The sequence below is a fragment of the Metopolophium dirhodum genome, chromosome 2, assembly GCF_019925205.1.
Source record: "Metopolophium dirhodum isolate CAU chromosome 2, ASM1992520v1, whole genome shotgun sequence".
Taxonomy (NCBI): domain Eukaryota; kingdom Metazoa; phylum Arthropoda; class Insecta; order Hemiptera; family Aphididae; genus Metopolophium; species Metopolophium dirhodum.
Genome location: NC_083561.1, coordinates 29685670 through 29757758, shown reverse-complemented (window position 1 = coordinate 29757758; position 72089 = coordinate 29685670). Strand labels below are relative to the sequence as shown.

Sequence of the window (72089 nt, the reverse complement as noted above, 5' to 3'; positions counted from 1 at the left end):
TACCTAAAAAAAAATTTGAACACCCATGTTTCTAAAACTATAACTGCAATGTAACTCTACTTGATCCAGGTAATGATTGCTCGATCTCTAACCGTGTTCACAGTTAGGTTTACTGGATTTTCAACATTTTTTTGATCATCTGTTAATGTTGTTTCATATATTACTAAACCAGAGTTAATATCTTAAGTCCTCAAACGGTAAAGGAACATCACTGATCACTGGTTTAATACGTTGAGCAACCTTTTCAAATATGCCGATGTGAATCCAAAATTTGTACCTCCGTGAAATATATAAAAGCTAAACGAAGCATTCATTGCCAACATTACTTTCATTTGTTTTACAACATCGATGGGATTTACTATAGATTCTGATTCTTGCCAATGAGTTAACCAACCGGGATATAACTCTGAGTTCACTAGTGAACCTACTTTTTGAACCTTTCTCATGAAGTCAAAACATTGGGAAGCTAGAACAAACATATAAAAATAAACTATAATTCAAATCTGCAATAAATTTAATATTTTATAAAATTGGCACGTCTCTCAGTGTTTTTATGATATTTTTTTATTTTTTCACACACCAAATCAAATACTTTGACTTTTTGTAAATACTAACCGTTTGATGAAATTCCAAAATCTACAGTTGCGTTAACTTCTGGAATAACGCCACAGTCAAAGTATGACTGACCACATCCATCAATTGTAAAAAGCACAACCTTATTTTCTATATAACTCCTAAATCAATCACGTATCCATAATTTATACTCAGAATCGCAGGCATAATAACTTCCATACTCATTTTCTACCTAATGAAATTTATATATATTTTTTTCATCCTTGATTGACAATAGAACATTAAAGATATCTACCAGGCAATCAGAAAAAAAATTCCCAAAATATTAAAAAAATAATTTCTGAAAAAATTTCTAACACTGTATAAGAACAAATAAATGTGGAATTGTGAAAATACAAAAACAAAAATTATTATATATACTTACTTGTTATTAGTTATTACTTGTTAAATTCCTGTTCGGTTTTTAATGGGGTATTAAAATATAATTTTGATCTGAAACATCATATTATGATTCAAGTTATTAACTTTGCTTATTAAAACTGCTTAGTACTGCTTACTTTCAACTTTTATCACTATTTTGTCACTAAGTCAATAACGTTCCGAAAAATGCAAAAACTAGGATTTACCACATTGTGACTAAAGGGATAAGTATTGACTGTTTTATAACACTAATACCTTAAAATGATCTTTAACATTAATTTAAATATCACATTAGGATTAATTTAATTATACCTTAACGGAACAAGTACCGGTTTTTCAAATTTTCCTCAATTCTATACAATTTGAAAATTATATTTTAACCACTAATCTATTGTCGGAATTTATAAATAACTGTACTATTTTAATTTATAATATACAGACTATTATCACGGATTATATTAAAATTAAAAATTTAATTTAAAAAAAAAGCGGTTAAGTGGATGTCGCTCTGCTGTACAGTAAGTTACAAGCGAATCACTGTAATGAATGGTGTTCAATTTGAATTCAATGATATAATATCATTGTATAAGAAAAACGATTCTGAGCGAAGACGGTCAAGTCAGCCTATGATATTAGTATAATACCTACTAAGTATATACCTATATTTGATGATATTTTTGTGAATAAAGTAATTTATTTATTATAACCTTTTTACGTGGAACCTTGTTTTACATTTTCAATCCTTAGCTATAAAAGTTGAAAATTGTATACATTTTTAACTACCAAAATAATAATTAAATTTTGTCAAAATTTGAACTTAAAATACTTATAAAAAAAATTGTGTCTATTTATTTTTAATATTTTTCAACTGCCATTGTAACAATATATCGGGAGCCTTGTATTAAATTTTCAGGCATTTTTACCGAACAAATAAAATTTTATTGACAATTACAAAAAAAAAACGGGTAAGTGAATGTTGCTCGGCTGTACAGTAGGTTACAAGTAGAATTAATATTATAATATTATAATTTTTTATTCGTTGCTACGGTGATAAACAAATCGTTAGAAATTAAAATCCCATTTTAAGCGATTTTTCGTAATTTGTCAGTAGTTTTTCCCGTGGCATTAAATAATTATTGAGGAAATCGAAAAATGACCTCTCTAAAGTACCATCTTGATCCAATTTGCTAAAATATAAGGTACAATATGTCGAAATCGAAGCACTCTATCTGGTAAAAATTTTGTATACAGTATATAAAAAAAATAAATAAACACCATTGTAAAACCACTAGCTCATAAAAATGTAATTTGATTTGCTTGTAAACATTTTTTTTTTTAATAAATATAGACAATCTTATGAGTTATTAGAGATGTTGTATAACATTGTCTAAACTTAGATTTAAATAAAAACATTTTTATAAATTTCCTACTCAAAATAATTTGCAAATTTTCGTCATTTTTACGTATTTTGTCAATATTTGAACTTTAAATGCTTATAAAAAAAAAATTGTGACTGGATTTTTTATTTTTTTCATTAGCCTTTAAATCAATATAGTAGGAACCTTCTATTAAATTTCCAAGCTTTTTTAACCAACAAATAAAATTGTAATGGTATTTATAGAAAAAAAAAGTGGAAACTGAAAATGTCTGTTAACCGCTCAAAATAAGTCAAAATATTTGGAAAATGTTATGGTGTATAGGAAATGCTTTGAAAGAAAATTCAGTAAAAATTTCATGTATCACGGTAATTTGCTTTAGAGATGCACCAAAAACCAAAATTTCATAATTTTTGCGTGAAATTTCCAGTTTTTCCTTAATTTTTCTTTTGTTTTTCACGGTGCTTTTGAAAACTACCGGGACCTATACCTGACCACTCCAAAGTACCAACTAGATTCACTTTCGGAATTTCCTCTCAGAAAAGATACTGTTGAAGAAAATCTAAGCATTTTTACTGTCTGCTAATCTAAAACAAGAATAATTCCTATTTTATATCACACTGGTTGATCTAGCAACTGACTGCTACCTACGTAAGACAACTGTGCAAGTTTTTAAAGCATAATCCGTTTTGAAATCTTCAAGAAAAGAGTTTGTTTTAAGACTGTCTGTCTTGATAACAACTAATTTAATTTAATGTGTATTGTTATATTATATTATAATGAAATTTATAATTATAGTAAAATATATAATTACAAGACATTTAATACCTATATCTATAGCCATCTAGGGTATAAACTACACTAAAACAGGTGCAAGTATGCTAATAAAATATATGAGGTGTATAATATATTCAACATTATATTGTTTTAAATACTTCGCGCAAACCTAAGGTGATACCCGGCGTATAGTATAACATGCAAAAGTTGCGTATTAAACTTGGCGTGGTGAAACGAAGACGGTCTCGCGTATTTTATGCATTGCGCTTTTGGGATTAAACTTTTAAATGCTTCTATACGTCACATAGTTAACAGATTTTCCGTGGAAATAAATATTTAATTTAAGTCTAAAAAGTAAATGTAAAATAGTTGGTAATAATATGAAAACAAACTTACACGTAAGCATCGACTCTTCCGGGGAAACCTAGCTAGAGTGCCGCCATCGCCGAAGAAACAGCTATCTTCATCTAATCATCTCACTCAGATCGACCGATGAGCTGAAACTTGAAAGTATCGAAATATTTTATGAAAACAACCTGATCATAACGAAATTTGCGAGTTTGTGTTACAACTTATCCGGTTTAACAAACTGTCCATTTATATTTGTGGCCTATATTATTTTTTAGTTCACTGAAATTAAATATTTATAATACAATAGTGTTTGCTGAAATTATTAGAATTGTTAACCGTCGCCGACGAATTTCGACAATTATTGACGATTGCCATATATATTATAAAATATATTATTTACTAATAGTAAATGAATAGTTTTTTCTGTTTAAGATTCTGAGCATTTTAGGTTGTATTTCGTAATGTGTATTCATACAGTAAAATTTTTATAAATATCCCGTATAGGTACTGAGTATAATACTATAATATATAAGTTCTATGGATTTATCATAGTAAATAATATATTTTATGATATCTATGGCCATCGTCAATTGACGAAATTCGTCGGCGAATTACTATGATAAATCCATAGAACTTATATATTATAGTATTATACTCAGTACCTATACGGGATATTTATAAAAAATTTACTGTATGAATACACATTACGAAATACAACCTAAAATGCTCAGAATCTTAAACAGAAAAAACTATTCAAAATATTTAGTTCATTAAAGAAGGATTAGGATTAATTATTAATGATTAATTCATAGGGCACCAGGTTATCAATATTCAAGTCAATACAAAATATTCAACTAAAGTTACATAACTAACAAAAAAAATTGAAGGAGGGTGTTGGAGCCTGCGGGCAAATGCATTTTATAAAACCAAAAAAAAATTGGGAAAAAAATTTAGAAAAAATTATTCAAAATATTTAGATCTTAATGAATTAATCAAAAGGTACCAGATTGCCAATGTTTAAAAAATTTGGCTAGAGTTAAAATCATAAAAAAAAAAATTGAAGGGAGGTGTTGGCGCCCGCAGGCAAATAGATTTTACAGTATGAATACTCATTACAAAGTACAAACTAAAATGCCCAAAATTTTAAGCAAAAAAAACTAATCAAAATATTTAGTTCATTAAAGAAGGATTATTCGTATGGCACCAGGTTATCAATGTTTAAAATATTCGGCTAAAGTTAAATTATAAAAAAAAATTGAAGGAAGGTGTTGGTGCCCGCCGGCAATTGCAATTAAGAATACAAAAAAAATTTATATAAATTATATTGTGGGAATACACATTACAAACATAAAACTAATATCTCCAAAATCTTAAACAGAAAAAAATATTCAAAATATTTAGTTTATTAATGAAGGATTATTCATGGGGCACCAGATTGACAATGTTTAAAAAAATTATCTAGAGTTAAAATCATAAAAAAAAAAATTGAAGGGAGATGTTGGCGCCCGCGGGCAAATTGATTTTAGAAAACAAAAAAAAAATTTGGTAAAAAATTTAGAAAAAATTATTCAAAATATTTAGATCTTAATGAATTAATCAAAAGGTACCAGATTGCCAATGTTTAAAAAATTTGGCTAGAGTTAAAATCATAAAAAAAAAAAAAATTGAAGGGAGGTGTTGGCGCCCGCAGGCAAATAGATTTTACAGTATGAATACTCATTACAAAGTACAAACTAAAATGCCCAAAATTTTAAGCAAAAAAAACTATTCAAAATATTTAGTTCATTAAAGAAGGATTATAAGGTTATCAATGTTTAAAAAATTCGGCTAGAGTTAAAATTATAAAAAAAAATTGAAGGAAAGTAATGGGGCCCGCCGGCAAATGCATTTTAGAATACAAAAAAAAATTTATATAAATTATATTGTGGGAATACACATTACAAACATAAAACTAATATCTCCAAAATCTTAAACAGAAAAAAATATTCAAAATATTTAGTTTATTAATGAAGGATTATTCATGGGGCACCAGATTGACAATGTTTAAAAAAATTATCTAGAGTTAAAATCATAAAAAAAAAATTGAAGGGAGATGTTGGCACCCGCAGGCAAATTGATTTTAGATAACATAAAAGAAATTTGGAAAAAAGTTTACAGTAGAAATACACATAACGAAGGTCAAACTAATATGTCCCGAAACATAAACAGAAAAAACTATTCAAAATATTTAGTTCATAAAAGAATGATTATTCATGGGGCACCAAGTTATCAATTTTCAAGTCAATACAAAATATTCAACTAGAGTTACAGTACTAAAAAAAAAAAATTGAAGGGAGGTGTTGGCGCCCGCAGCAAATAGATTTTACTGTATGAATACTCATTACAAAGTACAAACTAAAATGCCCAGAATTTTAAGCAAAAAAAACTATTCAAAATATTTAGTTCATTAAAGAAGGATTATAAGGTTATCAATGTTTAAAAAATTCGGCTAGAGTTAAAATTATAAAAAAAAATTGAAGGAAAGTAATGGGGCCCGCCGGCAAATGCATTTTAGAATACAAAAAAAAATTTATATAAATTATATTGTGGGAATACACATTACAAACATAAAACTAATATCTCCAAAATCTTAAACAGAAAAAAATATTCAAAATATTTAGTTTATTAATGAAGGATTATTCATGGGGCACCAGATTGACAATGTTTAAAAAAATTATCTAGAGTTAAAATCATAAAAAAAAAATTGAAGGGAGATGTTGGCACCCGCAGGCAAATTGATTTTAGATAACATAAAAGAAATTTGGAAAAAAGTTTACAGTAGAAATACACATAACGAAGGTCAAACTAATATGTCCCGAAACATAAACAGAAAAAACTATTCAAAATATTTAGTTCATAAAAGAATGATTATTCATGGGGCACCAAGTTATCAATTTTCAAGTCAATACAAAATATTCAACTAGAGTTACAGTACTAAAAAAAAAAAATTGAAGGGAGGTGTTGGCGACCGCAGGCAAATAGATTTTACTGTATGAATACTCATTACAAAGTACAAACTAAAATGCCCAGAATTTTAAGCAAAAAAAAACTATTCAAAATATTTAGTTCATTAAAGAAGGATTATAAGGTTATCAATGTTTAAAAAATTCGGCTAGAGTTAAAATTATAAAAAAAAATTGAAGGAAAGTAATGGGGCCCGCCGGCAAATGCATTTTAGAATACAAAAAAAAATTTATATAAATTATATTGTGGGAATACACATTACAAACATAAAACTAATATCTCCAAAATCTTAAACAGAAAAAAATATTCAAAATATTTAGTTTATTAATGAAGGATTATTCATGGGGCACCAGATTGACAATGTTTAAAAAAATTATCTAGAGTTAAAATCATAAAAAAAAAATTGAAGGGAGATGTTGGCACCCGCAGGCAAATTGATTTTAGATAACATAAAAGAAATTTGGAAAAAAGTTTACAGTAGAAATACACATAACGAAGGTCAAACTAATATGTCCCGAAACATAAACAGAAAAAACTATTCAAAATATTTAGTTCATAAAAGAATGATTATTCATGGGGCACCAAGTTATCAATTTTCAAGTCAATACAAAATATTCAACTAGAGTTACAGTACTAAAAAAAAAAAATTGAAGGGAGGTGTTGGCGCCCGCAGCAAATAGATTTTACTGTATGAATACTCATTACAAAGTACAAACTAAAATGCCCAGAATTTTAAGCAAAAAAAACTATTCAAAATATTTAGTTCATTAAAGAAGGATTATAAGGTTATCAATGTTTAAAAAATTCGGCTAGAGTTAAAATTATAAAAAAAAATTGAAGGAAAGTGATGGGGCCCGCCGGCAAATGCATTTTAGAATACAAAAAAAAATTTATATAAATTATATTGTGGGAATACACATTACAAACATAAAACTAATATCTCCAAAATCTTAAACAGAAAAAAATATTCAAAATATTTAGTTTATTAATGAAGGATTATTCATGGGGCACCAGATTGACAATGTTTAAAAAAATTATCTAGAGATAAAATCATAAAAAAAAAAATTGAAGGGAGATGTTGGCGCCCGCGGGCAAATTGATTTTAGAAAACAAAAAAAACATTTGGTAAAAAATTTAGAAAAAACTATTCAAAATATTAATTTCATAAAAGAATGATTATTCATGGGGCACCAAGTTATCAATTTTCAAGTCAATACAAAATATTCAACTAGAGTTACAGTACTAAAAAAAAAAAATTAAAGGGAGGTGTTGGCGACCGCAGGCAAATAGATTTTACTGTATGAATACTCATTACAAAGTACAAACTAAAATGCCCAGAATTTTAAGCAAAAAAAACTATTCAAAATATTTAGTTCATTAAAGAAGGATTATAAGGTTATCAATGTTTAAAAAATTCGGCTAGAGTTAAAATTATAAAAAAAAATTGAAGGAAAGTAATGGGGCCCGCCGGCAAATGCATTTTAGAATACAAAAAAAAATTTATATAAATTATATTGTGGGAATACACATTACAAACATAAAACTAATATCTCCAAAATCTTAAACAGAAAAAAATATTCAAAATATTTAGTTTATTAATGAAGGATTATTCATGGGGCACCAGATTGACAATGTTTAAAAAAATTATCTAGAGTTAAAATCATAAAAAAAAAATTGAAGGGAGATGTTGGCACCCGCAGGCAAATTGATTTTAGATAACATAAAAGAAATTTGGAAAAAAGTTTACAGTAGAAATACACATAACGAAGGTCAAACTAATATGCCCAGAATTTTAAGCGAAAAAAACTATTCAAAATATTTAGTTCATTAAAGAAGGATTATAAGGTTATCAATGTTTAAAAAATTCGGCTAGAGTTAAAATTATAAAAAAAAATTGAAGGAAAGTGATGGGGCCCGCCGGCAAATGCATTTTAGAATACAAAAAAAAATTTATATAAATTATATTGTGGGAATACACATTACGAAGTTCAAACTAAAATGTCCCGAAACTTAAACAGAAAAAACTATTCAAAATATTTAGTTCAATAAAGAATTATTCAAAGGGTACCAGATTGACAATGTTTACAAAATTTGGCTAGAGTTAAAATCATAAAAAAAAAAATTGAAGGGAGATGTTGGCGCCCGCAGGAAAATTGATTTTAGAAAACATAAAAGAAATTTGGAAAAAAGTTTACAGTAGAAACACACATAACGAAGTTCAATCTAAAATGTCCCGAAACATAAACAGAAAAAACTATTCAAAATATTTAGTTCATTAAAGAATTCATTGGGCACCAAGTTATCAATTTTCAAGTCAATACAAAATATTCAACTAGAGTTACAGTACTAAAAAAAAAAATTGAAGGATGTGTTGGCGCCCGCAGGCAAATTAATTTTAGAAAACATAAAAGAAATTTGGAAAAAAGTTTACAGTAGAAACACACATAACGAAGTTCAAACTAAAATGTCCTGAAACATAAACAGAAAAAACTATTCAAAATATTTAGTTCATTAAAGAATGATTATTCATGGGGCACCAAAATATCAATTTTCAAGTGAATACAAAATATTCAACTAGAGTTACAGTACTAAAAAAAAAAATTGAAGGGAGGTGTTGGCGCCCGCAGGCAAATTGATTTTAGAAAACATAAAAGAAATTTGGAAAAAAGTTTACAGTAGAAACACACATAACGAAGTTCAATCTAAAATGTCCTGAAACATAAACAGAAAAAAACTATTCAAAATATTTAGTTCATTAAAGAATTCATTGGGCACCAAGTTATCAATTTTCAAGTCAATACAAAATATTCAACTAGAGTTACAGTACTAAGAAAAAAAATTGAAGGGAGGTGTTGGCGCCCGCAGGCAAATTGATTTTAGAAAACATAAAAGAAATTTGGAAAAAAGTTTACAGTAGAAACACTCATAACGAAGTTCAATCTAAAATGTCCCGAAACATAAACAGAAAAAACTATTCAAAATATTTAGTTCATTAAAGAATTATTCAAAGGGTACCACATTGTCTATGTTTACAAAATTTGGCTAGAGTTAAAATCATAAAAAAAAAAATTGAAGGGAGATGTTGGCGCCCGCAGGCAAATTGATTTTAGAAAACATAAAAGAAATTTGGAAAAAAGTTTACAGTAGAAACACACATAACGAAGTTCAATCTAAAATGTCCCGAAACATAAACAGAAAAAAACTATTCAAAATATTTAGTTCATTAAAGAATTCATTGGTCACCAAGTTGTCAATTTTCAAGTCAATACAAAATATTCAACTAGCGTTACAGTACAAAAAAAAAAAAAAATTGAAGGGAGATGTTGGCGCCCGCAGACAATATGAGTTTAGAAAACATAAAAGAAATTTGGAAAAAAGTTTACAGTAGAAACACACATAACGAAGTTCAATCTAAAATGTCCCGAAACATAAACAGAAAAAACTATTCAAAATATTTAATTCATTATAGAATTCATTGGGCACCAAATTATCAATTTTCAAGTCAATACAAAATATTCAACTAGAGTTACAGTACTAAAAAAAAAAATTGAAGGGAGGTGTTGGCGCCTGCAGGCAAATTGATTTTAGAAAACATAAAAAAAAAATTGGAAAAAAGTTTACAGTAGAAACACACATAACGAAGTTCAAACTAAAATGTCCTGAAACATAAACAGATAAAACTATTCAAAATATTTAGTTCATTAAAGAATTATTCAATGGGTACCACATTGTCTGTTTACAAAATTTGGCTAGAGTTAAAATCATAAAAAAAAAAATTGAAGGGAGGTTTTGGCGCCCGCAGGCAAATAGATTTACAAAAACAAAAAAAAAGTTGGCTAGAGTTAAAATCATAAAAAAAAAATTGAAGGGAGATGTTGGCGCCCGCAGGCAAATTAATTTTAGAAAACAAAATAAAAAAATGTGGAAAAAATTTTACTTTAGGAACACGCTTCAGGACTACACTACCACTCAGCGTACTCCCAGGTATAGCCGGTTAATCTTGAAAAATTTTTATACAAAAAAATCTACTAGAGTTCAATAAACTGAAAAAAAAATTGTTTGAGAAATCTTGGTGAAATAACACTAAACAAAAGAATACGCTGGAAGCTAAATACTGCAATACATATTAACTACAATCCAAAAACTAGGTGTTGTTTTCATTATAATAATGCAAACAGTTATTATGATCAGAGGTGTATCCCGGTAATAAATGTATTAGAAAATGTATAAAAATGAATGTAAATTATAAAGGATGCAAAGAAATTAAATGATAAAAGGTCCTGCACGGACTCTACTATGTGATTGTAATTTATGAAAAACATAAAATATTGTTTAATTTAAAATAATATTGTGTTTGGCTGGGTCTACAGTCAATATTAAATAACAAACTATAAAATGGCTAATGAATAATATCTTTGTAAATATGTGCGGAAAAAAATTAGATTTAGTACAATTTGTTATATTTTAAAATACATTCTATAATTTGTTGTGTTAAAAAAATCATTTTTTAATGTTGGCTGTATTTAAGTTTTTAATAACTAAACTGGTACAACTCTAGCTGACAGTCTTTAAGACCGTGTTAAAAACTATAATAATTAGTTAACGTCTAATTTACTGTCCTATCCTAACCTAACCTAACATAACCAAATTAATAATATTTAAATATTTTCTTTCATTGTTATGTTTACAATATCGAATACCTTTATAGTTAGTAGGAAAAGATCATCGCAAAGCTCCCGACCAGTGATTGTAGTCGTCTATCATTACCATAGCTTCAACTAACGTTAGGTTTCCCAAACTAGCTTCTTATGACTAATTACATTAGGACACTTTGAATAAAAAGTTCCTGAGTTGCAGGTCGCCGAACTTATAAGTGATTGACTATCAAGTTGATCCTTAGATTGTTGACACCTTAGTTCCCCTCGAAGACCGCTGGTAAGACTATTACCATATACTATTATGTCCTATCCATTATGTTATATCTATATTATCTATGATGGAGCCATACCCAGCTCACTCGTGTAAACAACTTGAAGCACATAAAAGCGATTAACGAGTCTCTATTTATGATAATATGAAATCCCAGACCTGTCCCCCATACTCTGATATTAAGAGCCCAGCCCACCTTCATATTCTCTATGCAAAAAGTAAATTTAAGACAAATTTGTAAATCAATGCACAGTCTCTCTATTGTACTAATATTTGTGATTTCATTAATTTTCAGTATTTTGTATAATTAGTAATAATTAGTAAACCTAACCTACTGAGGCAACCTTGAGGCATTTCCTTTTAGGAAATTAATTAAATCCTCAAACATAACTCTTAATTCAAGAGTTTGTAACTAATACAATCATAATATAATATGAGTATAGTACATTTCGTAATATTTTTTTATAATATTTACTGTTAGTCAAATATTAAGTTTGTATTTCTAATATAATATATGTTATGATATTTATGGACGACACTTGCACCATGGCCCCTCAATATAGTAATGTGGCGACCCGGCACATCTCTTTTAGATAAATGATTAAATACTTAATCAAGTCTTCCGATTTACTAAACATTTATGTTTTGTAGATAATTTGAAGAAAAATTTAAAATTGAAGAGAGACTGTGTGAATTAACAAAATTTGTGGTATGAAATGTTTATTTGAACACCTGTCATAATGTATTATATTGAACTTAAGTTAATTTTTTATAATATACTATAGTAAACATTTGAACGTTTATTACAATATACGTATATTATACATAGATTTCAAGTATGATTTTTTTTAGTTTTTTTTATTTGATAGTTACCTACCTACTACAATACAAGACACTTTATTTTTATATTTTGAAGCAATATTATATGATTTGGATTATTTAGATCTATATATATACTAAATTTCAGACCCATAGTTTAGTATTTAAAGTTTGTATGATCAAAGTCGTGGAACCAAATTTTATCAGACTCTACTAGAATGTTGTAGTTACATTAAACTATAATATAGGTATGTGGAATAACAGTACCTAACCTTCTATTATAATTTGTTATGAATATAATATTTTAAGTAATAACTCAAATTTAGCACTTTTACGGTACTTAATACATTTACCTAATATTTTAACAGAAATTATAGAGCTAAATATATAGAAATACCTATATTATGTCACGGTCCATAGTTTTTTTCATAAATTAATATTTATTACAGTTGGCTTTTATGATTTGTATAGTAACTATTAGTACGTATTTTTTTGGGGAGATCGCTATTATTACAACACCGTTACCAATATGCGTTTTTTTCTGGTTAGTTAATATAATTGCATGTTTTCATGATTTCTTCGTATTTATGCTTATTTTTTTAAAATGTTTTTATATTTTCGGTTCATCCGTTAACTACCTACCAAGTGTGTAAATAAAGAATTTTTTTTGTAAACCAATTTGAATTATTATTTATTAATTTAAAAAAATTTTAATAAAAACGTTTTCATTCAGTATTTTTTTGAATATTTTATTATTTTGAATATTTTTGAATATTTCAGTGCATATATTTGCCTGTTTTTAGTGCATTCATGCAGGCAAATATTTAACACTTAAGAGGATGTCCGATTTTTAGCGCACCATTTATTTCTCTCTCCGACCCACGCAAAATCATTTTAGTGTTCTTTAATCGTACATTTGGTATGCTACGCGTGGGTCAAAGATGGAAAACAAATAGTGCGCTGACATCCCAACCAGCAACACGAGTGAGCTGGGTATGGCTCCATCATAGATAATAAAGATATGGATAGGACATAATGGTCTTATCAGCAGTCTTCGTCCTTCGAGGGGAACAATTGAGGCCAAATAAAGTATACTCATATCGAGTATCGACTATCAATATAAAGGAGCCTCAATTGCCTTCCCCTCCGGGAACGCGGCCTCAAATGTATTTAAAATAGGCGTGGACTATCCATGGTGTCAACATAGGACAAACTTGATAATCAAACACTTAAGTTCGGCAACCTTTAACTCAGGATCTTTTTATTCTGAAAAGTGTCCTAATGAGTCATAAGAAGGTTAGTTAGTAAACCTATGGTTAGTTGAAGCTAGTGGCCTTTGCAATTCAAGATCTTTTCCTACGTATTCGGCATTGTTAACATATAACTATTCTACCTTTACACTTTTTCTTCCCCCGTCTCTCACAGCTATATACAGGTTCAGCCACTCTCATTCCACACCTCCATATGATCGGTATTCTGTCTATCCATCTCTTCTTCAGTCTTCTCCCCCCTCATTTCCCACCTAAATTAACTAACTTTTATAGCCACTCCCACTATCTCTTATCATACAGTGACCGAACCACCTAAACCTATTCTCTCTTGTTTTCACTACAATATGTACACTAACCTACACAACCCTTAATTAATTAATTTCTTATTCTATCCTCTTTTGTACCTTAACACCTAACTTATTATTCTCATATCTGCTACCCTCACTCCACTTACCTACCCTAACCTTACATTTCTTTTTCATCTTTCCCTTTCATACACCAAACATTCTGAAATCCTGTTGACCCATTTCCTTATCTTCGCCATATTACACACTACCTAACTCCTATTCACCCAGTCTCTAGTTACCTACAAGTAATCGTACTTGATTATCGGTGAAAATATTTAAATATCATTGAGCGAATTCCCTACTCGAAAGAATTACTTAAAAAAATATCATACCTCCCAATTTTCTAATTTTTAACACGACTTTATTGATAGCCGGAATAGTGTTATACCAGTATAATTACAATACAAATATTGAAAAATTTCGGGCAATACAACCTTTGATCAATTAACAATAATAAAAAAAAAAACCTACTGAGAAATAAGAAAACACATACCCCGTGACGGAATCTAGAAATCCAGAGGTACTAGAAAACTGAGACGAGTGTGTTGAATGAAATAAATTAAAAAATTGATTAACACAACAATCGCTTAAAAATTAATTTAATTCAAATAATGAGATGAACCTTATTAGATCATTTAAATTTTCCAGAACAAGCCCCCAGTTGTTGGTCGCATGCCAATTTTAACCATATACTAGACCACAAGTTTATAGACATTCTATAATGCATTCTGCTGCCGGTGGCCCTAGACACTGTTGGGGAAATTATATGTCTTTAGTAATTAAATTACGATATGAATTATAAGTTACGTAGGTACTTGTCCAATACTCGACTACCAGAATTTAAATTAAAGAATGTGATATACCTAGGTAACATATCGATCGGTTCTAAAACTGAAACTTAACCTAGGTACAAATAATATCACAATATCAAATAGTGAAATGTGAAAATTTTAAAACCCCCAAAATAAAACGTACGTTTGAGGTGTTCTCTTAAAACCCAAATATTTAATGCCCGTATGCATAGAAAATGTATGTTTCACATTTAACGAAAACTGAAACTATCGTGACGGAACTGAATTACGAAGAACGTATAAAACAAAAATAATCGTCACCCAGTGATAGGTATAATCTGCTATGTACTTACAAATCATATTAAATAACATTAATCATTATGTATTTTCTTATTTTGTTAGGTAGGTATAAAAACCTACCTTCCTACTTATAAAAGCATTACCTAATCATTGATTTCAAATTTTAAAAATTATTCTACTATAACAATAAATTAACAGTTGTAGGCAAAGTATTATAATTTAAGGTATTTTTCGTAATATACTAATTTTTGTACACCTATAACAACTGGATTTTAAAAACTACTCTACGTCTAGTGGGTATATAAGTTTGTCTGACAATAAATATTTACATTAGGTCTACCGCGTCAACAGAGTAGTAGGACAAAACTTACGTTATTATTTATTCTTCCGGCGAAACGCGGTCCCTTCGAGTGTATAATATTGTCTAGTGTCAGAGCTGTGCGTCTCCACCAAGCAAAATGCAGCGCCGTCTTCATATCTCCGATCCAAAAGTTCAGTCTGGAAGTATTGAGATTAATGACATTTATAAAAATAGGCACTTAGCTTAATAACCAAAATGGAACGAAATATGTGAGTACGTATTGGAATCGCTGTTCGTCTCAAACGATTGTCATTTTCCATAGATTATTTATAATTATAACCTCACCGTCGAAATCATAGAAAATATATATATGGTCCTAACCGATGGATGATGGATATTTTTACATTATCTTCAAAAAAACATTTATTTGTTTCTACTAGACGCAAATGCGGTAAATTGAATTCAAATTTATAATATAGATAACGGTTTTCTTACTTGGTAACCATTTATTTATTACTTGGTTTATAAACAAATTCTAATTGATATAAAATAGTAATTATATAAAAATAGTTTTATTGATCCCAATATTTAAAAATAATGTTTCAAATAAAATAATAAAAAAAAATTAAGAAATACCTATTAATTAATATGTATTACCTAAATAACAAAATAACTAAATAAATTCGTGTTTTTTTTAAACATTTTCACGTCCCCCCCCCCACCCCCCTTACAAAACTGTACCTACCTACATAATAGTTATCAACCTATTAACCCATCAATAATATTATATTTTTTATTGTGTACACTAATCGATTGGTATACAAAATAACGTTAGTTATAAATAGGACGTGGATTTAAATGCATTAAAAATAAGAAAAATGCCTTAAAAATTCGATTTAATGCACTTGTATTACAAAGCTTAATAAAATGGCCAGAAAAATTAAAAGTCCAATTTAAACGAATATAAAATAGAATTTAGATAAGTGTATAGGTAGTGTATTCGTTATATTTTGAGTTTCATTATAGCACATCAGTCGATCAGATGCTATTTAATATTTTAAAATAAAAAAATTCGACAGTAATTCCATATTGCAAGTGTTGTTTTCTATAACTGAAGACTGAAGTTATAGTATCGAACATAATGGGTACGTAAAAAAATAGAAATATAAGAAAAAAAATTACCTTTATTTAATTGTATTTAATTTTTTTCTAATAAGATTTTATAAAATTGACTTTATCCCATATAAATATTCTAATTTCATTTTTCAATTCGTTGATAATATATGAAACGAATTCTTTGCTTGGAAAGCAATGTTTTAGAAAATTCAGAAAATGCAGTTTATATTTAAATATTATAAATAATAATTTCTGATGCATTGATGCGGAAGAGTGAGGGGGTGGACAATCAGCCGAATCGAAATCTAACATTTTAAATACTTAATATAAACAATTTTTCACACACGCGTCATGGTTTGAAAATAAAAAAATATTTACTACCGAAAAAATAAATTACTTTAATCTCAATATTATTTATTAGTTAACGATATCTTTGCTCAGAATCGTTTTTCGTTTGTTCGTTTTGTATTTTAATAATTTATACGTGGATATATTATTATTACTAATAATTATAGTAGTTGTGTTTGTTTTATTTCATTAATTTATTTAGTACTATACCCATAAATTATATATTAATTAATGATTTTTAATACATTGTGTTCAAAAAAATAAAAAAAAAATGTGATTTTAATTAGTCTTGTAATGTACCTACCTATATTTAAAAAATAAATAAATATAATAATAACTGTTGAATTTTTAGGGACATAATAGGTAACACATTCGTGTATGTAGTATTACACTATTTATATAGGTATATTTATATACCTATACGAGTATATGAGTAGGTACATTATTCATAAGTGCGCACACGTCAGGATAGGCAGATGACCATTCCGTGAATATACTTGTATGTGTACATGGTTATACATCCCTAATCCCTATGATATAGAATATAGATATTAGGTGAACAATAGAAGTTAAGTATGTGACACTAAATTAATAGTTACCTATAACTTATAACGTTGTATTTGGAAAAAAAATTACCAGTTATTAATTAAAATTGTATCTTATGACTATTATCAGTTATAAGTCATATTATATATATCTATAAATTAAACCAAAATATTTATATATTTATCTTAAGTACCCTGTATACTGTATAGGTATGCACCTATTAATTATAATTATTCTACAAACAGGGACTGGAAAAACGACGACGGCGTTTATATCTCGCGTATTTTATACATTTCTAGTCCGGAACTAAAATATGCACCTACAACACTTGGATAGCACATTTTTCGTGACATTAAATATTTGTTTTAAGACTTAAAAGTAAATTTAGCCCCAAAAGAATATAAAAACAAACTCACTGTAATTATCGACTCCTTCGGCGGAATCCGTGACGTGTGTGAACTGCGACGCCCATGAGGAAACGCTCCAGAATACAGCCAGAACTTAGAATATTGTGATTTATGAAAAATAAAATTATACGAAACGCAGTAAGTTTTTTGCTCATATCTTCTTTGCTTATTGAACATTTAGAATTTTTAATCGACTGTGTCTTCTGCAACGACTTTGAGATTTGCCATAGATTAAATAAATAAATGATAGATACTAGGTACGTCAATATGATGAATCCACGGATATAATATAATGCAACTTTTTATATCAAAGACTTCCGTGTTAAGGACCAATTTGTTTATTGAAATTTGATAAGACAATAAACCAAAATAGTTTATAATTTTGAATTTGAATTATAATAATATGATATAGGTATTATTTAAATTATTATTTTAGTTTATCAATTTAATTATTGATTAAGGTGGTGAATAGATATCAGAAGCACAAGAAAATGTTTATAAGAGCATATTGTATTTTATGAATTATTAAATAAAAATGTGATTACTGGATTTTAGAGTTAACATAAAGCCATAAACGTATACAGTAAATTCATCAAGTACTATAATACCAACTATATTTTTACAATGATGTGTGTTTTTTTTTTTTAATATTTTTAATTATTTTTTCTTGTGGTCTGTGTAAACGATAAGTATTCGTAATAAAGATTCAATTTTCATATATAATATTATATTATAGGCACTCAGTATGTAATCATATGTTTATTTTTAGTTTAATTTAATTGTAGGTATTTAGTAAATAATAATAGGTATACGAAATTGTGTTTTCGAATAGCAATTTATTGTTTGTATTAATACCTACACCATAATAGGGAACTAAAATTTTGTAAATGATGTACAAATGTATTTTTGGTGTTTTAAAGCTGCTGTAAGATCAATTTATGAGAATCCTTGCATTAAATTGTTAGGATTATTTGATATGAATAATTATTTTATTACATATAGCTTAGGTTTATTACATATTGGTAAGTCGATCAGAAACTATATTTACACTGAATGTTAATAGTAAAAAGCTATTAAAATATCTATTATTTGTATTTATTTGTTAATAATAATTAAGACTTAAATATTAGCAGTAATCTTGTTCCTTTCACAAAATGTTTTTTAATTATTTTTAATTTACATTTACATTTATCCCAAAGTGATCTCTGAATAATCATTCAATGATGAATTTGATAGTTATATTCTCGGTTACATTAATTGGATTATAAATTAAAATAAACTACAGTTTCCAGCTTCTACTACAACATTATTTTATGTTTTTAATTTTTTAAACGCAGTCTGCACCTTGTGTTGGTGATTTTACACGTAATATAATAAAATTGATACTAGTGATGAGTAGGTAAGTACCTTATTATTTAATCAAATTTACACGATTATTAACTAAATATATGAAGTATAAACATCCGCATTTCCATTAACTATAAATTCATAATTGTATGAGCTATACATGTTACATATATTTTTCGAAAAAACTGTTTAAAAAAACAAGAATAATTCCTATTTGATGTCACACGGGTTGATCTAGCAACTGACTGCTACGACAACTGTGCAATTTTGTCTGTCTTGATAACAACTAATTTAATTTAGAGTGTATTGTTATATTATATTATAACGAAATTAATGATTATAGTAAAATATATAATTGCAAGACATTTAATACCTATATCTATAGCCATCCTGGGTATAAACTACACTAAAAAAGGTGTAAGTATACTAATAAAATATTTGAGGTGTATAATGTATTTATGTATATAAAAATATAAAATATAAAGATTAATAACATTATATTGTTTTAAATACTTCGCGCAAACCTAAGGTGATACCCGGCGTATAGTATAACATGCAAAAAGGTGCGTATTAAACTTGACGTGGTGAAACGAAGACGGTCTCGCGTATTTTATACATTGCGCTATTGGGATTAAACTTATAAATGCTTCTACGTCACGTAGTTAACAGATTGTCCGTGGCAATAAATATTTAATTTAAGTCTAAAAAGTAAATGTAAAATAGTAGGTAATAATTTGAAAACAAACTTACTCGTAAACATCTACTCTTCCGGTGAAACGTAGCTAGAGTGCCGCCATCGCCGAAGAAACAGCTATCTTCATCCATCTTTATCTAATCATCTCACTCCGATGAGCTGAAACTTGAAAGTATCGAAATATTTTATGAAAATAACCTGATCAAACGAAATTTGCGAGCTTGTGTTACAACTTATCCGGTTTAACGAACTGTCCGTTTATATTTGTGGCCTATTATTTTTTTGTTCACTGAAATCAAAATATACAATATATTATATTTATAATACAATAGTATTTCTGAAACTATTAGAATTGTTAACCGTCGCCGACGAATTTCGACAATTGACGATGGCCATAGATATCATAAAATATATTATTTACTATGATAAATCCAAAGAACTTAAATATTATTATATAAGTACTCAGTAAACCTATAATACGGTATATTTATAAATAGTATGTTCTTTTACAGAAATCTTTGTGATCTGCAATGCACCTATTCTGGTTTTCTATTTCAATTATAGTTCGCATGCCAAATTTAACTATACAAACTGCAGGTCCGCAAGTTTATAGACATTCTAATACATTCTCCCGCCAGTGCCAATAGACAAAGTGTTTGAGAAGTTATATTTTTTTGGTACCTAATTAATTTACAATATGAATTATTATAAGTTACCTATGTAGGTACTTGTCCAAAAATCGACTACCTGCAAATCATTGGTTTTTATGGTATAGACTTACGAAGTTCACGATTTTCGGTGTTTTACGCACCCGTACAACGCTTAAAGTTTACCGAGCTTAAGTATTACAAATTAATTTTTTTTTAATCTAGGTAAATCAACGTTTTAAAATTGAGGGTGCAAAAATAATTCTGACACCCACCCATGGTGGTTTTACATAACAAGTCGAGGGATGTTTTTGATTTTATTTGTTCGAGCAAGCGCAGTGTGGTATACCGGGTACATATGAAAATACCAAAAATTTCAATTAGTTATAATACATATAACTTAAAAATAAGACTGACCGCCGTCGTTTTCAGTTAAAAACTAATGATTTCCGGCAATTATTTTTTGCAATATCGTTCTTAATTCGTTGTTACTTGTAATATATACATACCTATGCCGATTTTAAAAATATTATTCGTGGGTAATTGAAACGTCTAAAATATATTATCATATACAAATACGGTAATAAACAAATAATAATAATTCAACTTAACCGGCTACGGTATTAATAATATTTAATAATATCAATATAAATATAGTATACAATATCCTAGGCTGACAAATCGTCTCCACTTAAAAACGTTTTTCGTATACTATGATATTATATCATTGAATTCAAATTTAACACTATCCATAACAGTCACCCACTTGTAACCTACTGTTCAGCAGAGTCACTTCCAATTTTTTTTTTTATATTCTGCGGAAAGCGATGAATGTATTGATTTTACAATGATGTGTGTTTTTTTTATATTTTTTTTTTTGTGTCTGTCATCAACTTTTAGGACAGTAAAAGTGCTTGAATTTTCTTTAACAGTAACTTCTCTGATAGGAAAGTGAATCTAGTTGGTACTATGAGGGGTCAAAAGTAAAATTTTCCCAGTAGTTTTCAAAAGCGACGTGAAAAACAAAGGAAAAACGGGAATTTTTTAAGCAAAATCCATTTTCGAGAAAATCGATTTTGGTTTTTGGTGCAACTCTAAAACAAATGACCGTAGGTACATTAAATTTTCATTGAATGCTTATATTAGCATTTTCTATACACCGTAACATTTTCCAAATATTTTGACTTATTTTGAGCTGTTTACGGACATTTTCAGTTTTCAATTTTTTTAGTTTTTTTTTCTATAAATATCAATAAAATTTTATCTGTTGAGTAAAAAGCTTGAAAATTTAACAGAAGGCTCCTAAGTTATTGTTTCAAAGGCAGATGAAAAAAATTTAAAATCCTTAGTCACAGTTTTTATTTATAAGCATTTAAAGTTCAAATTTTGACAAAATACTGAAAAATCACGAAAATTAGCAAAATATTTTGAGTTGAGAATTCATTAAAATTTTTCTTTTTAAATCTATGATTTGAAAATGTAATATAAGATTACTCATAAGTTTATGTACCTTTATCAAAAAAAAAATGTCTACAAGAAAGTCAAATTAAATTTTTATGAACGTTTGAAATTCATATTTTTACAACATTTGATATTCACTCGATTTCTCATGTAACGATTTTCTTATTTTGTTGTAATTAAAAAACGATGACTGTAGATACTTGAAAATTTCACTGAATGTTTATATTAGCATTTTCTATACACCATAAAATTTTGAAAATATTTTGACTCTTTTTGAGCTGTTTACGGACATAGTCAGTTTTCAATTATTTTAGTTTTTTTTTCTATAAATATCAATAAAATTTTATTTGTTCGGTAAAAAAGCGTGAAAATTTAATATAAGGCTGCTGATATATCGTTCTAATAGCAGTTTAAAAATATTAAAAATACATAGGCTCAATTTTTATTTATAAGCATTTAAAGATCAAATTTTGACAACATTTATCAAATTTATAATTTAATAATTATTTTGTAGTTAAAAATTTATAAAATGTTCAACTTTTGTAGCTAAGGATTAAAAATTTAAAACAAGGTTCCACGTAAATAGTTTATATATAAATTACTTTATTCACTATAATATCATCAAATATACTTGGTAATATCATAGGCTGACGGACCGTTTTCGCTCAGAATCGTTTTTCTTATACAATGATATTATATCATTGAATTCAAATTTAACACCATCCATTACAGTGACCCACTTGTAACCTACTGTACAGCAGAGCGACATCCACTTACCCACCTTTTTTTAATTGACCTCCCTTTTTATTTAATTCCTGATAAACGAGTTTTGGATAAGTACCTACCTACATAATAGGTACCTGTCCTACCTATATTAATTAAAAACTATTTTTAACACGACGTATTTATTTATTATTTTTGTCTTTTAGTTTATCTAATTTTGTATGATTAAAATATGTTTCCTTTATACCCAAATAATTTTTAAATACCTACAAATAATATAGAACTCAATTTTATTTTAACAATAAATACTTTTATTAATACAGGGTTGACTTTGTAGATGGGTAGTAATAAATTAACTGTACATTCAGGATTACATGCATTCAGGTGAATAATTATAAGATTGCAATGATAGATGTAAGATGTAAGATGTATTGTTGATTCATCAATACGATGCTGGGTGGACTTGAGGACTTCCCATGTTCAGCGACCGGCGTCGACCCGTTTTGTGGCACAGCGGAAACTTCGTACAGCTGACTGTTCGACAAAGACACTGTAATATTATTTGAAAAATATTATTTCTACTTAATCGTAATAACTGGGTATAATGAGTTTAATATTATATTAATATATTATATTACAATAAATATTAAGTACCTATATTATTAGCTTCTAATAATTGGGACGCCATTTTTTTAGATATTGATCCGGACAAAATGATGCTGGCCCAGCGCTATGCCACGGTTTATGGCGTACATATCCGATGAAATTGTTGGAGACTCTTTCAAACTGGGCAATCTGATAAACGGTGACGTGATCGTTACTTCGCTGCCAGCATAGTGTAGACCAGAATACACAAAAATGTAGGTCATCGTGCTGTCGGCTGTATGTATGATAAAGTCCTGGAAGTGGGAATTACAATAGCCCCTAAAATGCTGTTACACCTCAAACTTAATAAAAACAAAGAATGATTAAAAAATGGCTACGGAATTGGCCTACAAATCTGAAAATAAGTTTATGGACAGATAACTTCTCAACGTAATATTATGACCGATCCAATAATAACTTTCCATAGGTACATCAGACCTATGTGCGACGGCTGCTCACCAACGTATCGACATCCACCAGATAACTTTGGTAAGTTTTCAAACTATACCACTCATTCTTGTGGAATGCTAAAGAAAATTAATTTATTAGATAAATATTATACTATAACAATTTTTAAATATAGACGTTTTCAACTCACAGTTATGCAGATGGATGTCGACCGGTTTGGGAGCGACGTCTGATACGCCATTGTTCTAATGAATTCAAACATAAATAATATATTATTATAATATTTTTATATGTATATAGGTACGGTTAGGTATATTAAATTAATTAAGTAGGTACTATATTAATATAGTCTATTAATAATTTTTTTACTATGCTTTTATTGTATTAAAATATACACAATGACTTATAACTTACATTATTGGACCGGACATACAGCAACGTCGAGTTGAGGTACCTGTCCATAAACACATTTTCATCAGCAAAATATAATATAAAATATAAAGTAAAGAAATGCATAAAGAAAAAACTGTATTTATTCATACAATTTTGAAATCAAAAACATTAGAACAAGATAATGCTTTCTTGATAAATTAAAAATACTTTGTTTTTTGGATAGCGCTGGGAGTTTTTGTGCACAAACGTCGGGACCTGGTGCACATTTCTGCACAAACGTTTGGCACATTCAAAAATCCAAATATTCAATGTGGGGGGGGCTACCGTTTCAATGCCCCCCCCCATTTTGTTTTAGGGATAGAGCTTTCAGTTTTTGTGCACAAACGATTGGACTTGGTGCACATTTCTGCACAAACGATGCACAAACGTTTAGCGTGGTCAGAAGTTCAAATTTTGAAAGTGGGGGGGCCATTGAAATGGACCTCCGGATCTAAGCTTTTTAACACACGGGTAAAATGAAAATAATACGCCCATTTCAGGGAGATGACCAAAATTAGTATTTTTAATACGAAAAATCAAGCACACTCACACAGTATCGTGAGAATCAACCATTAACAAAACCTTTCCACAAATAATTTAAACGATTTGAAAACTTAAAAATGAAACATTTTCAATTTTAAACTAATCAAGTAATAGTTTTAGAAGCACTTCTTAATGGGTTATTTAAAACTAAAATCTGTGGTCAATATTTCTAAGTTCCAGGTTAAGAATAAATAATATTGATAATAATAACATGTATGAGTTATTAATTATTAACAAATCTAAATTAGGTATCCATTGCTTACTTTTAATATAAAAAGCATTATGTAAAAGAACAATATTAATTTACAACATAATAATATTATACATTTTTAATATTAAATTTGTTACAATCAAAACTTAATATGAAGCTAGGTCCTGAAAAAATACAATGAAACAAAAATGTAATTATGTACTGAAAATTGTAATATAATGATTATAACATGATAAAGAAATTTACTTTATCATGGATTAAATGTATATACTAAAACACCTACATTCTACAATCTACATTTTATAAATTTCCAAAATAATAAGAACCCGGTTTATTTGACATCTTTAACGATTTTAACTATATAAATAAATTAGATGAAAAAAAGTTTATAATAAAAAAATTAAACAAATAGAATATAAATTTCCTTTTAAATTATTTTAATTTAATATGTAAAACATGATATTCAATCTGACTTGGGCTATATATCAATAGGATAGTAATTTTGTTTTAATTATTTAATTATGTTGTACTTTTGTACTATCAAGTTTATCAAGAAAATTAATATTTGTATACTTGTATTTAAAAAGCTACGAAAATTATGTAATTTAATAAATAATCTGAAAAGTGAAAACAATTAAATCAGTAGTAACATTTTATGTAGTAGCCAGTAGGTACCTATTTGAAAAAATATACAATTGTTAATTTTAAATTACATAACAATAAATTACAATTATTAATAGTACCATTTTTAGGATTAAGTCTTAAATAACTATCTACTTAATATATAGAAAAAATTTATAAAATATATTAATATAATATATTATATTATATGCAAGAAAACGATGTAATTTACCATACTTTATTATATCATTAATCGGAGAATACCTACATTAATCTATGATAGACTATAGGCGTGTACAGTTGATATTTGTGGACGGGTATTTTCACGGCACAGCGTACTTATTTCATATTTAGTCCTTTTTAATTTGTAAATCAACGTTATTACTTATTAGTTACTACTTATCTCGATTAAAAATAAAATTATTTTATTTTATTTGCATACCCAATATTACACATTTCCTGTAAAATATTACTTTGTAGTTTTGACTTTTGTTTTAAAGTCCATTATCAATTTTAAAATTTAAAACCTTAAAAATACGCCCTGCGATAAATCCCCGATTTCTCCCTCACCCACCCCCCCCCCCCCCCCCATTATCCGGCCCCGCTGCTAGTGCATATTTTATCATTAGTTGACTGTTATCAAATCAAACGAAGGAAAACAACGAAAGCAACAGTAGGTATTTAACACGAAGTAAGATTTTTAAATTTTTTTTATAGTTCGTGATATTTGATCATATATTTTCATTTATTAGCTCAATCATCATGTTCTATTTTTATCGTTAACCTTGAAAATCTACACATAAGTCATATCACGCCTGTGTAAATAGCACGATTTATGTATTTATTCGATAGTTTCGGAACACAATATTTTCAATATTATATAATCTCTACAGTGGTAACAGTGGTTAAAGTCAGTAAAGTGTCGAGGGTAAGTAAACTGAAATCTAAGCACATCGAGACTCATCTAAACAATTACGCGTTATTACCGTTCCCATACGCGAAGGTGAAAGGGTTTTTCGACGAGTTATTATTAAACGGTCGACCTTTGGGAATGCACTGTAAACACGATGTGTCGATGTGGGCCAAGGACCGTGACGTGACGTGTATACACTTTCGGACACCTTCAGACTATGTAACTGCTAACTATGTAAGATTTCCAACGGCTTTTAATTGAAGAATTCAAACTTATCACTTTACACGCGAAAGATAAATGCGACAAAGGACAACTACTCTCTCTCTCTCTATCGCACTGCATACGCGTTCTGCGTCTCTCTCGGGCTACGGTGTTTCGAGCGAAACATTTCACGTCGCTTCGCCGGCATCACTGATGGCCACCGTGATAACGTGGACAGCTGATAAATTGTTATTGTTCGCGAACGTTTGCGTTTTATTAATAAAGAAAAAAAAACTAGGTAAGGTATACCAATAATTCTCATTACTCGTTAGTGTTGTTTTGCAATAGTGATATTTTCCTTTCTACCCGACCAAAATAGTCACATCAATAATGCAGACGCGAATTTTGACTGTTCGTAATAAACAATAATCGTCAATAGTTTTGCAAAACCACCAGTGAGACAACATTCGGAATTCGGAGTCCGCTGCACTGTCCACTGTTTCAAATCTCTACTCAAAAGGTTTGATTAACTCGATACATTCCATTAATTATCCGACGGTAGTGACGAACTTATTTTTTCTGTTCTCAACTTTGTTGTATTTTAACCATGTCCAACGACTTCTCGTTATTTTTCTTCAACGGTGCCGATCGACTTACTTAGGTTGCGAACAATTTTATCGTTTTCAATACTATGTACCAAACCGAGCGCCAACGGATTCCGATCAAGTTCAGACACAAAGAGGAACGGGTCCCAGAATCACTGTTCTGCCTGTGTCTGAAGTATGTAGCCCGGAACTTGGACACTCTGTGTACGGAGACACCTGACGGTTATACTCTGCACGATGGATTGGCTTTGCCAAGCGAGATATGTGAACCATTCATTGAGATTTATCAGAGCAACGGTGGTGAGATTTTCGACTGTTTTGCACATTTATTCGTAGACGTTACCAAGACGAACCTGAGATCGGTACACATAAGTAACTCGAGTATTACTGATGACGGTCTTGAGTACCTGTTGTGCCACGACCTATATGAACTCACACTTACTAACTGTCAGAATCTCACGCACAAAACGTATACAAATATATTCAAACATGCCGTCAACCTTCGTTCGTTGACCATTGGTCCAAATGTACAAATAACTCCTTACAACAAGCTGTCAAACTCTTCACTATCTCTAGATGATCTCCCCTCAAGAATCTACAAGAAGGCACCCAATCTTAGACATTTTGTGTTGCGAGCAATTGTAGAATCACCATTCACTAGTGAAAACATATTTCTGGGTGTTATGCTCGATAAGCTCATACAGCTGAGGTTCTTGGACCTCTCTTATTGCTTAGGTGTTGGCAGTCTGCGTTACTTGTGTAAACTCACCAGCTTACATACATTAATACTTTTCGATGTGCCCCATCTGCAAAACAATGACGCAATAATCAATATTTGTTCCCTGAAATCACTGGTGTGAGTATCTTCTATATTGTGATATAATAAAAAAGTAATTTTCATTATATTTACAAATATCAAATTGTGTTTCTAGTGTTTTAGATATATCGCAAACTGAGACTTTCCCAGAACAAGGCATTTTCCAAGATGAAAATAAAATTTTAGCACTAATTGTGACATGTCTACCAAATCTTATGTCTTTGGATATATCCGGTACAAATTTGGCTGGAAAAGGTAAGTTGAGTATTTACTGTTTTTGATGCTATGCATCTATCATGTGTGTATTATTATTATAGGCACTGCAGAACAGTCTATGTGCGAATCACTGAGTGGCAGGAAGTCTGACATTCCTGGTTTAGAGTATCGAGTAGACAATCCTTTAGAGTTTTTAGGCTTATATCACACTCAGCACAATGCTTGCAGGCGGCACGATATTCCTGCAAAAATTGTAATACATTTTAAATAAATAAATTCATTTAATTGTTATCAAATAACGTGTTAATATTAATTATTAATGTCTCTTATCATAGATCAGTGGTGATGCTAACGAAGAACAGATCTTTAATGCTGCTGCTTCGTGTATGGACAAACCAAAATTACTTCAAAACGTTTTAAACGATCTTTACCACTTGTTGAGGTATGACCAGTGTACACAAATTGATCAAGCTCTTGACATAGTATTGGAAGCTCTTACTAGATATGTAAAAGAGAAACTCATTCAAATTTCTGGGAGGTTAGTATTCACTAATTTACACTTTGAAAAGAGTAGATTTTAATTATGTAATAATTTTTTAGTGCAACACTTTTCTATATTGTGAAAAATAAAGATCGGCCATTACTATTAAATGATATAACAGTAAAACGACGTATTATCACAACACTATTAACTGGAATGGACTATCACAACTACGATGAAACAATGATGCGGAATGGATGTTTGACTTTGTGTCAGTTGAGAATACCTCAAGATGTGGTAAATTCAAACTCTATTAAAACTATAAATATTGAAAACTGAGGGATTCACTGTTATATAGTAGGTTTTGAGTATACCTCTTCATTGATGAAGTCACATATGAAAGTGTCCAATATAAATTCAATGAAAAATCATTACATACAAAAAATAAGTGGACCAACCTCTATTTCTAAGAATATTTTATAAGTTATTTACACCACTATTAGTGGTATATTTTTCTTTTAGTACTAAATTAGTAATACATTGTATTGAACTACATAACTTAAAAACTTAAAACAAAAATTGAAGCAGTATTTTTGTGTTAATTAATTACTGTATAAATGCATAGTCTCAACCTTGTACTTTTTAAGATTTTTGAAAGATGTCATCAACAAGAATCCCAAAATAAAAGACAAGATTAAGCTTAATATCCCCTTAAATAGCTCAAAAAAAATCAATTTTGCTAGAAACTAGTACATAGGTAGCTTAAATATTCCTCTTTTTTCCATAATTATTATTCATTTTTCCCTTTTTAAAAAATATTGAGAGTTCTACTTTTAATCTCTTAAAGTACCTACTAACAGTTAATAATAGATGATTTGAATTGCTTCATTGAATTAAATTTTTACTAAAATCAATCTAATATTCCAAATCATGATGAACTGGTTACAGACATATATATATATATATATATATATGTATATATTATGTAATATCATACTGTCATAGTAAAAACAATAGATTCATCACTTTCTCAGAATCTAAAATCAAAATATGTACCATTTATTAATTTTTAAATATTTTTTAACTTAAATAAAATTAAATAAATATCAACCTTAATGTAGTACATTAAATTATGAAGAGATTAATAAACATAGCAACAAGTTTGAGAAAAATGAAATGTGCATACTCTATATTATAATTAGGACCAGGAAGTTTTTTGAATTATTTTAGATAATTTATTTAAGCAATGTATTTTTACCCAACAATTTGTTGTTACTGTTAGCTCTTCAATGTTTCTTATAATATATTTAAGTAACAATTTTTATGAAATGTTAAATAAGCTGTATCTTTTTTTTTCACCCTAGATAATGATTTTAAAAATTTATTTTATTCATAAACTTTGATTATTAAAATATGTACGAGCAAAATTAAAGTCTGAATTTAATTCAAGGAAACAAACTTAAATTTAATTTAAATATAATTTCTCATATAAATTATAATATATAATGTAAGTTTAACAATTAATAATTGAAGTATAATATTTTATATCTATAATTTTAATTGCATACAAACATTAGTTTCTTAGGTTTAGGAAGTATTAACATTAGCAATATTTATAATAAATATGGTACCTATAATATATTATTACTTAAAGATAACCTAACCTTGAATTTTGATTTTGATTTAGAAACTAAAAGAAATATATGATGACTCATATTGGCATGTATTCAAATTGATAACCCTTTCATTATATACACATTCGTGTAGTACATTATTTATTTTCTCAAATCTAAACTATATTTCGAAATGTCCATCTTTTTAGTTACCTTTTCATGAATTTATTTTTAAAAAGATTTATGTATTATTATTAATATTGTTATATGTATTATGAGAGACAATTTTTGATAAGTGATAATCATAAATGTTTAACACTAGTTTTTAAGTAAATATAATTAATTTATATTTTGAATAAGAAGTGACCCCTTACAAATGTTTATACTTACTAAATATAACTAACAGGTTTGAGTTGAGACATAGTACATAATATGTTACAATTTGGAACTATGTCTCAGACACAAGAAATTTGATTTTTTTTTTTATAATTATTTCTAATCTACAACTTAGAAACACAACAAGTATATGTGTTGATTCAGTTTTGTAAGTATACCTAGAGAATTAGTGACATGCATAGGGGAAGGATGTTAACATCAAATCAACATACATACTCATTTATTTGGATTTAATACTATACAAAGTTATAAATTGTTGTTTAATTTTTAACATGTCGTTAATATTATGTGGGTGTTTGTAATGATGGAATTTCATTGTGTTGTGTATGAATTTGCAATAGTTGAGACTTAATGTTATTCAAAACAACCATTTGGCTCTGGTGCAACATTTTTACAACTTCTTAACATTCTATAGACTTTTTAATATACCTCACATATTTCACCTCAGACATGGTACAACTAGACTAATTGTTCATTTAAAAACTAATTTATTTTATCAATTTTAAATTATTCAGTTTTCGTTTTTCTTAATATTTTGTCAAAATACAAAAAAAGTAATAATAATGTTATGTATTTATTTTTTTATTTTTTCTTATTTATATATAATCAAAAATTAATAGTTGTGCACTATCTTTATTTAAAATACTGTATACAAATACATTACCTAAAACCGGGACTTGCATTTGGAAAAAAAATTCCGTTTTATGTTATTTACAATTAAAATGTTACACAATTTTTGCGTTTATCGTTATTCAGAATTAAAACGTCCAAGATTTGCATTTATAGTTATATAGAATTAAAACGTTACACAATTGTTGTGTTTATCGTTATTTAAAATTAAAACATTATACACGTTTTGCGTTTATGGTTATTTAAAATAGTGTTAATACCTATTAAATTAAAAAATAATAACTAATGCAGGTAGTTATTCCCGGATACGGAATATAATATAATCATTTCTTAGATTGTTTGCATGAAATAAATATTTTTACGAAACCAATAGACCTTTTAAATAAATAGAATTTAAAATATTTCGTTATGCATTATTTTTTGTTCAATGATATTTTATAAATTACGTTTTGCGTTGTTTTTTGTTTAATGATATTCTATAAATTACGTTTTTAGTTATGTTTTGTTTAATAATATATTTTGTTCGTTATGTTTTGTTTTGCAGTATTTGATTATTTTTGATTATCGCTTTCCGTTATAATTACGTTTACAAATTTCAATCGTTTTTGTCAAATATAACGTTAGCAATCCCTACCTAAAACTATAAAATATGGTCTTGAATGAATATAGCTGTATAAAACAGCTGTATATTCTACTATCATTAGTTATAACTTTTAAACTACTGGCCAATTTCTAAAATTTCAATATTTCCAAAGATATTTTCTAAACTGGTTAACAACCAGTTATTTCCCTTATGCGAATGCTTAATTTCAAATGAACAACATGGCTTTCATCATTAACTAACTTAGGAATTTTCAAACAATTTATCTTTGAATCAATTAATGTACCAGCCCAAGTCGATGTAATTTATACAGACTGAAAAAGCGTTTGATAGAGTCAATCTTTCTCTTTTATTAAACAAACTCAAATCATTTGGTTTTAACGACCTGTTAGTTTCATAGCTTGAATCTTTCTTAACCAACCAAGTCCAAATAGTAAAATATGAAAATCATATTTCTAATCAAATAAACGTATCATCTGGTGTCCCACTTGTCACCACTACTTTCTTCTATTTTCATTAATGATATTCAAAAAAATATCGAAAATTCACAATGCCTTTTATTTGCAGATAATACTAAAATTTATAAAAATAATTGAATGTTTTGATGGTGCGACTAAGCTTCAAAAGAATTTAATCAATTTACATCATTTATGTAATGATAATGATACGTCACTTAATAAAGACAAATGTGCCGTTATCTCTTTTTCTTTAAAAAAAAAATGTGTTCATCTTCGATTATAAGTTAAATGATCTAAATTTGTCAGGTAGAAATATAATTAAAGACTTGAGTGTTATTTGATTGAAAACTCATTGAATCATCATATTGATTATATTAAGAATAAAGCACTTATAAAATTAGGATTTTTAAAGCGCAAATGTATAGATTTTAAAGACGAGTCAACACTTAGAACTTTATACTTCTCACTAGTATGGTCTCATTTTGACTATGCTTCATTAATTTGGCACTCTGATTACATCACACAAAATCAAAGCATATCCTCTGTCCGAAATAATTTTATAAGATATTTATCGTATAAATGCCATTTAGAAAGAGTTCCTCACTCAGGATATGCTATCCCCTGTAGTATTTTTAGAATAATGCCTTTGGATAAAAGAATAAATTTGTTAAACTGTAAATTTCTTTATAAATTATTACATAATATTATCAACTGTCTTGAACTTCTTGAGAATTTGAATTTTAGAATAAACCAACCATGTTCGAGAAATAAATCCTTATTTTATATTCCATCAATCAATAAAAAATACATGTTATACATCCCGGCAAATGTTCTTATGACCGCTGAAAATTCAATTCATAATATAGATACCTATATTTAACACTACTTTACTTAATTTGTCAAATACTTTATCCAGTTATTATTATTAAGTATCTTACTTATTTCATTATGTACTAAGTTTATTATTTAGAATTAAGTTTAATTTGTCTAACATATTATAATCAATAACTCAACGTTTTAATCTCTTGTATTCTTGTTTTTTATTTTATTATTTTTTCTTCTCTTTCTCTTTTCTGTTTATATGATAGCCTAATTTCATCTACTTGAGTCCCTATATTTATTACCATGGCTGGAATTTTATAGAACTTAAAATTCCATAAATATGCTCTACAAAATATAATATCATCTTAAATATCTAAATATAAAACTCATTTTCGCGGAGGTACCGAGAGCAAACAGTTTACTAAAAATTGTTTTAGCAATAATTTAACGTAAAACAGTTTTTTTTAAAATTAATTAATTAAAACTTAAATATATATATTTCAAATAATATAGATACAGATACCAAAAACCGTTAGTTATTTTTGTCGGGAATAGGTTTTGGGATAAAACCGGGTTTGAAAATAAAAGGTAACCGCTTTGATGTTAATTCTTAGATTATTATCTTGATTGCCGGTAACCAATAAGCACTTCCACCTTACTAAAATAAAAGCGATTACCGGTTAGTGGTTTTAAGCCCCGGTTATAACTTCTAACTAATAATTCATTTAAACAGATTAGTTAATTTCATTTATCTGAAGTCCAAAAACTCTTATTAGTAAATAGTGATGTATTAATGATTTATTGTTATTATTATTAATAGTGATAACCAAAAATGTCATCATTTTATTATCAATAGTCAACTTCAGTGAATATCAATCACTTCTATGTGGTCTCACAACCTGTTGTTTAATTTTTAAATCTTGAGTGAAAAGCTCTTATGCTAGTCTATTATAATTATCTAAGATTTTAGCTTTATTATAATTATAAGTACTTCTTAACAGAAGCCAGATGAAATTGACATTACACAAAGAATAAATTGAATTATGTTTGTCGTTTTAAGTTAAAAAACTAATAATTTATTACCAAATATTATGTGATAAATGCTCAATGGGCCTGTCATTCCTTATTGAAATTCATTATATTTAGAACTTAAGTTCTCAACTCTGGACGTTCCCCACTTTTAATGGCCGTGTTAAATGTAAACATACAGTCATCAGTCATACAATACTCTGTTTGTCCCTGCCAATAACTGCTTTTCCATGCAATAGTTTTAAATTAGTAATGATTAGAATATGTTATAATTTTAATTTTAATGATTAAATATTTATAAAAACCAAGAATAAAATTGAATAAAGAAATAAAGAAACTATTGTTCACATAAAAAATAAAATATAAAATGATATATGAACAATTTAACAATCAATATTGTGTTCTTCAGCTGTAATTGCTTTTAGGAGATATCTCTATAAATAAATACAAATTTAAAAATAATATTTTATCATCGGTCAATTCTTAATAAGTTATAAAATTATAAATTCATTTTTAGATGTTCGAGTTTAAACGTTTAGTACAAATGTTACTACATATTGTATCTACTAGTGACCATGAAGGATTTGTGCAAAGAATTGGTATTTATTTACTAAACTCAGTTGCATGTCAAGTGAACAATAAACAAAAAAATGAACTTGGAGATGCTGGCGCAATTAAGGTAATTAAAAATAAATGTTTAATATAATATTATGTTCATAATTTAAAAATATTTTTACACAGAAAATGATGGCAATAATCAAAGATAGGCTTCATCGAAGAGTTTGCGATGATGTTCTTGAAGTTGCTTGGTCAACAATGTGGAACGTAACAGATGAAGCACCAAAAAATTGTAAAAGGTTTCTAGATGGAAATGGAATGAAATACTTCCTTGGATGCTTGACAGTAGGTATCATAGTAAAAAGAATAACGTACTGTAACTATTAAATGTTATCTGCTTATAGACTTTTCCTGATAAAAATGAACTGATGCGGAATATGATGGGTTTATTGGGCAATGTTGCTGAAGTGAGTGAGCTACGATGTAGACTTATGCAAGGACATTTTATCAAAGTGTTTTCTGACCTTTTATTTTCCACGCAGGACGGAATTGAGGTAGCCATACAAATATTTACTTACATAACAGAATGATAAAACTTTTTTCATACAGGTTAGTTACAATGCTGCAGGGGTAATTGCCCACTTGGCATCAGATGGTCAAAGATCGTGGATTATAAAAACCCCATCAAGATACAAAGTATTAGATCGTATGACTAAAGCCATACAAAATTGGAACTTGGACGCTGATCGAAATATTAATTATCGTTCCTTCGAGCCAATTTTACAGCTTGCACAAGTTAGGCACACACCTCAGTGTGCTCATTGGGCAGCATGGGCTTTGGCAAACCTCACTAAAGTGTACCGTAAGTATATTATAGTTAAATTAAATTGTTAAAGTATTTTTAAAATAACCTTAGTTACATTCTATTATTGTTAATATTTGTTAATTAAATAAAAATTGTATGCTATTTAATTTTTTTTATTAATTTTCCTTAAATTATATATTACAACTGAATATTATGATTCATAACAAGTTAAATATTCTAATTATTATTTTTATTTTTTTTAGCCGAGAAGTACTGTTCGATTGTTATAGCTGAGGGTGGTTTGAGAATCATGAGTGAACTACTCGAAGAACACAGTCAACTTCAAAATAATCAGCCTGGGGTTATACATAGTCTAGCTCAAACAGTCATTGACCAATGTCTGATGTATATGAAAAACACCATAGATGAAGCAAGAAATCAGTGAGAATATTATTTTTCTTTTCTGCTGACTGCCCATACCTATAAGTTCTACCAAAATTGAATGTTTAATTTATACACTTAAACCTTAATTATTTTTGAGATATGTAATTATAACTGTATTGTATTATTTCTCATAATAAAGTGTTTAGAGTATACAGTTACTTTAGTTGACATTTCAATAATAATAATAAAAAAAAAAAAAAAATAGAACCAAAATCTAACTAAATTGGTAAAATTTAATTTTTTTTAGTACTTACATTATTATTATTTAGAAATGGTAATGATGATATTAATATGTGTGGATGATATTTAAGATAGATACTATGTTGAATGTTAAATGTTTATACATGTATATAATATATATCTATGTATTATATTTATATAATATATACTACCTATATGGATATATTATAACTATTTTTTAAGACACTGTCCTTTATACATAATATGGTCTAACCAATCTTTGAAAATTGTTTTTTTTTTATTATTATTATTACTTCTGTGTATTTAATTATTTTGTTTTTATATAATTTAAATGATTGTGATCACCAGTAATATATCATAAATTAATTGCATTTTAAAATAAAAAGTTAACACGCTATAACATTGTAATATTTTCCAAAACGAATTTATTTTCATTTAGTCAATAAAACCAAAGTGAATATTTGTTCCAATTGGTCTCTAGTGAACAACATTATGAATACTTTGGGTACATTACCGTGTTTGTCTTTGTATATTCCTGTCCTCTACATATATATGCATAATATATTATAATATGTAATTACTCTACACATTTCCGGCCTAAACCTTAAAAATTAACTTATGACTGCGGAAATTAATAATTTAACTCTAAAAATGTTGAATAGAATAAAATTTATCAACTTGGAACAAACACGGTATGACACATTATATTTACATAATACATATTACACTTTCTTTATTGTTGTATTAATAGTAAAAACTTAATTGAACTTGATAAAATATAAAAACACAAAAATGTAGCATTTTATCTGTCATCTATTGTTGTTTTAGATATTGTTATGTACATGTAAAATGATGAATTAAAAGTTTCTTGTTTGAAGACAAAGAAAAATATCTCTGAATTCGTTTTGGAATATACAAATTAACTAATAGGTATGTTCAGCCAGATTCATTTTGCATTTATAGTACATACTTTAATCATTAATCACCTTTTAAACATTGTTTTTAAATGGTAGGATTTAGGCTTGCTTAAAATTATTATTCCAGTTTTCACATTTCAGTTTTGTTATGTATTTATTATTATTAGTTATTTATTCACATGTAAAATAGGTATAAAGGATAGGAAGTATTCATTAATTATACAAATTATTATTATGTATGGAAATTTTAAAATGTGTTTAGCCTGAGCTTTTATATCATACAGATTCTCACAATCATACCCTATACCACTACTCAACATAATAATTACTTAGTAATCGCTACTGATCGCTCTATATCAGCTCTGGAATTTAACGAAATAATGTTATTATAAATACATATAAATCTATTACTAATAAAAGTTTTAATGAAAATGTTACATTCCAATTCTGGTTAATAATTACTTTTTGTGTTTTATCTTTATTGTATTTTGTCTTAAATTTCTTGTTGATTTATTTTTTTAACTACTGTTGGTAGACTACCTACTAAGTTGTCAAGTGTAATATGTAACTAGAAGTTGTGCTTTTATTAAGTTTATTTTGTTTTTACTCTTATTGTTTAATGTCTATTATTGGGTAGGTACAAACTCAATGCTTTTATTGTAATACTCCTTAATGGCCTCACTATCCATTGACTGCCACTTAAAAATTCTTTGTGTATGACAGTTATTGCGTTTAAATATGTTATATAATTCATCATGTATACATTTCAAAATTAAATAATTGTTATAAATGGAGATTGTAGAACTATGTAAGAGGTCTTAATAATTATATTTGGATGTTGGTACAAGGCTTATAATATGGGTATAAAGTAAATTATTTGAATCAATTGAAATCAATTGTTCGAAGGTTGAAATTTATTAAAATATTAGCAAATATGAGGTTCCAAACAGAATTATTGCTACTATAATTAAAATTAAAAGTTAGAATAAAATAAAAAACTCCTAGTTATTATTACTTATTAGATAATATCCAAAACACATTATTTTTACTTCACAATTAAAAATATATTAATACAATTTATACACACATTATGTTTATGTAAATGTTATATTTATTATTTAAATTGTCTATATACGAGGAAAAAATATTAAGAAGTATTGATTTAACCACTTTTCTGCTCAGAATAGTTTCTTTTCTTTCATTTGAATCAGTAAGATTGCCCTGTTTTATATTTTTACTATAAAATTAAACTTAGGAATGGATACAAAATATATCCATGCATATTAAATTATTTCTTTTAAACTAGAACTAAAACTGTGATTGTTGGTTGTCACAACCTTAAATACTAATATGATATATTTTTAAAAATGTATTTGGTCAATTATACATATTTTTATAAATTACACTTATTGCTGAAACATTTTTAAAAAATTGGTATTTGTACAAATAAACTACTATTCATCTTTAAATTGTTATTTACAATATTATATTTATAATTTATTGTTATAGGTAATAATTGTATCCTTAAATATTGTTATATTTTATAGATTTATAGATAGATACCTAATAGTTAATATTACTAATATTATTAACATAATATACAAAAGTAAAAGTATCAAAACCCAACGGATATTTTTGTACTTTAGGTACCTACTTATTTATGGTATTAGCAGTGTTTATGAATATTGTACCTTGTAAAAATAATTTTAATTATTCCATTTATTTTTAATATTATGTCAAACATAATATTATATTGTAATTTCAAATTTCTAGTTATTCTACATTGTATACAATTATTACTTATTAGTCTTCATTTGTTCAGTTAAAAGTTAAAACATACCTAGCTTAAATAGATTTTATTTTATTGTTGCTTATCAGTTTCAGTTTATCACTAATATATTTAATTATAATATGTTACCTATAGCGTAAAATATAAAATGTAAATAATTAAAATAATATAATATTAATCCAAAGCCTTTCGAATAATGATCAGTTGTCTGTGAATGTGAATAACATGTACCTACCTACGTCACAGACATAATTTGAGTATGAAAAAACTAAATATGCCATTTCCATAAATACTAGGAAGTAGGTAGGTACACAATTTAAATCATTTGGCACATTCCAGATCATAGTTCAGTAAGTTTGTGCAATAGTTAAAGCCAATCTATAAAAGTTGAAAACAATATATCTTTATTTCCGGTTTCGACTAAAGTCCATAAATAATAATATACCTACACAATTATAATTTTTTATCTTTTATAATTGAATGTGAAAATAAAATACCATTTAACATATTTTTGAATAATATAAAAAGTATTAGGTCCTAATAGAAGGAACAGGCATTTTCGGTAATACACGTTTTTTTTGTGATACACCTACCTACGCACTTTATTTAATAGTACTCAAAATATAAACAAGCTCACTCGAACAAATAACAATACACGATCTATACTCCGTGTATTTATGCATAGGTTATATTTTACCTTAAAAAATATAAAGAGACTGATGATCAACTCACATTTCCTAAGAATTTTGCCTATTTTCGCCTCTGCAGTGACCCGCCAGCTTGAAGGTCATTATGAAAAATAGGTAGTATACAGAGAGGAAATATCCAGTAGATGCTAGGTAGAAGCATTGATTTTATAATATAATTCTATTTCTATTATAAATCCAATGCTAGAGCCTAGAAGTTTAAAGGTTAAAACGATTGTTGAGGACTTTACTGTTACTAAAGACTGTGTTTTTCTAATAAATAATATTGATTACTAGCATTTTAGTTGATAAATGATATGCCTAGGTACATAATTTTTCACTCGTGACTACAATATTATGTCTAATAAAAAACGATTCATAACTTCGATGCTTTGGCCTTTCCGTATAAGCGTTATGAAAATGGAAAATTTATCGAAAAAATATAACATTTTAAGGGTTTAATCATTATATCGATTTCATTGTTTATTGTTGTATTTTGTACTAGCATTTAAGTATTGGTCTATTATTTTATTAGCTAATGTATTTACATTGTACCTATCTAGTACCTATTATATGTCTTCGGGACGTTAAATAAACTATTATTATTATAATTATTAAAAAATACAAAATGGATTTTCTTTATTTATTTGTAATTACACACAAATGATCTTAGATACTTTAAATATTCACTATAACTATTTTTTTGAGTATTACACTGACAACTGGCTTGAAAATGTTTTCAAACGAATTCTACTATTTTAACGCTAAAAATTAGGTAACTAATATTCAATAGTTATAGACACCTAAATAAATTTCCCAATAAATTATTTACAAGTATAAGTCAATAACTAATAAGTATGATAATGTATATAATTATATAAATATTGATCGTTGGATAAGTTAAGCCAATTCGGTATAGGTAGGTACTTTAATACTTACCTACATAAGGTGTACTTTACATACGTAAGGCGTACTCGTAAGGTTCCTAACCAAGTTTAGTTATTCATTAGAAAATAAAAAAGTAGGCATACCTATTCAATTTAATTAATATCAATTTCACTTTAACACTATTATAGGTACTCGCGTAAACTATGATAGCTAGAAAGTTGGTTGATAACTCATGAAAAAGGAATCATCAAGTAAATACAAAATGTGGAATTAAACATTTAAAAAAGAGTTATTTTTTGCTAGATTTTCAAATAGTGAGGTAGATTTCCGGAACTGGATATCGGATTTTGTTGTTTGGAGTCTTGTTAGATTCACATTGGCTAGGAGAAGTGCAGTAAAGATTTTCAGAACCTTATCTTCAATGGTTAATTTACTACAAAGCTGTAAAGCTTAAAAACATAAAAAAAAACGCCAAATAAAATTTGTTTTAATTTTTTTGAAGGTTCCGTAGTGAATTAACTATTAAAGATAAAGTTCTGAAAATCGTCAGTGCACTTCTCCTAGCTAATGTGAATCTAACAAGACCCCCAAACAACAAAATCCGTTCTCCGGTTTCGGAGATCTATCTCACTAAATAAAAATGATTTTTGTGGGGCTGTTCACACCGACATTTTTCTGGATTCAAATTGCTATACCGCTTGGGTGTGATATCAGTTAATAAATTTCTAAAAATTAAAAATCAAGAAAGTTTACATGCCGATCTCTGACTTGGCAAGTGTTTTTTTTAGGAAATTGTACTTTCTTATGTCTACATAACTTTATACTGAATTGGATTTGAATTTGAATTTTTAAAACAGTTTCTTATACGAAGCTATAATAGTCGAAGCAGGCATGTTCCTTGTATAGGCAAATGGCAAATCGCGCATTTGATAAACCGATTGTCTTTTAAAATGTATTTTGTTCAAAATATCAGCTACTACGAATATTTAATCCGTCCACAAATACTAGGGTACTTAGATACCTCTTATATTTTATGGTTTTTCTGAAATATAGAATGCTGGAATTATAAGCTACAAATTATTTTTGAAGCACATGATTTTCTATACAAAACGTATAATATATTATATAACCCATGTATCACAAATCCACACTATAGATAGTTTTTTTTTTAGATAAAGACATTATAATTTGTACCTATAAGGAGTAATCATTATATTATGTTATTTACAAATTAATGTTGTCAAAGACCAAAATATTGACTAACGAGACAACGATAGACCATTACGTCATTATATAGCAGGTACCTCGTACCTAAGTCCTAACTTATATGTAACTATAGTCTATATATGTATATATAAGCCATCAGTAGGTAAATAAAAATATATTAATTCTTATTGGTTTTGAACCGAAACGGAATATGACAATTATAATTTATATTTTTCAATTTGCAACAATTATATTACATACAATATACACACGGTGAGTATAAGTGCAAATAACCCATCGTACCTACAATATATTAATATTACCGTATAATAATTATAAAATGCCAAGACGGCGGCGTTTGTATTTAGCGGGTGCATAATTTATATTATTATATATTCATATAGGATGCGTATATTATGTAGTCATATAGGTACCTAGGTATTAGTTTATTACTACATGGACGATGGACATAGGACATTATAATATATGCATCTTTATGTGTCATGTACCTACCTATGTATGCGTTTGTGTGTTTCCAAAACATGGCCGGCTTCGGGTGGATCGCGAACACGGTTTTGCATAATATAAGAAATCATATAATATAATGTACGATTCGCCACCATCACTGATATAATAATATTGTGTATATTAGCTGGTATACACGTCGGCGTCGACTACACTGTGCGATGTCAATGATGTCATCATCATTATAATAAAATGATAAATCGTAATAAATCGCTAATCGAGAACAAGAGTATATATAGGTATGAGTAGGAACAGACGAAGACGGCACCAGAGAGATAGAGAGAGAGACAAAGAGAGGAACAATTTGAACACGACAATAATATATTATTATATCAAATAATAAGACGTCGTCCGTCGTCGTACATTGAGCGCACGCACACACGCTCAAGCGCGCGCACACATACAGACACACACATCATACTCACACATTCGTGTATATAGGGTGTATCCGGAGGATTTTTGACAGTTAAACGTTGGAATAGCATTTAAATAACATGTCATACCTTCCACATACACCCTGTATACACGTGCACGTATATGATACATACATACACTGAGACACACACACACAATCCCTCACTCACCCACCGGTATAAAGACGCATATAATAATATGTACAGCCGTATAGGTACTTATCGCGTGCGCGCGCTCGTGTAATTCGTGTTTATTGCTATTCCCGTCGGTCGGACGGTCCATTTAAAAGTGTATTCTTGACGTGTGTCCCCTTTGCCGATCCGCGCGGGTCAGTTTGATAGCATTTGCCGCGCGCACGCAACGCATCTCACGTCACGACGCGCACCCGGAACGGATTCGAGACGATATTCTATGATATTCAATCAGCCATCGACGATCATAATATAATAATAATATAGTGTATTGGACATAACGTTGTTGTATATTATTATTATTATATATATATATATATATATATATGTACGTTTCGCACGTCGGTCGGCTGCCGGATATCCGTAATAGGTAATATTGTTATATAGCTGTCGCCACCACGCGACAGATTTTGGTTTCACGCGGTCCCTTATTCCTCATCTCCTCGGCGAGAGTAGAGACTCATCGCGGCTCGTCTCCGAGGCGCGATCGTCATTTTGGGTTTTTTCTAAACATTTTTTCGCCAAGCACCGTCCGGGACCCATCGTACGATCTAGTATATAATATATTTACGTCCAGTATACTCAGGTGTAGTGCGCTTACCGGAAGTCGAAAAGTCGTTAACGTCGATCCGCCGCCGTCTTCCAATCACCGTGGACCGCGAACGAGGACTGAAACTCCGCCGCCGCCGTCTCTTGCAGGCCGTAACGTAGTCGTCGCCGGATGATGTTTAGTAAGCACACCGAATATGATTTTTCCGTTGTTGTACACCTATATAATATTATTGCTATGTCATGTGTACTGCTGTTATATATTATATTGCGAGAAGCCGCGGCGACAAACAGCAAAAAAGCCCTTTTCGCGGAGAACGCGTATGCGTGATAGGACTTGTGTACAGTACTTGGGTGTAGTATTATAGGTACTTACCATCCCGCGAGAAGCGTCGGACGGACGGACGCGGCGAAAATGCGCCCATCATGGCCGCGGTACGTCGTTCCCGCCGACCGGCGACCGTCCGCCGCTTTTGTTGGCGCGCGCGGGTTGGCAAAGACGCATAAAATAAATAATGCTCCCGCCAAGGAAGTTGTACCACCGCCGAAACCGTAGAGTTTTCCCCACGATTCCCATCCTCGTATAACATAATATTATAAATTTATAATAATATACAGGTATATAGGTGTTGGTAAATAGTTATATGATAATTAACATGTTAAAATCTCATTAAAATATAGATATGTACATATTGTGTAGTTTATCAATTATCATACGATACAAAATCATTGTCGGACTCGATAAAATAATATATTAGATAGTGTTGTGAAATCATATTGCCGATATGAATACGGGACACGAGTTAGGCACTATCCGTAGGTTCACTCCGTATATTTCACTGGGCTAGTACGGCTTCGAAATTACAATGTTTGAATATTGTAGATATAAAATAACTGCGCAATTCGACGAAATCTCTTCGCGGCATTGCGATATCCCTTGATATTGGTTGTTACCTCTTTGCACACACTGCGATGTTTTTGAAACTGCAGATTATTACATAAAAACATCGGTAACGGTTATCTACTGATTTTTTTTGTTTTTATTCTAAAGGGAATTTAGGGAAACGCAGTTGCGGATTAGGTTTCACCCGCTGCAGCGAGCCGATTTTCTATACGAACATCCCTGTGCAATATGTATATAGTGTATATTTATACATGTTATGACGATTATGATTTGATATAGCTAGTTTAACGCTTATTACTTTCTAAAAAAATATGACATAATCACACATAATTTAAGCTTGATATTTTGCACCCCCTCGCTCAACATATAAGGATTTTAACACCATTAAAAATAAGAAGACAAATACGCTTTATGCAATATATAGGTTGGTACATGTTACGACTATTTCCTAAAACGTTCAGAAGTTTCACTTACCTATATTGCGTACTTATCTATACTTAAACTTTGAACATTATGTAGATATGACGAGTAAATTCATAAAATATCAACTAACAACCCTCCCCCCACGACCCACCAATACACGTATTTTAGATTTTGTCCTATTATATCTAGTTCATTGAATGCGAAAGTGTTCAGATTTCGGGACTAACTCAATGAGTAATGAACATATTTTCAATTTTTTTCTATGCATAATGAATAATGAGTAATGACAAATAATATGTTTCATATTGGATATGCATACCTAGTCTGTTTAGTTGTTTATTAGTAAACAACACTAGCTTTTATATCAAACACAAGCCGATATAGGTATTACACATTTTTATGTTAAATAATTTTAAAGCCAACAACATTTATCTAACATAATCAAAATTGAACAAAGTTTTTCATCATATTAGTAGTGTAGTATTATGTGTAATGTACAATCAATGTCTAACGTCCAATTGCGTTTAATCTAGAAAAAAAAAGCGATGACTAAATAACTGTAATATTTTATGCCTTCGGTTTTTAATACCTACCTACCTAATATATTTTATATAGATTATACTTCTATCGTCGGTCGTCGTGTAAGAAAAAACATGCAAATATAATAAACTTCAACAATAATTATTATCAGATGTTATGTGATACAGCGATATCGATGTATATTATTCGTAAATATAATTGTGAGAATAAGTATTATAATATACGATATTAAAATATTATTGTTCTTTCTATAAACTGTAACAGTAAAAACATTTAAGAATTAGATAATAAAAAATCTTACAAAAAGACTAGCCAAACGATTGTATGAAAATACAACGAATTTCAATACATTTTAAGAGTATGTTGCTCATAACTCATTGAGTCATAACAAAATGTTTGTAAATAAAAATTTAAAAAAAAATCAACTAATTTTCATCAAACGTTTTATTTGTTTTAGTTTATTTTGTTTTGATAATAAACATATTCTAAGTAATATTATGGCTAAGTAAAATGAAAATATTTCTCAAACAACAAGCACTTAATTAAAAACGCATAATTATTTATATTATTTTTATATTTCCGTATTACCTAAATGTACATAGATTAGTATATATGTATACTTGTTGATGTTCATAATTCCATATTGGAAGCCAGAGGTTTTTTTCTTTTATTTTTTGTTCAATATCAGCGTGTTTTCATTGATAAGTTCATTGATAAAAACATACCTTGTAAAACTATACAAGTACATCTTACATACATATAAATGTAATACCTATAACAATTAAAGGATTATGGAACCCGGTGGAGACTGCTGACGTTCATCTGATGCTCTGATTTTTTTACTGATATCATCCCCCAGAAGGAAATCATAAATTCGCCACTGAGGTCTCAATGATGTACTCAAACCGTATATTATATGCTTGAAATTCCACTACGTCCGCATTTAAGATGTTAAAACCAATTTGTTTACAATAAATTATTATTATTAAAATATATAGCTTGTACTTATAACCATCAATTTTTCGACTAAAACATTACATTCACGCTATTGTAGTAATCAATATCCTTCTTTGGGTGGTTATTATAGGCTATAGGATTTATAAGAAATATAAGTATATTCTTAATACAAATGTTGGCGCAATTAAACACAATACCTACTCCATTGCAGTAATATTTCTGATTTTACAAACTGTTTAAATGTGAAATCTTATGCTTGTCTCGCTGCAATTTGGTTAGTTAATACAACAATAATATAATTCATCTAGCAATAATAACGACCATTTGTACCGTAGTAATGTATAGTATTGTGGAAAAGTTCAATCACGATTAATGCGGGTTAACGACGAAAAAAACCCTATAAATGAGAATCTAACGCTTGCGAGTCCAATGAAGAGAGAGTAAAAATATATTCTAAGAATTCGATATCGGCATGCGTCATGTAAAAATGTAATGCAAATTATTAGGCGCGTAATCTGACCTAGAATTTCCTTTGAAACAATATATGTATACCAATAATAATATAATTTATTAAAACCAACTGCCTAACAACAATATTAAAATATATTATGTTATTATTACTGCAGACCGATCATAGGCAGATATTGTGGGGGTGATTTGGGAAGTTCTACCCCCCTCCCCCCCGGAAAGTCAACAAGCTTCTTAGAAGCCGTGTAAGGTTTTAATTTTAAGTCTCTCTATACTACACTTATAGAGGTAAAAATTTCTACCCCCCACACAGATTTTACCAAATATCCGCGCCTATATGAGACCAAGTATCTATGCCCGATAAATAAGGGATGACCGTCGTGGTGTAATGCGTTGATTATGATTTTGTTAGGTAAATTTGTAGTTAAAGTTGCACAGGATTTCGTTTTAAATCATATTACCATATTATAATAATATATGAAATATCTGAAATCATGTGAAATAGCTTAACTATTTTTCATTGAAAAAAATCATCTGTATTTTTAGAACTCATTATTTTAATTACGACAATAGTTATCGAATAAATACATTACATATGATTTTATCATTCAAATTAATATCGATTAAACTTCAAATGTATATATTATAATATTATAATTAACAATAAAATAATAGGTATATTAATATTTAATAGTGGGACGGAGTGGCCGAGCGGATTAAGGCGTCGGTTGCGATGCACACCGGCGCCGGTTCGATGCCAGCCGCGGGTGGCATTTTTCTTCGGACAAGTCACGGTGTCCGGAGAGAAGTTCCGCCATCCTCCACTCGGGCATGGCAGATACCTACAGGTGTCCACTAAAAAATCTGCCAAACCGAAACACACGTGTTTAATATTACAGTACCCTCCTCCACAGTAAAAACCACCCGAAATGGCCTAAGTTGCCGCGGGTTAATTAATGAAAAAAAAATAATATTTAATAATACATTAAGAATATAAAAATTAAAGTAGGTAATACAGTTTTAGTAAATCCGTTAGGTAAACGGTTATTAAAATATAAGATTTTCAATCACTTATCAATGTAGGTGTGTATATTATTAAATTATTTACACGAAATACTTGGGTTGACATTTAAAATGTACTTTATTAGTTTATTAATTATTATAGGTTATATTTGTGAACTTGTCGAATTTTCACTAATGAAGATCAATTGAGTACTAAGGTCCTTACACACTGCAGCTAAGGCAATTATAGGATTAACATTATAATAGGAGTTAATTTTATATTTTATTATTTTTACAACCATTCCATATATTTTGAATAAAATGTTTTGACTAATTAAAAATTTCATAAATGCATATTCCTATTCTTTAAATTTGTTCTACCTATTTACGTAGATATGACATTATATAAATATATATACATACTAGCCTGGAATCTATGGTCATTCGCTGTTTTTAGGGTTGTATTATGGTGGTAGTGGTAGGGTTTTGGAATGGTAAGTTTTTACACGTGAATGTTTGTGTTTGGCAGAATTTTTAAGGGCACCCTTAGGTATATGCCATGCCCGGGTTGAGGATGGCGGCCTTTCTCTCCGGATACCGTGACTGCAGCCCGAAGAAAAATGCCACCCGTAGCCGCGATCGAACCGGCATCGGTGCGCATCGCAACCGACGCCTTAGTCCGCTCGACCACTCCGTCCCCCATAAATATATTATATTGTAATTAATTGATGAAATCAAGGAACAAAATAATCTTAAATTATAATGTTGTGTACTACAGTAGTTAATACTTTACGAGACTTAATAATATATGGTTGATGAATCGTACTCGATGGATTCCGCCACACTCCTATATTTCTGTATGCCAATGAGAAAAAAATCACCTCTAACCTCTAACCTAACCTAACCTAACCTAACCTCACCCTTGTATACAATATAATATTATTATTACACCTATTATAAAATGTCCTTTTTAAAAAACATATTTTCATTATATAACTTTATGTTTACGACTGATTTAGTGTTATTTTAAATTTAAATATTAGCCTACCTAATGGCTAATGTCCTAATGCATTATTTCACATTATTATTACTTGTTATAATCGGTAGGACGAAAAATTCCTATGCGCACAAATATTGGAAAAAGAAATTTAAAAAAAAACGTGTTGATTATATTACTATAGGAACATTTTTCTAACGATGTAAAAATTTTTTTAAACAATGATTGAAGATATGGGGTGGTCTGGACACGTGCCGCAGCTGCTCTTCGTATTATTATTAATCTATTCTATAAGCCAATTTCCGATGGACTCAAACGAATGATGTTTGAACATAAATATTAAATAATACAATATTATATTGTTATCTATATTTAATGGCTGCGCCGATAAGAGAGCATCGCTAAAAACAACAGCTCTTTCGCAGCGTTTTCTACGAACTGTAAAAATGTTCATGTTTAATATCATATTAAAATAATATAGGTACCTACCAACGTCCTATATACTGAACATATATATACCTATAAGCTCTGCACAACATGAATGGCGCTGCGTAAATATTGCAGTGAACGGATTTAAATGCTTGTAATATAATATGAAATCTGTATTTTGGTCGAAGATGTCAATTCGATTAATCGCAATGCAATAATAAAATAGCGTATTTGATAATGCATCATAATATTATATAATAATATATATATATATATTTTATTTTTATTTATTCTTTCAAAAAGTTCCAACTGAGCTCCAAAAAATGGGCTCCACTGAACAGGTTCGTGTGGGGGGAAAGTATATACCCACGCCATCGACTGCTGCTGCACACGCTGCAAGGGATGAAATTATAAGTACCTACCTATACTTTGCCGCCGAATATATATACAAACCCCACGTAGGGGTATATCATCGCCTTCCTTCATCGGCCATCACACCCGCAATCGCTGCGAGCGCCGAACACCTAATTATAGTCGCGAGACACCTGCAGAAGCATCGCCCGTGAAATACCTATTATTGTGTTGCCATTGAACATATTATCATTATATTTTATAATTGTGCAGGATATAATGGCACGGGAGCTATATGGGTACCGTAATAGTTTCATTTTGAATATTTTGCGTTATGACTTTACTGCGGTCGGACATGACTACCCATCCCACGCATGACCGGCAAGGCGGTTGTAGTTAACTTGCACCATTAAAATTGCTTAAAGGAAAATTCTAGGCGATGCGATTTCTAAAAATTGTAAACTGTATGTTACAATCATAAATCATATAGTAATATTTGGGATATTTCGGTGGGAACGACAGATTTCGCAAAGTTTTCGACTTATCGAGGTGGTCAGAGTTGTGAAAGTTTTATACAATATACTGCATTCTATTATAATATTGTTTTATGTTTATCGTACGACGTACGTATGGCGTATATCTATAATTCTATATGGAAATCATTTAATATGATTATATAGAATATAGAATATGTTATTTACGTTACCCATTTATTGATGAATGTTGATTAGTGATTACATAATAGTACTATTATAATACAAAACTATACTTATGTGTATATTATGTTATAATAGAAATATTAATTATATAAATCAGCGATTCTCAGATCGATTGTCGAGACCTATCGGACGACCTATAAGTTCCGTCGACCCATAATATTTGTACACACACACACAAACACACCTCTGCCTGCAGTATATAATATCAGTTGTATTATTATATGTACCTACCTACCTATACTTATACGAATGTGTAGTCGAAAAACGTACGCTAAACACGTGTTCGGTGAGAAAAAAATACCCATTGCCGTTAAACGCGCGCGTTCTCAATAATGATTTTATGTATATTTGTACACAAATTTATTCGTTTTAATATTACGCAGATCACATAATATATAACTCCGTTATATTATAGTTATTAATAACTAAAAGTTAAAAGTTATAGTAGTTAATAATTAATATATTCTGTGGTAATTACACTGCATGTATGAATAATTATTATTTTCTGTGGTAATTACTGCATGTATGATTAATCATTATTGTAATGATATATATTTTGTACCGATCTTTTCAAAAAGTCTGGTATAATATACAGCAGTATACACGGGCACTAGGCATACTGTTATATTAGTGAGTAGGCCGCATACATGCGTTAGGTCAGCAAGCGCAATGACAAGCAATTTTCTATTATTATTATCATTATTATTGTTTAATTGTATCGTTACAATGGTGACGTTATATACATATGCGACAAGTGCTCTTTACATTACAAATTAAAGTTAAATTGCGTCCATTTAGGTGTATGCGCTATTTGCTATTATACCAGTAGCAGTGTGCAGTATTATTCGTATACCTATATAATATACACACATATATATATTATATATATTATTGTAAACGACATGTTTTATTCTTAAATAAAAAAAGTGTACAACAATCGTCAATTTTTTTTATATTCTAAATAATATATATTATTATATATGGCTCGACGATTATATTGAAGTTAATTATTATTTTATTTTTTTTTAACTGAGCCATTAAGCACGTAGTGTAGATTTATCTCATTTGATACCTGCTACATAATGTAGTAATGTGTCTTAATTGTTTGTGTATATAATGTTAATTAATAGTCAATTTTTAGCTAATCGCATTTTATATGCGATTTGAAATCTTTATTTATAACATTTGCGTGGAACGTTCATGAATAATTTATATAACAAACCGTATACATAACCTATCTATTTTATGATTTTGAAAAATAAGCAAAATGTCATTAAGATTTTTTTGGAATTAAACAAAATAATTTAAATATGTCATATACTCTATAGATGCGCTCTGTATAACGTAATTGTTTATAGTAATATTAGAGTTGTTACTTTTTTGTGTTCAAACTAAAAACATTTATTTAAAATATATTATATACATATATTATGTACCTATATGCATGATATATATTTAAATTACTCATTTAAACAATTCAAACGAGATTTTTAATTACTGAATCTATTTACTAACATCACGATACAACTTTTTAAAAAAAAAACTTTTACACATTTACTATATATTATAGTATATAAGATTAATTAAGAAGTTATAAGAAGACCTATATTATGTAGTATACATGAATAATATGGGTATAATATTTTAATACTTACAATTTTTCAAGTTTTTAACGACATGATTACATGAACAAACACTGATGAGCTTACCTAAATTATATTATAATATGTACTTTATACACTTCTATTGATGGTATAATTATTATTAATAACGACGTATTTTACCATACAATTATAATATCGACCTCAGGAATATTGAAATTTTAAACGTTCACTCATTTTTGGGCATATTGTAGGACTCGAATCGTTTTAAATAATATAAGAGAAATTTAAAAATGAAACTAATTATACAGTAATTTGTTTATATTTTAATGATTAATGTATTCCACGCGATTGGCAATCTATAGTTCTTGTGAGTATAAGTACAGATATTTAATAACAGATAATACAATAATAAACTATCACGGTCAATATGTACTATCATCGTACAGGAGGACTTTGGTCTGATAGAATCACTAATCAGAGAAATATCAAAAACACACTCAAACGGTAATAAATATAATGTGGATCAACATATTGTTTCATATTATAAGTACATAATACCCGCCTATATATTGTAATTTTATTATTCGGTTAATTATCGTAAAATAAAATTAAAAACATTTAACAAAACAAAAAACCCGGTACACCTCGTGTGCAATTTTACCATATTTGCTGCAATTACCTATATATGCTTATTACTACAATTTAAAATTGAACTGTTAACTATTTTAGCGTATATAATATTTTACTACCGACTGCTGACGATATTAATTCGATTTTTCTAATATACAATATAATATTATGCAGACGTGGAATATAATATATATATTTTTTATACTAAACGTTTTTATATTATCATGTTTGGAACAAAAATATTATTTCATATTTTATTCAATGAAAAACAATAAATTGCGTATACACACGCGGTCTGCAATGCATATCGGACGTACCTTGTTATCGACACGATTACTCATGTGTATGTATATGTAATATGTATATGTAATACAGAGTGATTTTTGAATAGTAAACAATCATTATCGCGAACATCATTAATTTTTTTAAAACAAATTTCCAATGAGTAGTTAATTAATTGTACCTAAGTTGCAAGTTGCAACTATACTTATCAGTAGGTATTTAAAGTTTTGACGAACGGAATAGTTGGCCAAAACTTTTTAGGGGTACCTACATATCCCACTCCAGGCCTACTCAGCTCTTCTAACATCAAATACTTAGGTAAGTATAATACTAATTAACTAGGTATTTGTTTGGAATTGAATTTTATAGGTAAATCCAAAACATAGAATAGGAAATTAAAAATGCATGATGTTATTTAAAAAAGTTAAAAAGTTAAAATAAATTAAAAGATACAAAATAGTAAAAAATTACAAAAATACTAATAAGTTATAGATTTTCGTATGTTTGAAAATCAAATGTCTTGCGTTAAAAATTCAGTATGCCACAATTATTATAATATACAATAAAATAATAATATCAATTAATAAATTATCACTGCGGCGGTGCCATATTTTCCCGGATATAAATTTGATACTTAATTTAATTCCTGTAGATTATTACAACTATATTATTATAGTATATATACACGTCGTGCGATATCTTATAATAATAATCATAATAATAATATCATATTCAGCTGACAACAGACGTTGACATTGTACATTTTATATTTTTATTTCTGGTAAAAAAAAAATCGGAATACTGCTATCAACGGCTGAATTATCAATTCGAATTATTATCAGAACACAATATATTTATATCCACCGGGTGATTTTTTATGCATGCTCACCCTATTTGTACGCTTGCATGTATCCAAATTCTTATTTTTGGAATTTTTAAATATACTTGAAGGTGTTTTTCAATAATAAGAACCTCTCTTTTCACTTTTAATTATCAAGCAGATATTTTTTTTGAGAATTTAGATGTTTCTAAATTGAAATTAGAGTGAATAATTTTTGAGTTATATAACTTATTTGTGTACCTATTAATTATAATATCTCTATGGTAATGGATTAAGTAGCTAGAGGGCTTAGATAATTTTAAAATGTTGGTAATTTTACTACCGATTTATCAATATAAGTACATAATTTGTAAATATGGTCAAAGTATAATAAATACTACATATTATATATAATATTACATTTACGTTACATTTTTGAAAGTCCATTTTAAGGATTTATGGTCTTTAGGTATACTTTAACATTCTAAAAATCAGAATTTTTATAAATGTACTACTAAAGAAAAAAATGGTAGTGAGCATGCTTAAACAATTGGCATGTATATTATATACTATATAGTTATGTTTATGCATATGACCTACCTATGTAATATGTATATTAAAATGCTGCACGCGTTAATAATGTTGTTATTATCTTTATTAGTCGTGTTGATGATGTGCCGGTTGTAAGGATGTAGATTTTACCTATGTAAAATATGTTGTTGGAAATTTAAATTAATCACCGGGTTTCTTATCATTATTATTATTTTTTAAACCACACGATTAAAATATTTTTCGATTTAAAACCATCGTATATGGTTCGTATACTGGTACATAATATAATATAATAGGTATAGTCGGTATAGGTTCATAATACACTAATACAGCCAGTAAAAGGTCATCTCGTATGGCTTACGGGTAGTGCCATCTCATTATTATTCCGTTTCGTGACCACTTCTACGGTAGATAGGTATGGGTACCTACGATCTACCGGCATATACCACAGCAGCTATATTATAAATTATAAGAACGTAAACATCAAACAAGGCGAGTGTTCAAAAATTAAATCGTTCTAATCTGCAGTGTATTAAATTAATATTGTCTTTCTTTTAATATGATAGGTATATTAACAAAATATATAGTACAATTATAATCAATTATATACAAAGTGCAATTATTTTAACAGCAAACACTAATTATTTGGACAAGTACATTATCAACTAAGCAAACGCCAAAAAACATGGCAAGTATATATTTCATAAGCAAACAGCAATCCTAACACTTATCATAATGTTTAATTTTTATCTACCAATTGTTTGCCGGTTAATGTGAACTCAATATTGCAGTCTGAAACAGAATAATTTTCCAAACATTTTTGTATTATATCAATTAACAGTTATAATAATATTGTTTTTATTTTTTATTTTAAAAAGGGTTTAAAAGTTTAGACGTTCAGATATGAGTATAGGAGGTATAGGGTGAAGCAACGGTGGGTATGCTATAAAGTTGTTATCTTTTATAGTCTACTAAAGTTATTATCTTAACTTCAAATGCCTGAACATTTTTACTTCAGATTAAGAAATTAAAACTATTGATGGCTGTTTAAAAATCAAAAGCCGGTATAGTGCTGCAGAGTTACTATTCAAATTATCAATAGGTACCAATGAAAAAACCTAAGCTACAATGTATGGTTCTTTGATTGTTATAATATACAATTACAAAATCTTAATGTTCTTAATATAAGATATTTTTTACTTTAACTCATTATTTGGTATTGTATTATAATAAGTAATGACATATGCAAATACATACTAAATAAGAATATTTATATAACTTTATCGTAAACTTAACTTAATTGTACGAAGATTTTTATTGTTTAAAAATTAATCGAAAAACGTAATATTGTCCATTTATCAATGATAAAATACCAACTTCATAATTAAACCGTTAAAGTTAAGGTTAAGTTAATTACTTACCTATACTTGGTCTGAACTCTGATTCCACCATAATACTTACCAGCTACTATAATATTATATCGTTGCTTATGGCTGTATCTATGAACTAGGTATATTATAATTATTTTTTTAAACTAATGTATCGTATTATTTATAATACATTTATCTACAAATAGATTGTCTTGATATTACTCATGTTGGTTACTTATATTCATCACACGAGTAATACATTAAAACTATTCCATAAATCCGAGCATACATATCGTAAAGAGTACTGAGTAGCCCAAAACCCCTCCAACAAATATAGAAATAAAAAATAATAATAAATAACAGATAATGAAAGTTTAACTTCACAAGTTTCCCAGTTGCATTTGAAAAGCGTTTTACAAAATTATGTACAAAAAAATCGAATATATGATTGACAGTCGCCTTTGATCGGATCGACACCCTCGTCGATACTGTCGTTCGTGAGATATATTATCATATTATATATTATTCTTTAACGGTAAATTGGCGGTCTTTGCACGATATAACTATATAATATTATGTATATACGCCTAGATGCGATAGTCATGTAGTGTTTTGGCGTAGAGCGTTATTGGTGATATAATTGGGGTCAATAAAATATTAACGTCATGAGGTTAGGTTAATTGTGTATCGGAACTATTTAAATTGTACGATGGCATTTTTCGGTAACGCAATAATTATTATTACTCGTCAATAAATTAAATGATCGTTCAAATCTCTGGTGTAAAATATCCGGGAGCGAAACCGTCTTCAAATATACAATATTTACGATGTTAAATATAATATATTATGCTCATTGCTCATAAGTCATAGCATAAAAATAATATATATTTTAACATCTAATATTTTACTTCAGTAGTGCTACCAATCTCCAACCTCTCTCATGTCTTCGTGTATATTTATATTTATATTTTGTCATTATATTTATAATTTACTTACTATGCTACTATTAGCACCTATATATTGTAAATATTCTATTAAAAAAATAATAAAAAAAAAATAAATAAAACATCTAATATTACAATTTTGGTTTTAATCTTGCATAATATTAGATAAAATTATACGTAAATACGTGCGTTGTCAAGAACGCAACTGTTATCGTAACAAACCGTGTGTAACTCAAAATAGACAATTTTTTTTTAGTTACTTTATATTGAATAATATCATATTCTATGGCTGTGTACAATATAATATTACCTATGTTATAATATGAATACGCTACCGTTTGCAGGCCGTTATCGATTTTCGTCTGTGAACTTTGTACGATAATATAATATAATAATAAATTATAATAGATCGTTTATCCGTGCATATCGACAATTTTCATGGCCCATGCCTACGCATAAGCATTTTAATCGATTTAAATAATATCGTATTTAGCGAAGAGAACAATCGAATCTACTGTCCGAGAAATCGATGTTATTTTGATAATATTTTATTGTATTATTCTGCATGACTGCAGAATCGTAAAACGTATATCTGCGCGTTATGGGCGTTTTATCACACCGCGTTGACGTCTGGACCAAGAGAACAACGCAATCGCATAATATTATTATTATAATATTATAGCAGGCTGGTAGCTAATGAATCGATAACATTTACTCAAATTTCTTGGGAACGGCAAAAAAAAAATAAAAAATAATAATAAGATAATAATATTTTTGTATAATAATAATAATAATAATATGTCGAACGCGCGCCGCGTGTGCGTGTTATTGACGGGGTAAAAAAAATAATATATAAATCGTTACGGCGAAAACCGCATACCTACATTAAAATTATTATGTACAGGGTAATTTTTATCTCACATGTAAAACTATGAACATGTATTATATTGTGTTGATGCGTTAATGTATAATATCATTATCATAATATAGTGTAGCAAAACTTCGTGATGTAATTGAATATCGAGCACAGTGTTTAGCTGCGATGATGAAATTCGGATTGGCAGCTGTTAAGTCTATAGCCTATAACCCCGGTCCGATCGTCTAGAGCATAAAACATCTGAAAAAAAATTAAAATCTGGACCCTGGATACTATTATAGGTAATATTATTTATAGTCAACGGGTCTGTATATGGAAATTAGGGACTTTAAAATCCAATTGGAAAAACGGAAGAGTCGAATGGTTATCTCGTCAAATAACGATCACACCTTAGTAAGTACGTCATAATATAATACAAAAGAAGCGCAACATCACATTATCCATCGTATTGTAACATTAAGAGCAACTGTGTATAATACACCGGTTTACGTCACCATCGTTTAGACGAGGCCTCAATGGCGTAATTGTATAATAATAATATGATGGGTCTCGCGGGTTATGGTAGAGTTGGGTCGGGTGAGAATATTATTATAATATTATAATATTTATACTTATATTTATATTTATACTATTGGTAATAGTATAATTTTTTTTAAATATTAACGAAAAAATGTTGCGGTTTAATCGCGTCGGACTTGCGACCATCGTCGTCTGTCGAAGATTTTAATTTATTTTGTACTATTATATTTAGTACAAAATATGTATAATACGCAATAAATAAAATGCACATTATATTGTGTCTATAATTATTATTTATTAATTACTACGCATCGTTCAAAATATTACTTAGTACATATTGATATTATATTATACACGTCATGCCAAATTATCACATATTTTTTAAGTTATACCACGGAATACTATAAAGGATCTGAAAAAAAACACGCGCGACTAAATTCGTTTTTTGAACGTGTACCTAACCTTTAAATGAGGAAAAAACGGTTTTTTTTTGGTATATAAATTAAATATTATATAATACTTATTTATATTATTACTAAGAGAGTTAAAAAAAAAAAATCCTTTAATAAAATATATATGTCCACTTTCGGTGCCAAAAGCCGCGATTCAAAGTTAACGCGAACAGAAAAAAATTGATCGCGGAGGGGGCGACCATATCCCACCTCGCGCTCACTCGGACACACACACACACACACACACACACACACACACACACACACACACGCACACACCCACGTTAGTGTATACTATACGAGCGCGCTACATCGGACACGATGATTGTCGATAAGAATATTGTACGCTGCACACGGCCGTAGTATAGTTGCCGTGCGCGTAACGAGCGAGTTTGCGACGCCCGCGTCGCGTGTGTGCAGTATATACCAGTACACATCGTAATAATATTCCGTATTATTTGACCCCCCACCCTTCCGCCCCTCCCCGTACGTCTGCCGAGTGTCAAATCGATCAGTACGAATTTAAATCGAAAAAAAATTCTCTACTCGATCGCCGCACACCTACCGTTTCCACATCGTCGTCTTGTTATATACACACGCGCACACATATAATATAATATTGTTAAACTATTATTAACAGTCGCGCGGCCACGGTCGTTGTTGCAGGGATGCAGGGAGCGGTGTAATAATAATTATCGTAGCTGCAGCCCAGTCCGTCAGTCCGCCAGCCGTCGCACTACGCGTCTGAAACGAGCGGAAACCGCCGCGACGACAATAATCTAGTCGACGGCGATCGATACATTTCGCATTCGTCCGACGGGACAAGAGCGGTCGTCGTCCGGGTGGAACCCCGCACCGGAACCGGGTACGAACCCACAAGCGTGCACCGAAACACCGCGATCATGAACTGGTTGCACATGTTCATCGTGACGGCCGTGTCCACGATCGCCATGAGCAGCAGTAGTGGCTCGTACATACTGGAGGACACGCCGCTCCACTGTTCGGTGCGCCGGAGCATATCGCCGTGCACGTGCAGCTACTTCACCGGCATGGTCCGGCCCAAGATCATGGTCATCTGCCAGAAGATGGTGTCGTTCGAGAGCGTCATCGGCGCGCTCCAGAACAAGTTCGACGCGGTGTTCGACTACGTGCTCAACATCGAGTACTCGGAACTCCACGACCTGGACACGAGGCGGTTCAACGAGCTGGGCTTCCCGATAGTCGACCTCAAGCTCACCAAAAACAACCTCAGGTAATTATTGTGTAGTACTCATGTACAATATATGTCAAGATACAATATGCGTATATATAATTATGATATAGTACCAATGTATAGGTCAAGCCTGGGCAAGTTAATGATAATTGTTAATTGAGTTAAGTTAAGTTGATAGAAACATTTTAAAAGACTTAAAGTTAATAGTTATCCTAATTTTTTTTTAACTCAGTTAAGTCAAAAGATACATGGAAGCTTACAATTAAATTACTAAATCAAGTTAAGTTATTTATTTTTTTTTTTTTTAATAAATAAATAGCCAGTAATATAGTTTGAAATAATAAACAGTAAATGTTTATACAATATATTGTATCATCAATAATAATATTAATTATATTTATTATTTCATTATTTATAAATTAACGTAACTTGGATTTGATTAAAAGTAACTCGTTATTTATTAAGTTTATTTCAATAAAAGTTAAGTTAAAAATAAAGTTAATGAATATTAAATTTTAAAAAGTAAAAAAGTAAAAATTAGCTTAAATTTTAACTAATCTTTAACTTTTTAACTATTGTTTATGCCCTGGCTTGGTATAGGTACATAAGATTTAAAGCCTCGTTGTACGCAGGAGTGGATTAATGGGAGGGGGGGGGGAGTCGTGCCTGCCCTCGTGTTCATAAAATTGTACAGTACCTATTAATTGTATGATATTATAAATACCAGGGATGAACTATAAAATTAATTGTAGTTTTGTACTAGAATAATAGGAATATTTCATTAGCAGTTTCGCAATTGTTTTGGCAGTATTATGTGTACATGCCGAACGGCAATCAATCGTTGTCAAAAGTCTTAATCCGGCCTGGGTTAAATTTGACACATTCTCCTGTTGCTGCTCCGGACTGGAGGATTCGACTGAAATAATTCAACAACAAGAGATCGCGTCGAATCCTCCAAACATGCCCTGTATGCGCGTATTTCCGGTGTCGTTACGTGTTAGCCATTTTCGGTGTCGTTTTTAAAAAATTTTAAGACAGCCGTTTTCGGCGAACATGATAACTTTTGGGTATATATTATGTAGGTACGTAGAGCTATTTCCGATTTCTGTGCAAAAACATTTGAAGATTTTTATATTTTAACGTTTTGTCGTTGTATGACATAAGGAATAAAGTAAATAGTAGTTAACGAGGAATTAACAATTTGTATTATGCCCATCAAAACTTAAAACATTGATAATTTATCTTAATAGCTAAAAAGAAAAACAATTTTCACTCGTCATAAGTCCATTTTAATTACATACAATGTTAGTAGATCAGTAATTTTATATTCAAATCAGTTCAGATTAAACAAATTAAAATTCAAACACCATATAGGTAGTTATAAAGCTTTAAGAATTGGAAAAATTTAAAACAGCTGTATTGTAAAATTTGTCATTAGTGTAATACAAATGTTGACCGTTTTATAGACAATCGATAAAAATTGTTTATCATATACCTACAATATTTTATTGTCTATGTAATTTTTTTATTTTCAATCTTTTAAATTTTTTTCCTGAAATTGTCTGATTTATTATTATGGCACCTCTTCAAAATGAAGAACCAAAGATAAATCCACAATCGTCGAAAACAAAACCCACTTCAAAAATAGCACGACACCGTGTAAAGTACCTATATATACGCGGATGGAAGTGTTTAAGATTTTGATCGTAGTGTAAATGTGCAGAGATAGGATAGGAAAGGTATATGATAGGATGTAGATGAATGACGAAAATTAGGATTTTTGTAATCTGAAAATGTGATTGTAAAATGCTCGAGTTCAGCCTGTAAAACTATAGAATACTTGATGGAGATCGGTAGTTTGACTTTCATTCAATAAACTAGACTTTTTGTTTGTTCATGAAATCAAAAATGTAGAGTTTAAGTGAAATAAAAAACCTATGAATTATAAAGATCATTGTGGATTTCCTCTACGCGTGGTAATAGTAATAATCTTTCAAAACCATGTCAAATATTTATTGGGAAACAATAATTAATGACTGGTGCAATTACCACGGTAATAGATGCTATGGACTCTTTATAAATATTGTTTATATTTTATAATATTATTTCGCAAGCCTCTCTAGTCCCATTTCCAGAAGCTCATCGTTTGATATTCTATAATATAATATTATACTGCGTGAAAATTCGACCCCAGTTGCGATGTAGCTGGTATATCAGATTTCGTATAGTGACTGTGAAACTTCCTCGAAGATGTTTATATCAATATGTCAGACGAGCTGTTCTCTATTTCTCCACCATGAAACGCGCGTGGTTCGCATGAGTAAAAGCTCCGTGTGTTTGGTTTGCTCTTTGATGAAAACGATTTTTTCTGATTTTATCGAATCATGAAAACGGTAGGTAATTGCCCTGTATACACGCCGTTCCGTGAGTCTGAAATTAAAGAGACATGCCGATTAATTAAAATAGTGTGTAAGTTTTGAATGTATAGTTTTAAAATATAATCGAATAATTTTTTACCGAACTGAAATCGCATCGCTTCGATTTTTCACATTCGATATTAGCAGATACCGCAGCTACTTAAAATCATAAAATAATTAATAGAAATCATCAAATTCATATTATATATGCTTGCAAATAATCTCGTCATTGATCAATCGTAAAACTCGAACGAATAAAAATCGTATCACATATTTTGGTTTTCGTCACCGTTCGAATATTATTGACGAGCAAGTCAAACTGTTATTGTTACATACTATTATATAATATAGAGTGTTTGTCTGTTTATTACGTTGAATTTTTAATTCATGATCATTTTATTTTGATATTACTGTGTATGTGGGTAAATGTACGACGCGTTAGGGTATTGGCTATGACGATCGGAATAATTCATTATCTATTATTGTTTCGTAAAAAAACAATAACATCTGCACAGCTTCAATGCGGTCATACACGACATGTAATTTTACATAATTATTACAATATTATGTTCGATTTAAATTTTATCGAGATAAATATTGCTCCGGCAAACCGAATAGACGCGAGAGTTGCGTAAATGTAAATGTAAAGGTTAGGTATGGGTGTATACTGTTGTTATCATAATAATATTATAGAGCGTAGACCGTATAATAGTTATAATACCCATGCTTAATATTATATTATATTGCACCGAGGTTGTGTAAATTTTCTACATAAAAAAAATCAAGTTACGATACTTAGGTACAACGGCATAATATTTTGTTTTACGGAAGGTCATGGACACGCCGAGTATAGTGTTCTCCCGACGTTTCGCACCTAAATATCGTATAGATTTCGTGCCGGTAAACTGCGAAAACCGAATTTCGTCTGAACGAAGAGCTTTACTCGACGTGGTTAATAAATATTCAAAACACTGTTCAGCATCAGACGTTCCATATAAATTGACTCGTTACGATCATTATTATTATTATGTCATTGCAAGTGGCGACGGCGCAGGGATATTACTATTAATTTATCATATTGTTATAATCATCGTACAACTGTATATACCTACCTAATAATTATTATATTACGTGTGACTTTGTTCAACTCTGTAGCACGCTACCGGACGAGGCTTTCATCGGTATGAATAGGATACGGATCCTGTACTTGTCGGACAACAGGCTCTGTGCGGTGCCCACTCAGATATTCAAACACATGCCCAGTATTGAGGTGTTGGACTTGGCCAGGAACTCCATACACAGCGTTGCGTCTGGAGACTTCCAAGTACGTCGCAAATATTTTGTTATTACATCTCCAAACTATCAAACGTATATACCCGTAACATAATATTATACCGTATGGTAAATAGGGTGTACGGAAAAAGTGATGTTGTTGCGCATGCGCGAAATTCAGGAGTTAAACAACAATTGTAAGTTAAATGAATCTATGATCAAATAGTTCAGATTCCATGTCCCGCAAACAGAATAGGGTACTGAGTAATAGTAATTGTTAGTACTGAAGTAATTTATGTACCTAACCCAGTTATAGAGTGTACGATTCTGTTTTTGTGGACACACGGTATACTGTCGAGTAGTTGAACGTAAAAATAAAATATGTTTTTTCTAGTAGTCGTTTATGTTATTGTGATATTACTTATTAGGTACATTATATTTTATTATTGTAATAATATTATGATTTTATAATAATAATATATTATGTAAAGTCGCGCGTTTTCCTGGCGGGCTCGGCTCATCTATTACAGGAGAGCGCGTGTATCGAACAGGAAGTGACGCCAGCTGTAATCCTTCACCCTGCGGTGATTAAACGCAATCGTCCGTCGACAGACTCGCGATAAAAACGTTGTGAATGTGAAATCGTATTTTTCGTTATTGTACCATAATATTGCACTATTGTCTATTATAGTAAAAAAAAAAAACAAATATTGTAATAATAATTATTCGAAACGCCTATCATCATCAATCTTGCGTAATTAATATTCTCAATGACATTCACATTCACGTGTATATGTGTTATAACATGTACTTTACGCGGATATAAATGGAATATTTTTCAAAATATTTTTGCACTATTTAAAAACATTTGAAATTTTTCATTTTTTTTTTTCTATAAATTTCGTTTAAACAATTTATGATTGGTCAATAATATATCTTGAAAATATAATACAAAATCCCACATAAGTTGTCCTTTAACATTTATTTAAATTTTAAACATATAAAAAAATTCATAGACACCATTTTTAATAAACGGTTGTAGTTTACATATTGTTAAAATTACGAATATTTAAAAATTATTTTTAATTCAAAAATCAAAAAAATGTAAAACTAACACTTGAAAAATTATAATTTTCTACATATTTATCTGCAAAATAACTTTTCAAATTTTCGTGGTTTTGTAAACATTTGAACTTCAAACGTCTAAATAAAAAAAAAACATTCTGGAATAAACCTAATAAAATGTAATAACATTTTTAGAGTCTATCGTTGATGAACACGTTCGTGATGGCCACAAACAATTTGACCGATATAACGAATGGATCGTTCCCCACGACGTTGAGAAAAGTCCAATTGGCCGCCAACAACCTGACGGAATTAAATGGAAATTTGAGGTAAACTACGTCGCGGCAGTAATTCGAAAGTCTGATTGCGCCGTGAGCTCTCGAAAGTTACATATTAGTACATTACCAATATTATAATTTAGCTCAGCTTGTTTTGTTCCTCTATCGCATCAATAATAATATTTTTCAACCGTACCCAGGGCAAAGTCCGTTTGTTATAATAAATTGAATATTATAATATTATATTATAGTAGTAATACGTGTTATGACTAACACGCGTAAAACCCATATTCTATAGTACCTATGTACGATAAAACAATCAATTTGAAATTGTATTTCGTTAGTTGTTATAATGATATTTGTGAGCCCATTTCGTGTATGATGTACATATGTATATACAGTTATATTATGTTATATAATGAATAATTATCACTTATATAATATATATGTTAAAAGTACGAATAGTGGTAAAACCTAGGTGTCGGGCATTTACCGATTGATTTCGGTAAAACCTAGGATACACAAAATAGTTTAGCCAAACCCCGAATGACTTTTGTAGTTTGGACTTTTACAAACGAAATTTGGTAAATCTTAGGATAAACAATCAGTGTTAGTAAAAGTCCAAAATTGTTTACCAATTGTGTGATATTTTTTATGCTGAATGTTAATAATGTTAATAGTGTTTTATATTCAATATGTCACTCAAAGATCGGTCCAAACTACAAAAGTCATTCGGGGTTTGGCTAAACTATTTTGTGTATCCTAGGTTTTACCGGAATCAATCGATAAATGTCCGAAATTCGGACATTTACCATCAGCAGTCAGAAAAACCTAGAATTTACCGGTAAATCCTAGGTTTTACCGCTATTCGTACTTTTACCGTAACACATACAATAGTTTCGAGCTTACGTGCGCGTCATATTATGTATTTATTATATATTTTCTTTTTTGAACGCAGTTGGTTATGATATCTGTTAATATTTTGTTAGAAACCAAAAAGAACTGGAATGGCTGTACTTATCTAACAACCGAATAAAAAATCTTGACGGAGAATTACCAATCGACAACGACAGACTCATAGTCTTGGACGTGTCCAAGAACAGGTTAACTCATTTGCCACCAGAACTCAACTGTCTCAAGGCGCTGAGGTATTTTTACTGCTCGTTTAATCAGTTGACCGGTCTGAACAAAACGCTGTCCAAGTCGAAAAAATTGGTTTGGCTTGAGCTCACCGGCAACAAGATACAAGAGGTATGCGTGTGGAGTTTACTGAAAACCATTGTCAGAAATCATAATTGAGGAGGGGGGAGCTCATAAAATCATACTTCATATCCACTAAAAAGAAAAATATAAATCCTTCTTTTCTCTTTATGAATATGAATGGCGATGGATACTTTAAATAATTTATTAAATACTTATAAAAATCGTTAATGTTTTGACCAAAAACAAGAACCGCTGGCGTACCTATACGCCATACAATAACCACCCTCAGTTGTTATTTAAAAAATACTTTGAAAAACCCACCAACCTACTCGATGTAGGATTATTCAATACAGTTATATCCTTGTAACCTATATTATAAAAAAAAAAAATAATAAAAAGTTGTCTGTATTATATGTTATGGAATTGTATAAATTATTTTTCGTGTGCATTTGGGGATCTAAAATTGTAGCCCTTCCCCTCCTAATATAATTGTTTTTGGTTTTCGCCTATGCAGAAAATATAATATACTGTAGGTGCAGGGCAAGCAGTTCATAATTAATATAATATAATATCGTCATTAATTGTATAACGTTCGCAGTTGGCGTCCGATGAATTCGAAGAAGCATCGATGATCGAAGTGTTAGAACTGAGCAACAACTGCATCAAACACTTGAACAAATCGCTGTTGCCACTCACTCAACTGTCCGAGATCAATTTTTCGTACAATAAACTCACCGAATTCTCGTTGGCCGAAATCAAGGGATTGAAGGAACTCAAGTTGGTTGACTTGTCGCACAATACGATTTCCAAACTCAGTGGCCACTCTGAGGTAATATATTATCATAAAATATCTATGGCACAGTTAACGTGTGACTATGCGTAGTGATATGTGCAGTACAATTTAGGAATAATAAATTATAATAATATAATATTGGTTTTCATGCTTTACTCTAGATTATAAGTGAACCAGTGACTGGAATCGAACACTTGAAGTTGGACCACAACGAGTTGGAGTCGCTCGGTGGGTCGTTGATAGGTATCAAAACACTTGTAAAACTGAATATCAGTCATAATAAATTCACCGACATATCGCCGTACGACCTGACCGGATTAAGTTTAAAAATCCTAGACGTATCTCACAATTTGTTGCACATACTCCCAGACTCGTCTCAGGTAATTGCTCAAAAGACGTCATAAACCGCGTGTAACGATTAAGTGGATCGGAATACGCGATTCTCTGTCTTTGTCTAACACAGGTGGAGCATAGAATTTAGACGTTTTTTCATTTCAACGCATCGATTGATCTACTGAAGCGATAAGAAAAAACAGACTTAAATTTGTCGTCAAGTCTACTTGAGATTGACTTTCCCAGATTTTTTATTTTAACTGCCTACTCCAAAAATTTTAATATTCCATTTCATTTTTTAGTACGAATTTATTTAGAATTTAGGGGGATAAAATAAAAAATGTGGGAAAGTCGATTTAAAGTAGTCATGGCGACAAATTCAAATCTATTTTTAGAATTTTTATCACTTCACTAGATCAATCGGTACGTCGGAATGAAACCACGTCTATACTCCTATGTCCCACGTGTGTTAGACAAAGACAGAAAATCACCTCTTCCAATCGTCTTAACAGTATATAATAGTATCGTTAGGGGCGCAATAATTTTCCAGTAAATGGCCTACTATGTTTTTTTATTTTTGTCTCGTAGATTAATCTGCCGGCTCTCGAGACGTTAGTAGCATCGTACAACGTTTTAACTGGGTTGTCGAAAGACTTCCAAGGATATCCCGTGCTTTGCCACGCCGATCTCGAGTTTAACAACATAATGACCATCCAGGAAGAGCTGGTTGAAATGACCCAATGCAAATTGCACGGAGTGAACAGCACGTTGAGAATATACTTGGAAGGTAAGACGATTGGCGGTAAAATATTTTTATCAAAATACGAGTTTGTTTACACGTATGAACTCGGCACGCGTCTTGAACCGATTATACCGGACAAACACACTCATTATTTCGAAAATGATTTAAAGTTTTTTAAATATCTTAATAAGAATATAACTATAATTTTTCACAGACAATAATATTATGTTTATATATTTCTGATGTTCAGCAACGAACTCGTGAGTTAATCACATAATAGCATTAAAAGTTAAGACGAGCGAAGTGGAGTGGCACTGCAGCTGCAGGGTTCCCCTTAAAGGGAAGGCGCACTACCCCACTCGTCAAAGCTTAAAATATTATATGCCCGTTTGAAATTCATATTTTCCTCGAGATCCTCAATAAAAACATTATGTATAGGAATATTAAATTCAAGACGTTTAAATATTATGACGTCAAAAGCATACCTAAAAACTTAAAACCGTCTATTTTCAAATAGTTTACACATTTCCGAGACGATTTGTGTTTTCGAACGAATCGACTGCCCGTGTTTAGTTCTTTCAATAATATAATTTATTACAATAATGTTGTACCACAATATATTAATGAAATGAACATCGACAGGCAACCCAGTGCTGTGCGACGACAACACGAAAATCATAACGAAGGCGATGGAGTTGAATCACAACGCGGAAGTCAGCGGCGCCTCCAAGTGCATTCCCGTCACAAATGACATAAAGACATCTAACTTGACCGCGATCGACCAGTCCCCAATCACCGTGATCGTGACCTGACGGTGACCATATCGTCGACTATACGCGTATTATATCTTCGAATTAATATATTATTATATTATTATGTTTCCGTGTTAATATTATAATTATTATTTATATATATATATACAATTTCTTTATTAATTGTTTTTACTTCTCTGTTGATTATAATATACTATTTTATTTTAATAATTTTTCTCGTCGTCTCTCGGACCACCAATACTATAATATAATATTACGTGAACAATACGCGTGCGTCTCACTGTCGTAACAAACCTTACAACGCCTAAAGGTTTTAGGTACACACACATATATATATATATATTATGATTGTTATAGATACCTACTTTTGTAAACGAAGCGTAACGTATATATTATATGCTCTGTTCACGCACAGTCGTCTAGTCTAGCTTGTATCGCGACTTTATATTATAATAATATTTTTATGATATATATAATGTATAACGATAATAGTCTTACTAATAACAATATTGTATATTATTAGAGTATTATTATTATCATTCTTATCGTCATCTCCATCGTAATTATTATACTGTTAAAGAATAATATATATATATAGTATAGCGTTGAGAGGGCTTGGATCGTATATATAGTATATATTATTATGTATATTATATATATTATATAGTACGTGTTTTGATTATTATTATTATAATTATTATTTTTTCACCTTTTCCTGTAAGGTGGGGTGTTCTTATAATATTGTGTCACTCCGCTTGGAAGTTTATAAAAAAAAAAAATTGTTAGCGACCGTAAAATAATGTACTGCAGTGTTATTATTACATATTATGATATGACCAATATTTGTTGGTGCGAAATCAAAATTTCAAGATATAACCTTAGATTTTACAACTACCTATTGTTTTATATAAATGTATGTGATGGCTACTTTTTTCATTTTAGTGTTTATAATTGTTTTTTTTTCTATATACATAAACTAATAAAATAAAGTTAAACTTTCACTGTTAAGTTTTATTATTTCTTCTTGTGTATTCGTTTGTGTACGTTTTCGAAACGAAAGTTTTTGTTTTGTATCTCTATTATAATATAAAGCTTGTGTTGAGGGGGGAAATGTATTTAGAGCGCGTCTCGACTGTCAAAATAATTTTTCCACTTCGCTACTCAAACTTAACGAGGGACAAGGGTTTCGTATCCGTCTTTGCTTCGAGGAAAAATAAGTTTTTTTTCTGCAGGACAATGGAAACTTATGGTAGCTCTTAAATAAAGAAAGAGGGTGACCAAAAAAAAAAAAAAAACTGAAAAAATCTACTTCCAACGAGATTTACTAAGGGTACAACCCGCGGGCATTATATAGTCATTTGAAGGGTGAAAATAATGGTTGAACGTTTATTTTAGTTTTAAAACTACATTCGCGTTCAAGAATAACAAAATAATATTTTACTATACCTGTACCTATATTGTTGTATTAATTATTGTTCGTAACTTATTAAAAAAAACATGGTTACATTTTTAATATTGAAAATTTATATATCAATAAAATAAACCTTTCAGGTCATAGTAAAAGGATTAAAGTTTTAATTACTAAAGTTTTGATCTTCATAAGTTGGTATAACTTAACCTTAATATTTAAAAAAAAATACAAACTTAGATTTTCCTCGAAATTGATTTTGTTTTAGGTTTAAATTTAAAATTCAAACAAAACTTTAACTGAAGAATTTAAGTAAAAATAACTGAAAATATTATTGATTGTATGATCGTAAAAATATGTCTGTACCTACGTAATATAAAAATTAATTTGAAAAATCTGTAAAATAAATAATTTTAAGTAATTATAACATACTTAAATGTGATGGACCTAAATCCTTTAACCAATATTATGATGCAGATGTCATGAAAATAATTCACAAAAAATCCTAAAACGAAAATAACATAGAATTACAATATAGAAATTTAACTTTTGTATTAGGTATTATATTTATTGTAACTATTCAAATTAACAAAATTACTGATGTTGATACCAATTTGATTACACATTACAATGTTAATATTAAAAGGATCTCTTTTTTCAAATTCTGTAGTACACTTACTTAATCTAAAAACATCTTTTATTTCATAAGTTGGCCCTTATAAGATTTTTTACAGTGTCTCTGGCCACTGGAAAGTCATATCAAAAGTACCTATCATATAATAAAGTTATATTATGTAGGTACCTACCTTTATAGCAGTAGGTTTATTATGTTATTTCGATTGTGATAAGCGCCAAGTGGTAATAAATAATAATACTTTACACTTCTTCCATTTAAAATTTTGGTTAGCGATTTGTCAAGATAAAAATAATTTATACTTTAGATTTAAGTATACAATCTCTAAATTGCAGTATAATAAGTCTAACCTGGCCATATTTTAGAATGTTACTTTAATATAATAACTCATCATAATATTATGTACATAAAACAATACATTTAATGATCAAATTAAAAACCCAAACAAAAAATATTTTAATTATTTCATATTTCAATATAAAAAGCATTAATATAAAATAAGTAAAATGCTAATTTTTATTTTAAAATGCAATATGATTTTTTAGATGAGTTCATAAGTAAATACACGAACCAAATAATTAAATCAAGTTATTATTTTTAGATTTAAAATTACCATAATACACTCATAAATTAATAGTTTTTTTGATTTATTATATTTATATTTTGAATTATTCTATGCAGTGAAAAATGTGGGTACCTATTACAGTTGCTCTTTTGTCAGTTATAATACTATACAAGGTGATTTTTTTGTAAGTGAACAAATGTTCACTAGGTACCTAAGTACGATAATTATTCTATGGAAATTTTCGTTTCAACTTCCCAGACATTTTATAATATTAAATAGTTTTTTTAAAAATAGTTATACGCCTATCCACAAATCTAATAATATAATTTCACATTAATAATTATTGCAGTACCCAGGTAAAAGTAAACATTTCTTACATTTTCAGATTACAACTGTTCTTTTGTCTCTATATTACCTCAATATTTAAACTTTAAATAATAATTATAAACATTGAACTACAAACCGTATATTATTTCAATAAGTCATGTAATACCTGATGATGTCCAGACAAAATATATTCTTGTTGATCATTCAAAAATAAAATACCCAGATAGCCATATCTCAGAACCTAAAATAATAGTCAATACCGGGAGATGGATGAAAATATATGTGCTTTAAAAGTTGAGAAAAAAAATAATTGAATATCGTACCATCATTGTAAGACCATCCTGTATAGGATTTTTTATTTATTGTACATGATATTACACAATGTATTTGATGTACATTTGGCCATAACTAAAATATGCAACACCTACAATCTACATAATATTCGTGTTCACTAGGTATACATATATAGATTCTTCTGACAGGTTATCCAACTGACATGTGTAAGAAACAAATGGATTAAAATTATTTTCACATCATAAACAATCATTATAAATGTAATGTGGGTGCCTAAGTACTAAAATTCATAAATTAATCGTTTTAATGATATGCAGTTTGTATTCACAGGATGCTATGACACGTCATACCTAATAATAATATATTATTTAAATAATTACCTATGTAGGTATGGGCTTAGAACACTGCTCATTTATAACAAACGCACTGACTTAAACGTAAAACTACTCGTGTATAAATCCCTTCTAATATATCACTCCGGTCATCAATTATGGAAAAATGCTAAAATCTCAAATCTGCAAAAAAATACGGACATTTCAAAATTTCATTCGAAGAAAAATAAAGAATTTC

The 72089-nt window shown here is 29.3% G+C and overlaps 3 protein-coding genes and 1 long non-coding RNA gene across 6 annotated transcripts in view; 2 read left to right on the top strand and 2 right to left on the bottom strand.

The window, feature by feature from the left end:
* Positions 1-76, bottom strand: part of LOC132939437 (beta-galactosidase 1-like) — a 794-nt gene extending 718 nt beyond the window's left edge. Inside the window, exons 1-2 of the mRNA XM_061006596.1 lie at positions 61-76; positions 1-3 (exon numbers count right to left, since the gene is read on the bottom strand). The exon at positions 1-3 is cut by the window's left edge and continues 135 nt beyond it. The gene's annotated coding sequence lies outside the window, so the exon portion shown is untranslated. The remainder of the gene's footprint in view (positions 4-60) is intronic.
* Positions 77-22836: 22760 nt separating this feature from the next.
* LOC132939438 (uncharacterized) lies at positions 22837-25154 on the bottom strand. Of its 2 annotated transcripts, XR_009663976.1 has the most exons (4): positions 24015-25154; positions 23791-23845; positions 23202-23719; positions 22837-23097 (listed from the first exon to the last, which is right to left on the bottom strand). It is a non-coding gene; the product is annotated as an uncharacterized LOC132939438 (long non-coding RNA). The 2 variants fall into 2 exon arrangements; XR_009663975.1 differs by having other exon boundaries at positions 23791-25145.
* A 2058-nt stretch (positions 25155-27212) lies between these two features.
* Positions 27213-37908, top strand: LOC132939434 (protein zer-1 homolog). The gene is made up of 10 exons (XM_061006593.1): positions 27213-27982; positions 28059-28198; positions 28261-28412; positions 28495-28697; positions 28760-28937; positions 34707-34868; positions 34931-35092; positions 35152-35301; positions 35357-35609; positions 35816-37908. The coding sequence occupies exons 1-10, from the start codon at positions 27213-27215 to the stop codon at positions 35995-35997; spliced, it is 2352 nt and encodes a 783-aa protein (XP_060862576.1). The 3' UTR covers positions 35998-37908.
* Positions 37909-42897: 4989 nt separating this feature from the next.
* LOC132939435 (leucine-rich repeats and immunoglobulin-like domains protein 1) lies at positions 42898-69292 on the top strand. Of its 2 annotated transcripts, XM_061006594.1 has the most exons (9): positions 42898-43544; positions 58869-59454; positions 62988-63156; positions 64365-64498; positions 65437-65698; positions 66249-66479; positions 66605-66823; positions 67365-67563; positions 68161-69292. In XM_061006594.1, exons 2-9 carry the CDS (start codon positions 59105-59107, stop codon positions 68328-68330), a joined length of 1734 nt encoding a protein of 577 aa, XP_060862577.1. In that variant the 5' UTR covers positions 42898-43544; positions 58869-59104; the 3' UTR covers positions 68331-69292. The 2 variants fall into 2 exon arrangements, with proteins under 2 accessions (XP_060862577.1, XP_060862578.1); XM_061006595.1 differs by lacking the exon at positions 42898-43544 and having other exon boundaries at positions 58545-59454.
* The last annotated feature ends 2797 nt before the right edge of the window (positions 69293-72089 follow it).

What these genes read in the sequence shown, in the direction of transcription:
- LOC132939435 (XM_061006594.1), top strand. Translation starts at nt 59,105, where the DNA reads ATGAACTGGTTGCACATGTTCATCGTGACGGCCGTGTCCACGATCGCC. An exon ending in GAATTAAATGGAAATTTGAG is followed by an intron (nt 64,499 to 65,436) that starts GTAAACTACGTC and finishes ATATTTTGTTAG; the next exon opens with AAACCAAAAAGAACTGGAAT. An exon ending in GTTGAGAATATACTTGGAAG is followed by an intron (nt 67,564 to 68,160) that starts GTAAGACGATTG and finishes GAACATCGACAG; the next exon opens with GCAACCCAGTGCTGTGCGAC.
- LOC132939434 (XM_061006593.1), top strand. Translation starts at nt 27,213, where the DNA reads ATGTACCAAACCGAGCGCCAACGGATTCCGATCAAGTTCAGACACAAA. An exon ending in TGTTCCCTGAAATCACTGGT is followed by an intron (nt 27,983 to 28,058) that starts GTGAGTATCTTC and finishes TTGTGTTTCTAG; the next exon opens with TGTTTTAGATATATCGCAAA. An exon ending in AAACCTCACTAAAGTGTACC is followed by an intron (nt 35,610 to 35,815) that starts GTAAGTATATTA and finishes TATTTTTTTTAG; the next exon opens with CCGAGAAGTACTGTTCGATT.